Source organism: Elephas maximus, chromosome 11 (genome assembly GCF_024166365.1).
Source record: "Elephas maximus indicus isolate mEleMax1 chromosome 11, mEleMax1 primary haplotype, whole genome shotgun sequence".
In the NCBI taxonomy this organism is placed as follows: Eukaryota; Metazoa; Chordata; class Mammalia; order Proboscidea; family Elephantidae; genus Elephas; species Elephas maximus.
Window position 1 is genome coordinate 116,201,878 of NC_064829.1, and position 52,588 is coordinate 116,254,465.

A 52,588-nucleotide genomic window follows, 5' to 3' on the forward strand; every position below is an offset into this window, starting at 1 on the left:
GTAACTTTGGTGAAGGGTAAGACAGTACACAATACTGGGGAAGCCAGCACAACTTGTACAAGGCATAATCATGGAAGCTCCATAGACAGATCCTAACTCCCTGAGGGACCGAATTGCTGGACTGAGGCTGTGGGGACCATGGTTTCAGGGAACATCTAGCCCAACTGGCATAACATAGTTTATAAAGAAAATGTTCTACATTCTACTATGGTGAGTAGCATCTGGGGTCTTAAAAGCCTGTGAGCAGCCATCTAAAATACAACCCTGGTCTCACATCTTCAGGAGCAAGGGAGAATGAAGAAAACTAAAGATATAAGGGAAAGATTAGTCCAAAGGACTAATAGACCACATCTACCACAGCCTCCACCAGACTGAGTCCAGTACAACTAGATGGTGCCCGGCTACCACCACCGACTGCTCTTACAGGGTTTACAATAGAGGGTCCCAGACAGAGCTGGAGGGAAATGTAAAACAAAATTCTAACTCCCCCCAAAAGACCAGACTTACTGGTCTGACAGACTGGAGAAACCCCAAGAGTATGGCCCCCAGACTCTTTTAGCTCAGTAATGATGTCACTCCTGAGGTTCACCCTTCAGCCAAAGATTAGACAGGCCCGTAAAACGAAACAAGACTAAATGGGCACGCTAGCCCGGGGGCAAGGACTAGAAGACAGGTGAGGACAGGAAAGCTGGTAAAAGGGAACCCCGAGGTCGAGAAGGGAGAGTGTTGACATGTTGTGGTGTTGTTAACCAATGTCATAAAACAGTATGTTTACTGTTTAATGAGAAACTAATTTGTTCTGTAAAACTTCATCTAAAGTACAATTAAAAAAAAAAAAAAAGACACGAAATGGCTGCTACCAGTCCATTTCAGCTTGTTAATGCCTAGTATATCAATGTCTATATGTTCCATTTCATTTTTGATGATTTCCAATTCTCCTAGATTCGTACTTCGTATATTCCACATTCTGATTATTCATGTATGTTTGCAGCTGTTTCTTCTCATTTTGAGTCATGCCACATAAGCAAATGAAGGTCTCGAAAGCTTGACTCCATCCATGTCATTAAGGTCGACTGTACTTTGAGGAGGCAGCTCTTTCCCTGTTGTCTTTTGAGTGCCTACCAACCTGAGGGGCTCGTCTTTCGCCACTGTTATCAGACAGTGTTCCACTGCCATTCATAAGGTTTTCACTGGCTAATTTTTTTTAATTGTGCTTTAGGTAAAAGATTCCAGCTCAATTTCTCATACAAAAATTTATACACATATTGTTATGTGACATTAGTTGCAATCCCTACAATGTGACAGCGCACTCCACCTTTCCACCCTGAGTTTCTTGTGCCCATTCATTCAGTTCCTGTCCCTTCCTGGCTTCTCATCCCACCTCCAGACAGGAGCTGCCCATTTGGTCTCATGTATTTGCTTGAACTAAGAAGCACACTCTTCATGAGTATTATTTTATGTTTAATAGTCCAGTCTAATTTTTGAAGAGTGGGCTTTGGGAATGATTTTAGTTCTGGGTTAACACAGCGTACGGGGGCCAAGGCTTTGGGGGTTCCTCCAGTCTCAGACCATTAGGTCTGGTATTTTTGTGTGAATTTCAGTTCTGCCCTGCACTTTTGTCCCACTCCTTCAGAGACTCTGATGTGGTCTTTTTGTCTCTTGGGCTAATATTTTCCTTGTGTCTTTGGTTCTCTTCATTCTCCTTTGCTTCAAGTGGGTTGGGACCAACTGATGCATCTTAGATGACTACTTGCAAGCTTTTAAGACCGCAGATACCACTGACCAAAATGGGATGCAGAACATTTTCTCAATGAGCTTTTTTATGCCAATTGACCTAATTATACCCCGAATGGATGGTCCCCAGACCCCAGCCCCAGCTACTCTGTCCCTCAAAGTGTTTGGCTGTGTTTAGGGAAATTCTTACCTTTTGCTATAGTCCATTTATACTGACATCCCCTGTATTGTGTGTTGTCCTTCCCTTCACCTAAGATGATTCTTGTACCCTTGTAACCATGAAATAATGTCTTTTTCTGTGTTTAAACCTTTTCTTGAGTTCTTATAACAGTGGTCTCATACAACATTTGTCCTTTTGCGGCTGACTACTTTCACTCAGCATAATGCCATCCAGGTTCATCCATGTTGTGAGATATTTTGTGGATTCATCATGTTCTTTATTGTTACGTGGTATTCTGTTGTGTGTATGTACCATGATTTGTTTATCCATTTGTCTGTTGATGGGCACCTAGGTTGTTTCCATCTTTTTGCTATTGTGAACAGTGCTGCAGTGAACATAGGTGCACATATATTTATTCGTTTGATGGCTCTTATTTCTATAGGATATATTCCAAGGAGTGGGATTGATTGATCATATGGAACTTCTAGCTTTTTAAGGAAATACCAAATCGATTTCCAAAGTGTTCGTACCATCTTACATTCCCACCGGCAATGCACAAGCGTTGCAGTCTCTCCACAACCTCTCCAGCATTTATTATTTTGTGTTTTTTGGATTACCCTTGTTGGGGTGAGATGTCGGGTATCTCATTGTAGTTTCAATTTGCATTTTTCTAATGGCTAATGATTGTGAGCATTTCCTCATGTATCTATTAGCCACCTGAATATCTTCTTTGGTGAAGTGTCTGTTCATATCCTTTGCCCATTTTTTAATTGGATTATTTGTCTTTTTGTTGTTGAGGTGTTGCAGTATCTTGTAGATTTTATAGATTATTGGATATGTAATAGCCAAAGTTTTTTCCCCAGTCTGTAGGTTGTCTTTTTACTCTTCGTGAAGTCTTTTGATGGGCATAAGCGTTTGGTTTTTAGGAGCTCCCAGTTATCTAGTTTCTCTTCTGGTGTTTGTGCTTTGATAACTATGGTTTGTATTCTGTTTATGCCATGTATTAGGGCTCCTAACATTGTCTGTATTTTTTCGTCCATGATTTTTATCATTTTACATTTAGGTCTTTGATCCATTTTGAGTTAGTTTTTGTACATGGTGTGGGATATGGGTCTTGTTCCATTTTTTTGCAGATCAATATCCAGTTATGCCAGCACCATTTGTTAAAAAGACCATCTTTTTCCCGTTTAAAGGACTTTGGGCCAGTGTCAAATATTAGCTGCTGATAAAAAAAAAAAAAAAAAAAAAGATGAATTTACTTCTAGATTCTCAGTTCTGTTCCATTGGCCTATGTATCTGTTATTGTACCAGTACCAGGCTGTTTTGACTACTTTGGTGGTATAATAGGTTCTAAAATCAGATAGTTTGAGGCCTCCCACTTTGTTTTTCTTCTTCAGTAATGCTTTCCTTATCTGGGGCCTCTACCCTTTCCATAGGAAGTTGATTTGTTTCTCCATCTCATTAAAAAATGTTGTTGGAATTTGGATCGGAATTGCATTGTATCTGTAGGTTGCTTTGGGTAGAATTGACATTTTCACCGTGTTGAGTCTTCCTATCCATGAGCAAGGTGTTTTTCTACTTATGTGGGTCTTTCTTGGTTTCTTGCAGTAGTGTCTTGTAAGTTTTTTTTTTTTTTGTATAAGCCTATTACGTCTCTAGTTAGGTTTATTCCTAACTACTTTATCTTCTTGGGGGCTATTGTAAATGGTATTAATTTGGTGAATTCTTTTTGAAGTTGTCTTTGTTCATGTAAAGAGATTCAATGGTTTTTGTATGTTTATCTTCTATCTCGAAATTTTGCTGAACTCTTCTATTAGTTCCAGTAGTTTTCTTGTGGATTCTTTGGGGTTTTCTGTGTATAAGATCATATCACCTGCAAACAGGGATACTTTTACTTCTTCCTTAGCAATTTTGATGTCCTTTATTTCATTTTCTTGCCTTATTGCTCTGGCTAGGACCTCCAGCACAATGTTGAGTAAGAGTGGTGATAAAGGGCATCCTTGTCTGGTTCACCTTTTCAAGGGGAATGCCTTCAGTCTCCCTCTGTTTAGAATGATGTTGGGTGTTGGCTTTGTATAAATGCCCTTTATTATGTTGAGGAATTTCCTTTCTATTCCTATTTTGCTGATAGTTTTCATCATGAATAGGTGTTGGACTTTGTTAAGTGCCTTTTCTGCATCGATTGATAAGATCATGTGGTTCTCATCTTTTGTTTTATTTATGTGATGGATTCCATTGATTGTTTTTCTAATGTTTAACTATCTGTGCATCCAAAAAAAACCAAGCCCACTGCCATCGAGTCGATTCCGAGTCATAGAGACCTTATAGGACAGAGTAGAACTGCCCCATAGAGTTTCCAAGGAGCACCTGGCAGATTCGAACTGCTGACTTTTTGGTTAGCAGCCGTAGCACTTAACCACTACGCCACCTGGGTTTCCTATCCGTACATACCTGGTATGAATCCCACTTGTTCATGATGAATTGTTTTTTTGAAATGTTGTTGAATTCTATTGACTAGAATTTTGTTGAGGATTTTTGCATCTATGTTCATGAGGGATATTGGTCTGTAATTTTCTTTTTTTTTGTGGTGTCTTTTTTTTTTTACCTGACTTTGGTATCAGGGTTATGCTGGCATTATAGAATGAATTCGGGAGTATGCCATCTTCTTCTACGCTCTGAAATACCTTTAGTAGTACTGATGTTAACTCTTCTCTGAAAGTTTGGTAGAATGCTCCAGTGAAGCCGTCAGGGGCAGGGATTTTTTTCCTTGGGAGTTTTTTGTTTTTGTTTTTTTACCTCTTCAATCTCTTCTTTTGTTATAGATTCATTTAGTTTTTCTACGTCAGTTTGTGTTAGTTTAGATAGGTAGTGTGTTTCTAGAAATTTGTCCATTTCCTCTAGGTTTTCAAATTTGTTGGAGTACAATTTTTCATAGTATAATGTTATGATCTTTTTAATTTCAGTTGAGTCTGTTGCATTATCACCCATCTCATTTCTTATTCAGGTTATTTGCTTCCTCTCCTATTTTTCTTTTGTCATTTTGGCCAATGGTTTATCGATTTTTTGATCTTTTCAAAGAACCAGCATTTGGTCTTGTTGACTCTTTCAATTGTATTTTTTTTTCTGTTTCACTTATTTTTGCACTAGTCTTTATTATTTCCTTTCCTCTGGTGCCTGAGGGCACCTTTGTTGCTCTCTTCCTATTTGTTCAAGTTGTACGGTTAAGGTTTTGACTTTGGCCTTTTCTTCTTTTTTGATGTGGGCATTTATTGCTATAAACTGATCTCTGAGCACTGTTTTTGCTGTGTGTCAAAGGTTCTGGTAAGGTGTGCTTTCATTCTCATTTGATTTTATGAATATCTTTACTCTGTCCTTGATTTCTTCTATAACCTGGTAGTTTTTGAGCAAGGTGCTGTTCAGTTTCCATGTATTCGATTTTTTTTTTTCCCTTGCTTTTTCTGTTACTCATTTCTACTTTTATGGCTTTATGGTCAGAGAAGATGGTTTGTGATATTTTCAGTGTTTTGAATTCTCTTAAGGCTTGCTTTGCGGCCTAATATGCGATCTATTTTGGAGAATGTTCCATGTGCATTGGAAAAGAAAGTATAATTGGCTGCTGTTGGGTGGAGTGTTCTGTAGATGTCTATGAGGTCAAGTTGGTTGCTTGTGGCATTTAGATCTTCTGTCTTTGATCTTCTTCAGGAATGTTCTGTCCTTCACTGAAAGTGGTGTGTTGAAGTCTCCTGTTATTACTGTGGAGCTATATGTTTCTTTTTTCAATGCTATTAGAGTTTATGTATTTTGGAGCCCTGTTGTTGGGTGTGTAAATATTTATTATGGTTATGTCTTCCTGGTATATTGACCTTTTAATCATTATATAGTGTCCTTCCTTATCCTTTGTGGTGGATTTTGCTTTAAAGTCTATTTTGTCAGAGATTAATATTGCCACTCCTGCTCTTTTTTGGTTGTTGATGCTTAATATCTTTTTTTTTCCATCCTTTGAGTTTTAGTTTGTCTTTTAGTCTAAGGTGTGTCTCTTGTGGGCAGCATATAGACAGATTGTGTTTTTATTCATTCTGGCACTCTCTGTCTCTTTATTGGTACAGTTAGTCCATTTAACATTCAGTGTAATTGTTAATAGGTATGAATTTAATGCTCTCATTTTCATGTATTCTTTTATTTTTTTGCATGTGTGGTATTGACAGTTTCTTTTTTCCACTTAAAATTCCGTGCTGAGTTGTTTTTCTTTAATGCATTTTCTTTTCATCTTTTTCATTATTGTTGATTTTGTGTTTGCTGAGTCTTTATGTTTTTTTTCTTATTTTGATGGGTAGATTTGTTAGTTTCCTTTGTGGTTACCTTAAAATTTACCCGTTTTTCTAAGTTTAAACCAGTCTTTTATTTCTTGGTATTGCCTAAACTTCCTTTCCATATGAAAGTTCTGTGACGACACTATTTAGTCCCTCTTTTTTGTTTTAATGTCATCATTTACATATTGACATCCCTGTTGCCCTATTTTCTGTGTTTTAGCTTTGACTTATTTTTGTGACTTCCCTATCTGGGTTGATATCTGGTTGTTCTGTCCTGTGTTCTAGTCTTAGGTCATTATCTGATATTGTTGGTTCTCTAGCTGGAGGACTCCCTTTAATATTTCTTGTAATTTTGGTTTGGTTTTTACAAATTTTCTTAACTTCTGTTTATCTGGAAATGCCCAAATTTTGCCTTCATATTTGAGAGGCAGTTTTCCTGGATATTTTATTCTTGGCTAGTGATGTTTTTCTTTCAAGGCTTTATGTGCGTCATTCCATTGTTTTCTTGCCTGCGTGGTTTCTGCTGAGTAGTCAGAGCTTAGTCTTATTGACTCTCCTTTGTAGGTGACTTTTCATTTATCCTTAGTGGCTCTTAAAGCTCTCTATCTTTGGTTTTGGCAAGTTTGATTGTAATATGCCTTGGTGACTTTCTTTTGGGATCTAACCTGTGTGGGGTTCAAATAACTTCTTGGATAGATATCTTCTTGTCTTCCACGATGTCAGGGAAGTTTTCTGCCAGCAAATCTTCAACAATTTTCTCTGTATTTTCTGTTACCCCGCACCCCTGTTCTGGTACTCCAAACACTTGTAGGTTATTTCTCTTGATAGTGTCCCACGTAGTTCTTAGGGTTTCTTCATTTTTTAAAATTCCTTTATCTGATTTTTCCTCAAATAAGTTGGTGTCAAGTGCTTTATCTTCAATCTCACTAATTCTGACTTCCATTGCCTCAGTTCTGCTCCTTTGACTTTGTTGAATTGTCTAATTCTGAAATTTTATTGTTACTGTTTTGGATTTCTATTTGCTGTCTCCCTGTGGATTCTAGCAGCCTGTTCGCTTTCCTAAATTCTTCTATTGCTTTGTGTGTTCTTTGGCTTGGTCTGAGTTTTGCTTGATCTCCTTCCTTACCTCTTGAAGTGCTCTGTATATTAATCTTTTGAATTCTACCTCTGGTAATTCCAAGCCTTTCTCTTCCTATGGAAGGTTTCACGATACTTTGTTTTGGTCTCTTCTTGGAGCCATCGTGATCAGCCTCTTTATGTGATTTGATATTGACTGTTGTCTCTGAGCCATCAATAAGTTATTATATTTATTTATTGTATGTTTGCTGATTCTGTCCTAGCTTTTTGTTTTAATATGCCCAAATAGGCCAGGTGTGTGAGCTGCTTTGATTATTGGTGTCTTTGAAGCTGTCACCAGGTATTTAGAGCTGGACTGTAAGCCCAGGAGTCTGTTTACTTTTCTTGTGTGGATTAAGCTCAGGTGTCCAGATAGTTGGTCACCAAGTGTGTGGTGCAGGCTCTGACCCACAGTCCTAGGTGTGCATGGCTACATAGGGGTGATTCAAACAGGCACAGGCATCTGGCTGCAGTAGGGGGCTATGTGCTTAGCAAGGTAGGGGCCTGATGGCTGCCCTTGAGTGCCTAGATAGAAGGCATGTCCCTGTCACCTCGAGCATGTAGGTGGGTAGGTTTTGCAGCCAGACTTTGGGCACAAATGCTGTTGGTCGTAAGGACTGGGAAAAAAAAAAAAAAACTTATTCTTGGATCCCTATCGTAGGTGGCTAGGTGGAATGGGTGAATCTGCCAGTACTCAGGCCCCTAATGTGGGTGGGTGAGGACTACGTTTAATGGGCAGGATGCTGTCAAATGTCACGAATCTGCTACTCCCACTTGGTTGTTGCAGTTAAAAATAGGCTTCATGTATACTCCTTGTTGTACTATGCTAATGAGGGCCTACACTGTTGAATCGGCCCACACAGGTCTAGGCAGGGGTGACGGGCATTCCAAGTTCATGGACCCCTTATGCCTGTGCCTAGGCAAAAGAGCAGTGCCCGCCCTTAGTTCCCAGCTTAGGGGATGTGGCAATTTTTTTAAAGCCACGAGACCAGTTTGGGTGTGGTTAGTCCCGAGCACCTAACTTAGGGGAGTTGGTGGGTTTTTTTTTGTTGTTTGTTTTTTCCCTAAATCCCCGAGACTGGTTTTGGCATGATACGTCTTATTTCTGGATTAGGGAGCTTTGCAATTGTTGAATACTGCCAGACTGGTATCAGAGCAGAGCAGGGAAGGGTGTGGGTGAGGGAAAAAGAGGCACTTCTGTGCTACGAAAGCCCCAGAGGGGGGAGGGGTTGTTTTGTTCCTGTGAGGCAGGTTAGACGCCTGCACTTAACTTTCACAGATCCAGCACTGCTTCCCCCTGGCTCCAGAGGCCTTCCAGTTGCTCAAGACAAAAAACCATTGAGACAGTCACTTTGGACTGTCTCTCTTACATCTGACATCTAACTCATAAGCAAATCTTGCTTGCTCCATAACATTTAACATGTCTTAGAATCTGAACACCTCTCACCATACTCATTGCTACCATCCTGATTCTGAGCCACCATCATCTTTCATGAATTACTACTTAGCCTCCTGCTGTTATCCCCTTATGGTTTTTGTTTCTACAACAGCCACAAAGCATAAGTCAGATCAAGTTCTCTGCTCAAAACTCTGCAATGACTATCTATTCCCCTCACAATAAAATCCAAAGTACTTGCAATGGCCTACAACGGCTTACAAGATATGGCCCCCTGTTAGCTCTCTGACCTCCTCTCCTTGCACAGAGCTCCAACTACGAGGGCAAGTCAATGTGTTGTCACAAAATCATAGAAACCTTTATTAAACAAAAATATCAAAATGTGAAGCTATTGTTTCTTGACATATCCTCCATCTAGGTCTATACGCTTCTGAAGGTCATGTTTCCATTTCTCTAGCCCTTCCCTGAAGAATTCTGCACTCCTTGATTTACAACACATCACAATGGCAGATTTGGCATCCTCGAGGGACTCAAATTGTGTTCCTTTTAAATGTTCTTTCAGTTTTGGGAACAAAAAGTTTGAAGTGGCAAGATGAAGGCTGTAGGGTGGTTGGGGTAAGGTCTCCCATTGAAATTCTCATAGGACACCCCTTGCTACCCTAGAAGAATGAGCAGATTCATGGTCGTGATGGAAAAAAATTTCTTGGTGCAACTTTCCTGGACATTTTCTCAGCAATGCAGTTTTCAATTTTCTTGAAACTTCTTCATAAGCCTCACCATCATCCTGTGTCCTTCAAGAAAATCTATTAAGATTACCCCTTTGGGACCCCCAAAAACAGTCACCATAACCTTCTGAGTGGTCTTCCCTCACTTGGCTCATCTTTGAAGTCTTCCCTACCTTCTTTAAAATGTTTGATGCATCTAAAAACTGTTGTTTTATGTGGGGCAGCATTCAGATAAACTTGTTGCAAAGCTTCAGTGATTTGGGAAGATGTCCAATTGAGTTTTGTTAAAAATTTGGTATTAGCCCTGACCGCAAAATCATTTTTTTTCCATGTCACAAAAAGTATCCCTTTTTTTTGAAGGCACCGTAATGAAACTAAGACAAGTGTATTACTGAGAGCGCTTGTCTGCAGCCATCCACTGATCACAGAGACATCTTAAACACAGTTTGTTTGGAATAAACCCGTGCATATATGAATTGGAACCCTAGTAGTGGTATTTTTTGACTCACCCTCATAGCTTCACTAATGTTCCTCAGATATACCAGCATATTCCCATCTCAGAGCCTTTGATCATTTTCCCGACTGGAATGCTCTTCCCTTAGAAAATCACTAACTCTCTCACCCCTTCAAATCTATGATTAAGTTTTTCCTTCTCAGTGATGTCTGTTAGCAAGATAAACTGTCATGTCCCTCTCAATTCATCTTGAATGACTTTTTCCCTTAAAACTCTGTGTTCTAACATACTCTACAATTTATTTACTATTATTCTATCTCCTCCTACTAGAATCGTTCATGGACATATTCAAACACCTAGGATAGTACCTGGAAGATATTAAGTACTCAATAGATTTGGCTAATTTGGGACCAATAGGCTTGAGTGGGGAAAGTATATTTAATAACCTCATCTTTGCTAGCAGTCACTGCCTTTGTGCAGATGAGCAATGGTCTCATTTCTTATTCAGGCTGCCACTTTAAATCACTATAAATAGCTTCAGTTAATGGAAAGAAAATCAGTTTGGCCGAACCCCACATGGTTCAAAATTATGAAATTCACAGTCAACCTGGATTGCACACCTACAGGCAGAGATAGCATCTGTTAACAAAGTGATAGCTTTCAATCTCTGCTAGTTGCCAGACTAGCTCTACACTGAATTTATCTATTTCATAGGACATTTCTGAAAGCAGCAAGACACTTCCAATACACATCAACATTCTGAACCACCCTGTATCATTTCCCCTAACATTACACCCTCAGCTTGACACAAGGACTGACTTGTAAGACAGAATGGGAGGCAGCCTGACCAACTGTCCTGCCTCTAAAAACAAGTATCTTTAGTTTCCTAGCCTTATTCCCCATGATCTTAAGCCAAAGCCACATTTGAAATTTTCACCCACAGCACCCCACTTCAGTTACAAAAACTTTTTAACCAGCTACAAAATTTTACATCCTTAAAAATTTTGTTTTAGTGTCAATAAATGAGAACTATAACAGCATCAACAAATACGTTTATTTTTAAAATTTTATATAAAGACATACAAGAGACAGGCAGATCAGAGTTGGAGTGTCTGTTCCACCAAATCAGCAGGGTTGCCAACTCCTGTATTTCTGCTCCACCATCCTTAACACCCAACATTCATTCTCAAAGTCCTCATAAGACTGCTAGATCTCCAGCTTAGATATCCACATTACAGAGATTTCCTAAATATCCTACTGACACAAGTACTTGTTCTATTTTGTTGACCTGCCAGGGAGGCTGGGATAATTTCTCAGCTCAGAATTCTGTTACTAAAGAAGGAAAAATAGATATGGGGTAGGGAAATAGTAGTCTAACACAGGCTTTCATTATTTTTCATTTCAAAACCATCTGCCATTTTAGTTTTTATTTTCATATTAATTCAAAAGATATACAGTCAAGTTTTTTAAATTTCCTAGTGGAAAGATTTATTTTGGCTTTCAGTTTTTTTTTTTTTTTCATTTCTAAATAATATTCTTGAACTGTGGCTAGAGATGATGGAAAATATGAGTTTTTGGACTTTGTTATAAATCATTCCACACCTTTCCCAAATTCTCTCACAGCTGTGTTAACAATTCGCTGATTAAATCCACAGGGTTCCTTCGCAGTATGAATTTCCTCTTGTAAAATATTGGATGAGATCTGAATAAAAGCTTTCTCACACTTGTTACAGCATACAGTCCCCTCCCCTCCACAAATAATCTGGTACAAGTGTTAGTGAAAGATTTCTTAATATTCATTACACTCATAGTGTCCCCCTCTCATGCAAATTCTATAAAACAACATTAACGATTATGATACCTAACATTTGTGATATACTATGTTTAAGGCACTGTTCTAAGAGCTTTGCATGTAATAACTCATTTAATACTTCTAATAAACATAAGTAAGGTCTTAGGACTGCCTTACAAATGATTAAACCAAATCAGAGGTTAATTATCATGATGTCACAGAGGAAATCAACTAGTAGAACCAGGATGATGTTGAAAAAGACATACAGTATGGCTCAAAGCTTTCCTACATTTACTACGTTATCAGAATTATTCACTATTAGAATCTTCTAAAGTTTAGTAGGTCTTCTGTAATGATAGAAGGTTTTTCTACATGGATTACATTATCTTTCCTCCATATAAAATCTCCGACGCTGAGCTGTGTAAAGCAAATGCACTCCCGTACTCACATTTGTAAGAATTCTTTAATAATAATAGGTGAGTGACCAGAAAAGGTTCTCTACATTAACCACAAACATACAATTCATATATAAACTTGAGAGGCATGATTAAAGTTCATCTCACATTCCTTATACTCAAAAGATTTCTCACTGATATGAATTTTCTGATGTTGGGTTAGTTGTGAGCCACGAGTAAAGGCTTTCCCACATTCTTTGCATTGATATAGTTTCTCACCAGTATGAATTCTCTGATGTCGAGAAAGATGTGAGCTCTGAGTAAAGGCCTTTCTACATTCATTGCACTCGTAGGGCTTTTCACCAGTATGAATTCTCTGATGTAGAGTAAGTTGAGAGCCATGACTAAAGGCCTTTCCACACTCTTTGCATTCATAGGGTTTTTCTCCAGTGTGAATTCGCTGATGTTGAGTAAGTTGTGAGCCACGAATAAAGGCCTTCCCACATTCCTTACATTGATATGGTTTCTCACCAGTATGGATTCTCTGATGTTGTATAAGCAGTAAGCCACGAGCAAAGGCCTTCCCACATTCATTACATACATAAGGTTTCTCGCCAGTATGAAGTCTCTGATGTTGAGAGAGATGTGAACTCTGAGTAAAGGCCATTCTACATTCTTTACACTCATAGGGCTTCTCACCAGTATGAATTCTCTGATGTTGAGTAAGCTGTGAGCCACGAATAAAAGACTTCCCACATTCCTTGCATTCATACGGTTTCTCACCAGTATGGATTCTCTCATGTTGAGTAAGTTCTGAACCACGACTAAAGGTCTTTCCACATTCTTTACATTCATAGGGTTTTTCACCAGTATGAATCCTCTGATGTCGAGTAAGAAGTGAGCCACGATTAAAGGCCTTTCCACATTCCTTACATTGATAAGGTTTCTCACCCGTATGAATTCTTTGATGCTGAGTAAGCTGTGAGCCATGACTAAAGGTTTTTCCACATTCCTTACATTCATAGGGCTTCTCATTGGTATGAATTCTCAGGTGTTGAGTAAGTTGTGAACCACGGATAAAGGCCTTCCCACATTCTTCACATTTATAGGGTTTTTCACCAGTATGAATCCTCTGATGTTGCATAAGTAATGAACCCCGAATAAAGGCCTTTCCACATTCATTACATTCATATGGTTTTTCCCCATTATGAATTTTCTGATGTTGGGAAAGCTGTGAGCCACAAATAAAAGCTTTCCCACATTCCTTGCATTGATAGGGTTTCTCACCGGTATGAATTCTCTTATGTAGAATAAGTTGTGAAAGCTGAGTAAAGACCTTTCTACATTCTTTACATTCATAGAGTTTTTCACCAGTATGAAGTCTCTGGTGCAGAGTAAGTTGTGAGTTCTGAGTAAAGGCCTTCCCACATTCTTTACATTCATAAGGTTTCTCACCAGTATGGACTTTTTGATGTCGAGTGAGTTGTGAGCTACGAATAAAGGCTTTCCCACATTCTTCACATTTATATGGTTTCTCACCAGTATGAATTCTATGATGTAAAATAAGTTGTGAACTCTGAGTAAAGGCCCTCCCACATTCCTTGCATGCATAGGGTTTCTCACCAGTATGAAGTCTCTGATGAAGACTGAGCTGTGAATCACGACTAAAGGCCTTCCCACATTGCTTACATTCATAGGGTTTTTCACCAGTATGAATACTCTGATGTTGAGTAAGGTGTGAAGCTCGTCTAAAGGCCTTCCCACATTCCTTACATTTATAGGGTTTCTCAGTAGGATGACATCTTGGGTGTTGAGATAAATAAGGATGCTGGTTGAAAATGGACATTTTTTCATATGTGATCATCCCTTCCTTGAAATATTCCTCTTGGTTTTCTTGCTGTCCCTTCAATGTGCCTTTAACTTCCAAATAATCTCTGGAACTGGACACCTCAAGATCACAGCTTTCAAGCCTGGCAGTCATTTCCCATTGAGATAATTCTGTTTCATAGATATCTTTTTTTGGAGGTAAGTCCTTTCTTGCACACCTTGAAGGGAATTCTGAAAGATAAGAGAAAATCGAACACTTTTGTTGTCATTTCAGTTGAAACAGAACTTGTCGAATAGAAAATAGAGATAACAGGAAAATAATACCCATAATACGTAAATGCTTTACATCAGTGTTTTCAAATATTGTTTAATACGGCCCATATTTTTGCATTACAGCCCATGACATATAGTTTCATAAAATATCAACCCTGTTTTCAATTCTATACTTATTCTAGTCTATTTCTCTCTTTTACACACAAAGATGGTCAAACCCACACAACTGCTTTCTAGTAATGCGTTGCTACCTAGAGTTTGAAAAATACTAGCTTAGAATGATCTCATATATTAACATGTAAAAAGGGCACATGAGACATCAGAGAATTGTGAAAGTGCATCTGAGACGTTAAGGGAAGCTTGTTAAAATTAAGGATGCCCATATACCACCCAGATTAACTGTATGTGAATCTAGTGATGAATTAGGAAAAGATCATGGAGATCTCTAGTCTTAATATATTCTACCAACTGATTCTGATTCAGATATAGAGCAAGATTTGCTATCTTTACTTAAAACTTTTAAAATAGTTTCCAAATTACACTTAGAATAAAAACCAAACTCTTTTCCATGACTTCGACAAAGTCCTCCATCATCTCTCTGCTCCCTGCTTATGTATCTGATTTCCCCCATGAGGCATTCTTGGCTTTGCTCACTATTTACAAAACATACAGCTTCCCTTCATCTCTGGAAAAGTCATAAGGCCTTTTCCAAATTAAGCCTAGACAGACACTGTTTCATATCTTTGAACTGCACTGTACGAGACTATGCAAACTGGCTCTTTCTTATCCTTCAGGTCTCAATTTAAAAGTCAGTTCCTGGAATATGAAACATCCACTCCTGGTAACAGAAGACTATGTAATTAATACCAACTTTCCTGATAAGAACAATTACAAAAAATGGATAAAATCTAAAAAGCACATGACTAAAGGCACTGGAAGTTAATATTGCAAAAAAGAGTTGGTTGGTCACAAGTTGAAAAATACAAAAACTCAGGGAGATAAGCCCAGCATTTGGGGCCACGTTTACCCTTAGGAAAGTCTTTCAATTTTAGAAAAGACAATTGAGAGGTGGAGAAACTAAGCAGCATTTATGGACTGTTTCATGGGGCTTGAGTAACAATAATTGGAGAACAAGGCCCAACATAAACTCTCCATACTTTGAGTTGAGAATCCTAAGTGAAACAGTGAGGAGTAAGGGAGAAAAAGTAGAGCAGCTTGGGCCGGGCATGAAACTCATCTTTGAATCATCTCAAACCCATTAATTTCTATTAAGGTTATTCCAGACTGCTTGCCATAAGCAAATTTACATCTTCATTGGAGATGTGTAACATCATCCTAGGCTTGAGACTGTTTTTGTAAATTTTCTTTACAATGTCTAGCATTCAATAAAAAATAACCAGGTAAATGAAGGTACAAGACAACGTAAGTGAAAAACAGGAAAAAAAAAAGACCTCTAAGGGCTCAAGCCATGTATCCACCACCACAGGAATGATGCAGAACAGTTCTGTCACTCCTAAAATACTCTTGTACTGCCCTTTGTATTCAATCTCTCCTTTCACGGTAGGGGTAGACCCTTGGAATCTGTCGTTTATCATCTGCTTACAGATGGAAACAAAAGGACATCCACACTAAATCTAAGATAAAAATGGGAAAAGTGATCATATATACGTCTTGTTATGGATGAAGCTGTGTTCCCCTCCCCCACCCCAAAAAAAATGATACACTGAAGTCCTAACTCCTGTACCTATAAATGTGACCCTGTTTGGAAATAGGGCATTTGAAGATATGATCATTTAGGTTAAATGAGGCCATATTAGAGTAGGGTGGGTCCTAATCTATATGACTGCTGTCCTTATAAGAAAAGAGAAGATACACAGAGACAGGGAGGCAGAGGAAGGATGCCACATTACGCTGCAGCTGCCAGAGAGGGACTGTTGGAAGTCACCAGAAGCTAGGAGAGGCATGGAACAGTTTCTGTCTCAGAGCTCTCAGAAGGAATCAACACCGCCAATACTCTGATTTGGATTTCTATTCTCCAGAAATGTGACACAATAAATGTCTGCTCTTTAAAGCCATCCACTTTGTGGTATTTTGTCACGGCAGCCCTAGGAAACTAATAAAAATAATCCAATTGCCTTGCCTCTTGCATAATGCTTCCTATGTACCAGCCATGGTCATCTTCTTTAGCTCTTCCTACCCTTTTTAACCAAGATATTAAGTTGTTTCTGTTTACTTATCTTACTTAATAGTCTGTTTTGTTCCTTCACATTCTGCCTCACATCCCTTCCTTGACCTTCTATTCAGGGCCAAATCTGTTTGTTCATTCCAGAAGGATATCTTTATCATCTCCCAGGCACTGCAACAGGTGTAAAACATGATGGAACATTTCTGTAATCCTACAGAATGTTGGGGACATTGGAGAAAAAAAGGTGATTATCTAATATAGGGGAAGGAGTCTGGAGTGACAAAGTGCCATGGATTCTACAAAAAACAAACAAAAAAAACACACCCCCTAAGATACATCTATTGGTCTCATCACATTCAGAGCAAAGGAGAATGAAGATAACCAAAGACACAAGGAAAATATTAGTCCAAAGGACTAATGAACCACAACCTCCACCAACCTTTGGTCAGAAGAACTAGACAGTGCCCGGCTACCACCACTGGCTGCTCTGACAGAGATCGCAATAGAGGGTCCCAGAAAGAGGAGGAGCAAAATGTAGAACAAAATTCAAATTCACAAAAAAGGACCAGACTCACTGATCTGGCAGAGGCTAGAGGAAGCCCTGAGACTACAGCCCTGGACATCCTGCTAATTCAGAACTGAAGCCACTCCTGAAGTCTACCTTTCAGCCAAAGATTAGACAGGCCTATAAAACAAACAATAACACGCATGAGGGACTTGTTTCTTAGTTCAAGCAAGTATATGAGACCAAATGGCCAACACTTGCCAAAAAAGCAAAGATGGGAAGGCAGGAAGGGACAGGAAAACTGGACAAATGGACATGGAGAGCCCAGGGTGCAAAGGCGGAGAGTGCTGACACATTGCACGGATTGCAACTAATATCACAAAACAATTTGTGTATAAAATTTTTGAATGAAAAACTAATTTGCACTGTAAACTCACCTAAAACACAACAAAATTTTTAAAAATTAAAAAAATATGCTAGGTATAGGCTTGTTTGATATAAAGAATAAACTGATGTCAATGCAAGTCAAGAGACAGAACGTGAAAAGTCTCATACACTGCTGGGGGGAATGCAAAGTGACATAACCACTGTGAAAACAGTCTGGTAGTTAATTAAACTTGCACTTAGCACATGATCCAGCAACCATACTCCTAGGTATTTACACTTGCATTCAGACAAAAATCTGCACAATAAAATTTACAGCAGCTTTATTCATAATTGCCCCAAACTGAAACTGAGATGCCCTTCAATGAGTGAATCAATCAACAAGGCTCAGTACATCCATACAGTGGATTACTATTCAGAGTAAACAGGAACAGACTATTGATTTCTGCAACAAGATGGGTAAATATTAAATGTATTTTGCTAAATGAAAAAATCCAGACCCAAAAGATTACGTATCTTGATTCAATTCATTTGACATTCTGGAAAAGGCAAAATTATAGAAACGGACAATAGGTCGGTATTTTCTATAGAGAGAGAATGGGGGAGGGCCTGATAACAAAGGGACAGCATGAGGGAATGTGAAGGGCAAAAGAATTGTGTTGTATTATAACTTAGGTAGTGGATACACGTGTTACGTACATGGTGCATCAGATTTGCTGAAAAATACCAAGAAAAGCTGGACAACATATGACAAACATCCTTTTAGAAGTATGGCCAAGCTTAAAAGAAAGGAAAGCATATCCAGAGGGACCACAATGAAGCGGGAACCAGAAACTAGGTAAGTAAACACTCTCTGAAGTCATAGCTATCCTTGGGACATTTACTGACTTCAATTGCCTAAACGGTCCAACAAAATTCAGGAGACAAGGCCTTGGGGCCACAAAGGTTAGGGATTGGAAATGGACCTCTTCTCAAAATTGGAACCATCATACGCTTACAGTTCAGAGAGAGGAAATAAAAATCCATCAAACCTCAATGGAAAATGACAAGCAATGCCTTGATCTTGGCATTTTAAGAAATCTGACTTATTCTGAAAAGAGAAGTCCTTGTATGGTTGTAATAAGCAACACGACGAGATCTGACTTTGTTTTAAAATGAATCATTCTGATTGTTTTATTAAAAAACAATAGCTAATAGGAGGGAAAGTACAGAATGGGGGTAACTACAGAAGTTAGGAAGTTATAGCGATAATCCACCTGGTTCGGACCAGATGACTGTGAAGACCGGTGGAAGAGGTGAGATGTCATTGCATTCTGGATACATTCTGAAGGTATGCTGAAAAGGATTTGCTGATGGACTGTACATACAGTATGAGAGAAAGAGAGAAAAAGGTATGAATCTATGTGTTTTGCCTCAGCACCTGGAAGAACAGAAGTGCCACTTACTGAGAAGAATACTGTGGTAGGAGCAGGTTTGGAAGAAAATAGAAAGAGTTTGGTTTTGAACTTTTGGATGTCCTAGTGAAGATGATGAGTAGGCAGGTATATGTACAAATGTGGGGTTCGGGGGGACATCTGGATTAGAGAGAGAAATTTGAGAGTCATCACCAAATAGATGATATTTAAAGCTATAGGATTTGATGAGATTACCCCAGGAAATGTCTTGGATAGTGAAGAGAAGTAAAGGGAAAAGGGAAGTTTGAAGATTCAGCCCTGAGGCCCTTCTACATTTTAGAGGTAGGGTACACGAGAAGGAACCAGCAAAGGAAACTAAGAAAGAGCAACCTGTGAGAATGGAGAAAAAATAGCAAAGTGTAGAATCCCAGAAGCCAAGTGAAGAAAATATTTTGAGGAATGACCAACTGTGTCAAGTGCTAATACATGACGTGAAATAAACTTAACAAAGGTTTTAATGATGCGAGGTCACTGGTGATCTTCCTAAGAATAGTTTTGGTGGAGTAATAGGGCCGTTCTGACTGAAGCAGATAGAAGAGAACACGGGAGAAGAACTGGCTGGAGAGAGAGAACATGGAAAATTATTTTAATTTTATTGTAAAAAGTACCAGAGAAGTGGAGCCGTATCTGCAGGAGAATATGAGTATCAAGTGATTTTGTTTTTGTTTTTTCTTTTAAGATGGGGGAAATTACAGCATGTTTATATGCTCATGAGAATGATTATAACAGAAATGGACAAGTTGATGTTTCCGGAGACAAAGACACCAACTGACCCAACAGTGCCCTTAAACAGATGAGAAGAGATGGCACTTAGAACACAAGTATAGGTACTAGCCTTACACTCAAGCACAGAAAGTTCACCCACCATAACAGGAAAAGATGAAGTCTATGTGGATAGGTGCAGATAGGCGGATTGAGGAGGAAGCCGGGACTTGTAGAAGTTCTCAGTGAAATCAGCTTCAATTTTTCAGTGAAATCAGCTCAGAGCAATCAGCTGAGTTAGCTGAGAAGGATTATAATAGTCACACCAATATGCAACAGCTTTTATGCAAATAAACAAAAGCTGATAGATATACAAAGAGATACTTATAAATCCATAGTCACAGAAGACAGTAACATAGACAAGAAATAAAGACAAAGAAAACTAGAATATAATTATTAAGGTAGGCAGACAGATAAAACTGGTATCATAACTTACTATCAATTGGCATGAAATTAGAAATTACAAACAAAAACATAGAAAAATACATATAATTCTATAGTAAAGTACTGCTACATAATATTTGTTACAACAAGAAATAATAATGAAACTTAAGAACCATTTAGAACAACTTTGTGTGAAATCACACAAGATTCAGCTAAAGTTATAGCCAAAGAAAACTTATAGCTTGAAATGCATTTGTTAGAAAACAAGAAATATTTAAAGACAAAGTAAGATTTCAACTCAAGAAGAAGAAAAATAGAAGAGCAAAACAAACTAGATAAATATCAGAAAAAGTAATAAACTAGAATTCAGAAAAGAAAGAAATGGTTAGTAAAACTAAAAGCCATTTTTCCAAAAATACCAATAAATGATATAAAAGATTGGGAACAAATCCAAAACACTGAAAAGGAAAAGGAAGAAAAGAATATAAATACTAAAGAACTTAGAAGTATTTATGAGAAAAAAGGTATATACAACTCATAACAATCAATTGGACAAACTAGAGGAAATGGATAAAAATAACCAGAAATGACAAATGAAGATATAGAAGATCTGGATATACAAAAATAATCATATAAATATTCAAATTTTAGTTCAAAATCTATGTTCCCAAAAGGCACTATATCCTAATGACTGATGGTATTACTGCTAAGATATTCCAAACCATTAAAGAATACATAAAAATATAGAAAATTAAATAACAAAATTGGACAAAAAAACTCAGGAAAAGTAAACCAATCTGATGAACAAGCATAGGTAAAATTTAAAGAGAAAATAATCTTGATGTTGTCAGGTGCCATCCAGTGGGTTCCGACTCATAGTGACCATATGTAAAAGAGAAGGAAACATTGCCTAGTCCTGCATCACCCTCACAATCGTTGTTATGCTCGAGCCCATTGTTGCAGCCACTTTGTCAGTGCATCTCCTTGATGGTCTTCCTCTTTTTAGCTGACCCTCCACTTTACCAAGTATGACATCCTTCTCCAGGGTCTGATCGCTCTTGATAATATGTCCAAAGTATGTGACATGTAGTCTCTCCATCCTTGCTTCTCAGGAACATTCTGACTGTATTTCCTAGACAGATTTGTTCATTTGTATAGCAGTCCATGGTATATTCAATATTCTTCACCAACATCGAAATTCAAAGGCCCCAGCTCTTCAGTCTTCCTTATTCATTGTCCAGCTTCCACGTACATATGAGACGACTAAAAATACCATGGCTTAGGTCAGGCACAACTTAGTCTTCAAGGTGACATCTTTGCTTTTTAACACTTTCAAGTTGTCTTTTACAGCAGATTTGCCCATTGCAATACGTGTTCTTCCCTTTGCACGTGTCATTATACCTTACTTTGACTTCTGGAACTGCCCTTTGAAATCTTCTGCACAGCCCCTGTATGTCATTTCTTCTGTTTGCTTTAGCTACTCTAAGTTCAAGTGCAACTTTCAGAGTCTTCTGACATCCATTTTGGTCTATTCTTTCTTTCCTGTCTTTTTAATGACCTCTTGCTTTCTTCATGTATGATGTCCTTGATGTCATTCAACAACTCATCTGGTCTTTGGTCATTAATGGTCAACACATCAAATCTATTCTTGAGATGGTCTCTAAATTCAGGTGGGATATACTCAAGATCGTATTTTGGCTCTCATGGACTTGTTCTAATTTTCTTCAGCTTCGCCTTGAACTTGCATATGAGGAATTGATGGTCTGTTCCACAGTTAGTCCCTAGTTTTGTTCTAATGATGATAGTGGGCTTTCCCACATCTCTTTCCACAGATGTAGTCAATCTGATTCCTGTGTATTCTGTCTGTCCAGGTCCACGTGTATAGTCGCTGTTTATGTTGTTGAAAAACGGTATTTGCAATTAAGAAGTCATCGGTCTTCCAAAATTCTATCATGTGAGCTCCAGTGTTGTTTCTATCACCAAGGCCATATCTTCCAACTACCGATCCTTCTTTGTTTCCAACTTTCACATTCTGATCAGCAGTAATTATCAATGCATCCTGATTGCATGTTCGATCAATTTCAGACTGCAGAAGTTGGTAAAGTCTTCAATTACTGCAACTTTGGCCTTAGTGGTTCGTGTGTAAATTTGAATAACAGTCATATTAACTGGTCTTCCCTGTAGGTGGATGGACTTGTTGTACTTCAGGGACAGTGTTATACTTCAGGACGGTACTGTACTTCAGGATAGATCATGAAAAAGTTTTCTTTGGCAATGTCATGGATTGAATTATGTCCCCCCAAAATGTGTGTATCAACTTGGTTAGGCCATGATTCCCAGTATTGTGTGGTTGTCCCCCATTTTGTGATTGTAATTTTATGTTGAGAGGATCAGGGTAGGAATGTAACATCACCCTTACTCAGGTCACCTCTGTGATCCAATGTAAAGGGAGCTTCCCTGGGGTGTGGCCTGCACCACCTTTTATCTCTCAAGAGAGAAAGCGGAAGCAAGCAGAGAGCGGAGGACCTCATGCCACCACGAAAGCAGTGCCGGCAACAGAGCGCATCTTTTGGACCTGAGGTTCCTGCACTGAGCTGCTCCCAGACCAAGGGAAGACTGATGCATCACAGGGACCTTCCTCCAGAACCGACACAGAGAGAAAGCTTTCCCCTGGTGCTGATGCCCTGAATTTGGACTTTTAGCCTACTTTACTGTGAGAAAATAAATTTCTCTTTGTTAAAGCCATCCATCCATTTGTGGTATTTCTGTTACAGCAGCAGTAGATGACTAAAACAGATGATGAATGCAACGCCATTCCTCTTCAAATTGTCATTCCCAGCATAGTAGACCATAAGACTGTCCAATTCAAAATGGCCAATACCAGTCTATTTCAGCTCACTAACGCCTAGGATATCGATGTTTATGCGTTCCTGTTTATTTATTTGTTAATTTCTATTGTGCTTTAAGTGAAAGTTTACAAATCAAGTCAGTCTCTCATACAAAACCTTATATACACTTTGCTATATACTCCTAGTTGCTCTCCTCCTGAGACAGCACACTCCTTCTCTCCACCCTGTATTTCCATGTCCATTCAGCCAGCTTCTGTCCCCCTTGGCCTTTACATCTCCCCTCCAGACAGGAGCTGCACACACAGTCTCATGTGTCTACTTGATCCAAGAAGCTCACTCCTCACCAGTATCATTTTCTATCTTATACTCCAGTCCAATCCCTGTCTTAAGGGTTGGCTTTGGGAATGGTTCCTGTCTTGGGCTAACAAAAGGTCTGGGGATCATGACCTGTGGGGTCCTTCTAGCCTCTGTCAGACAATTAAGTCTGGTCTTTTTACGAGAATTTGAGGTGTGCATCCCACTGCCCTCCTGCTCCTTCAGGGATTCTCGGTTGTGTTCCATGTCATGGCAGTCATCGGTTGTAGCCAGGCACCATCTAGTTCTTCTGGTCTCAGGCCTATGTAGTCTATGATTTATGCCGCCCATTCTTACTCTTGGGCTCATACTTATCTTGTGTCTTTGGTGTTCTTCATTCTCCTTTGCTCCACGTGGTTTGAGAACAATTGATGCATCTTAGATGGCACTTGCGTTTAAGACCCCAGACACCACTCTCCAAAATGGGATGCAGGATGTTTTCTTAATAGATTTTATTATGCCAATTGACCTAGATGTCCCCTGAAACCATGGTCCCCAAGCCCCCACCCCTGCCATGCTGGCCTTTGAAGCATTCAGTTTATTCAGGAAACTTCTTTGTTTCTAGGTTAGTCCAGTTGTGCTGACCTCTCCTGTATTGTGTTGTCCTTCCCTTCACCTAAATTAGTTCTTGTCTACTATCTAATTAGTGAATCCCTCTCCCTCCCCCTCCCCATTTTGGTTTTGATGATTTCCAATTTTCCTAGATTCATACTTCGTACATTCCATGTTCCGATTATTAATGGATGTCTGTAGCTGTTTCTTTTTGTTTTGAGTTGTGCCACATCAGCAAATAAAGGTCCTGAAAGCTTGACTCCATCCACATCATTAAGGCTGACTCTACTTTGAGGCGGCAGCTCTTCCTCAGTCATCTCTTGGGTGCCTTCCAACCTGAGGGGTTCATCTTCTGTCACTATATCAGTGTTCTGCTGCTATTCATAAGGTTTTCATTGGCTAATTCTTTTCAAAAGTAGACCACCAGGTCCTTCCTAGTCTAAGTATTTAAGGACTGACATGTCATGATCAAATAAAATTTATCCCACAAATGGTGGATTAGTTCAATATCAGAAAATATATTTACCACATAAAGAACTTAAATTATAAAAAATATAGGTTTTTTTTTAAGAAATGCAAGAAAAATTTAATATATTTCAAAGTCCATTATCATAAACTAAGACCAGAATGTTTCTTCCTTTAGCCTAATTAAGGCTACCGACCAGAAACCTATAGAAACAATAGATTTAACAGTTAAACTTTAGAAGCACTCCCAGTGAAGTTCGAAGAAAAAAAAAAAAAAAAGGATACCACCTGTGAAATGGTGGTAGTAGTAGCAGTAGCATCAAAACCTGTCTAAGTTCAGGAAGGGTAATGTCCAGAATCAGTCCAAAGCGGATTTCCATGAGGTGTAGGTCAGACATATCTCCACTCTCCAACCTTTTTACCAATTTTGACATCAGCCATCTCCTTCCACAGTACTCTCTACTTCTCTGCTGGGTTCAATAATCCATTGCAACAGCCACACAGAACTCACAGGCCATACTTAACATTTAAGTGCTTTATTAAGGAAATACCAGGGTACACCTAGGGATCAGGATGAACAGGCTACATCTCAGGATCAGAATCAGGAAGCACGGAGGCAAAGTCTCCCTTCTTCAGTGCAGAACAGCTCTCTTAGATCTTGGTCGTGCAGGCTTCCTCTCAGCCCAAGGATAGGCTCCTCTTGGCCCTACTCTCTGTCACTACTGGCTCTGCCACTGGGCCCCTTTGTCACTGTCTTACTGTTACAGCCCTTGAGGGGTATTACAGCTCTTTTAGGAGGTTTCTTGCCTCCTTTCTCTCTTCTCTCTTGACTTTTCTCCTTTGTGCTTCTTCCTGCTTCTTTCTGTCTCTAAAACCTCTGTGGGGCTGGCTGCATATATACACTACTCCTTGTGAATTTCAAGGCAGCCCTCCCAGCAGGGCCACAAACTGACCAATCCCTTCTCAGTAGGCCACGGACACTTCACTTGCATAGTAGGCTATAGTCGCCTCATTTTTATAGTCCATAGTCACTTTATTTGCATAGTATATTGACCAATCACTGCAAAGTGCATACCAATCCCAGGTCAGGCTGCAGCCCAGGACCAAAGGATGTCAAACCAAGTTGTTTACAGTTTACCCAGGAAATGTCAATCAACCTAGACAAAACTAACAAACCACCTGGGATAGAAAACTAGGGCAAAGATAACTCCTCAGGGTTTAGGCGAAAAATCTCTCAAGCTGTTTTTCCAAAGAATCAAGACAAAAGGCCACATGAAGGAACTTTCACAACACCAACTATTTGCTCTCAAATTGTGCTAGAGGTCCCACCAGTTATATAGTTTTAAAAAATGGTATAAATAGAAAAGGAAAAAACATTTTATGTAGAGAGCAAAATTGTCTACCTAGGAATCCAATATTATCCACTGAAAAGCTGCTAAGTATTTCTGTAAGGTTACCATCAATTTACAGAAGTCAATAATTTGTCATATATATATATGGGGGAAAAAGGAAAGGAGAAAAAACCCTGTGGGAAATTCATTGCATAAGAGACCCTATGTATGCAAGAAACAGCAGAGCTAGACCTGTTCCTCAGAAATGAAAATTGTTGAATGATGCATATAATATAAATGCTTGAAATATATGAAAATATAAAATCAAAAGTATGAGAAAGTATTAACCATTCAGAAAATGCCATAGAACAAAAGATTTTCATTCATAATGCCCAGAAAATTTATAAAGTGCTGAGGAAATTACTTAACAAGAAATGTGTAAGAACTTCAAAGAAAAACCAATGAAACTTTACATAAGGACATAAATCCAGATATAGCATGTTTAAGACAGAAGGATTCAATATTGTAAATATGTAAATGGTACATCAGATTTCCTGAAAAACACCAAGAAATGCTGGATAAAATAAGACAAACATCCTTTTAAAAGCATGGCCAAGCTTAAAAGAAATTCGGAATATTCACGGGGGACACAATGAAGTGGCAGCCAGAAACTAGAGAGGTAAACATGCTCTCAAGCCACAGCTACCCTTGAGAGTTTGCTGACTTCAGCTTCCTAAAAGTTTGTATCTTAATGGTCTGACAAAATCCAGAAGACAAGGCCATGAGCCCTCAAAAAGTCAGGGATTAGAACTGACTCTCTTCACAAAATTGGAACTATCTAAGGCAAAAAAAAAAAAAAAAAAAAAATTTTTTTTTTTTTTTTAAGGCCTACAATTTAGGGAAAGGGAAAAAGTCCACCTGACTGCAAAAGAAAGTGACAAGGAATTTTTCAGACTTGGCCTAGACTCTCAATGAAAAGGAGAAAAAAATCCTATGGATAACTCATAATTACATATTGCATGCAAGTAACAGCCAGAAGTAGACTTGTTCCTCAGAAACAGATATTGTCAACGCATATAACATAAATGCTTGAACTATACGAAAATATAAAATAAAAAGCATGAGAAAGGGACCATGTAGAAGCAAAAAGAAAAGGAAACAGATCTGAGAGAGGGAGTAAATACCAATTTCTGTACAAGAAATAATATAATCAATTGTACTAAAATCCTAAAGAAAAAGTCTTAAAAGCAACCAAAGAGAAAATACAGATTACTTACAAAAAGAACAACAATGAGACAGATGGCAGACTTCTCAAGAGCAACAATAGAAGCCAGAAGACAGTGGAATAATATCTTCAAAGAGCTGAGAAAAAAATAGTTGTTAATATACAATTTTATACCCAGTTACATCATCAGACAAGAATGACAGTGAAATAAGATTATTTTACAACAGCAACAAAAATAAAAACTGAGGGCATTTACTAGCAATAGGCCTTCACTAATGTATTTCAGGATAAATAAAATGATTCTAAAAGACATGATGACAGAGGAATAAAAGACAAAACAAAATCCGTTGCCATCAAGTCAATTCAGATTCATGGCAACCCCATGTGTTACAGGGTAGAACTGTTTTCCGTAGGGTTTAGTTGGCTGTGATGTTAACAGAAGCAGATTTCCAAGTCTTTCTTCCTTTGGGCTGCTGGGTGGGTTCAAACTGCCAACCTCTTAGGTTAGTAGTTGAGCTCAAACTGTTTAAGGAATGGTGTGCAAATTAAAGGATAATCATGTGAACAAACTGAAGCAAATTTTATCATTATAAAATAAAAATACTCCTCATTTTGGGGGTTAAAAAAGGAAAGAGAACTAAAATACCAAACAACGATAATATGTTAGATGGGAGAGACTGACCAAAGTTAAAGCATTCTAAGATCCTTATATTGTCCTGGGGAAAGGCAGACAGTAACTTTAGACTTTATTAAATTAAGAATGTATTTGGATAGTGACACCAACAGGATAATGATAATGATTACATGGCCAAAACAGGCAGAAATACCCCCAAAATATTTAAACTCACCAATAATCACAGGGATATGTCCATTTTTAATCTATGAATTGACAAAAATAGTTTTAAGTGATAATATTCAATGTTGGTAAAAGTGTGGAGAAAGAAACAGTCATACACTGCTTTTACCCTCTTGACAAGAATTTTGTGACAATGAACTACATATTTGACATAGAAATGTCAGTCTCTCCTCTCTCTATGGAACCTTGACTCACTGCCACAACAGTCACCCGTTTATTTCACATTGGACACTCTAGTTTATATATGTTATTTTTCAACTTGTTGACCATAAAACCCTTGGTGGTGATGGTGGTGCCGGGCAGAGTTTATTGCAAGATTTCTGCAAAGCGGTATGCAAATCAAATATTGTAGTGCACTGAATAAACGGCTTTGCATTCAATATGTACATGCGCCCAAACACTATTACAATGAATGAAATCTACAAAATTTCATTTGCATTAAAATGAATTATATGGACATCATAAAATTTTAAGGGTAACCATTAAAGTATACAAATAGTGTATATCTCCCAAATTAAACAAGGGGGGAAATGGAATTTTTACAAAATCGTTTTCAACTCATATAAGGAAAGAGATTTTAAAAAGGAAGCGTAGGGGAGGATAAAAAGAGTAAATGAAAAGCATAAAATAGGAGGGAAATAAACCCAAAGGTACTGGGAATAACGATTAAATGAGGTGAACACACAAATTTAAAAAACAGATTCTCAGATGATACCAAATCTCAGTGGTTACCAAACATGTCCGAATACTTGAACAACCTACAGAGATTGTGATTTAATTGGTCTTGGGTGTGGCCTGGGCTCTGAACTATTTTTTTTAAAGACCTCCAGCTATTTCTGAAGTGCACACAAGTACGTATAAGCTTGGAAATCACTCCCACATTCTTTGCCAAAGTGGTTATACCAATTGATACTTTCACCAGTAAGCTATAGAGCAGTTAAAAAAAACAACTAGCTTCACTGTGATATTATTCTCATACCTACACTTCATCCATTAAAATGTTCAATGGTTTTTACTACATTCACAGTTATGCAACAATCCCCACAACGTAATTTTATAACAGTTTTATCACCCCAAAAAGAAATCCTGTGCCTACTAGCTATCAGTCCCCATTCCCGCACTCTCCACCCACTCTTTTGCCTCCCCCAGACCTGCACAACCACTAATGTACTAGCTGTCTCTATAGATTTGCCTATTTGAGACATTTCACGTGAATGAGATCATACAACCTGCAGTCCTTTGTGACTGGCTTCTTTCACTTAGCTTAAGTAAAGGTACATCCATGTGGTAGCACGAATCAGAGCGTCGCTCCTTCTTATTGCTGAGTAATACTGAACTGTAACAGTATACCACATTTTATTTATCTATTCATCAGTTAGACATTTGGGTTGTTTTCATTTTTTGCCTACTGTGAATAATGAATATAGACCGCTTCTACCTCCAAAGGTTGCCAACATTTGGTACTGTCAGACTTCTTAATTGTTGCCAATCTAGACAAAGAGCTGACATTGAGTTGACTCTGACTCATGGTGACTTCATATACAACAGAATGAAACCTTGCCGGGTCCGGTGTCATCCTCGCAATCACTGGCATGTTTGAGTCCATCGTTTCAGCTGTAGTGCCAGTCCTTCTCGCCGAGGGTCTCCCTCGCCCTCCCTGGACCTCTACTTAACCAAACATGACGTTCTCTTCCAGTAACTAGTCCCTACTGATGATGCTCCCAAAGCACACGAGTTAGGCAACGTTCTGTTGTGATCCGTAAGGTTTTCATGGGCTAATTTTCAGAAGCAGATTGCCAGGACTTTCTTCCTAATCTGCCTAAGTCTGAAAATGCTGCTGAAAGCGATACACCATGGGTGATCCTGCTGATATGTGACATACCAGTAGCACAGCTCCCAGCATCACAGCAACATGCAAGCCACCCAAGTATGACAAACTGACAGATGGGTGGGTGGTGGTTTGCCAATCTAGGGGGTGTGACGTAATTATCTCACTGTGGTTTTAATTTGCATTTCCTGACTGCTAATGAGGCTGAGTACCTTTTCATATGTGTAGTGGCTATTCGTGTTTCCTTCTCTTTGAACTATGTCTTTCAACCATTTTCTTCAAATGGGTTATTTATCTTTTTTTTTAATCAATCTGTAGAAGCTTTTAATAGTCAGGACATAATTTCATTGTTGGCTATATGTACTGCAAATATCTTCACCCAATTCATGGCTTGTCTTTTTTACTTTCTTTTAATGATATCTTTTGAGAAAAAGAATAATTTTCATATAGTCAAATTTACCAATATTTGATCCTTAAAACTTTTTTTAATGTAAGGTTTATTCTGAGCAGTTATTCTATATGCATTGTAGGGAGACTATTTTGATTCCAGAAACAGCAAATGGCTTGAAGAAACTAGATACAAAGAGGAAGGAGAAATATAGAAGATCAACAACTGGCTAATTTTAATATGACTCATTGAACCCTGTCCTCCCTCCTTTACTGAGATCAAACTGATATCAGGTCACATGATGGCCTCTAGCCCTCTACCCAGCCATGTCTTCTGAAATTCAAATTTAGTAAACCTAGCTTCAAACAGGGAAGAAAAGACTAGCAGCAACATTGGGTGAAAGAAAAGCCCCTGGCAGGATCAGTCCTGGTCAGGGTCATCCACTGTTTTACGAAAATGTCTAACTGCTTGCCGTCTTTTTAAATTTAATTAGTTTATTTCTTTTAAGACTTCTCAGGCAAATAGTTTATATCTACATCTAATACTTCCAATGTCTGAAGTTTTTAGCCATGTAAATCTTTTTCTTTAGATTCTCACTCACTCCCCTGTGACCTGTTTCCTTGTGGGTTTGCTCACCTTCTACTGACCCTAATGTGTGAGAACTCTAAAGGCCTCCTGCTTTCCTCCAGAGAGGACTCGCATTTGCTTCGGCCAGGAGTCAGAGGGCATCACCTTAGAGAATAACATTTCAACTTGCTTTTTTTATTGCCTAACTCTGTCTTTACTTCTGGCTAGTTTATCGCACATTCTTCTTTCGACTGTGTTTTTACACCTGTTCCTCCTACCAGTTCATGCCGCCCCGAGGCCTTGATACCTACGACCCCATCTGCCTGGATGCTGACAGCAGAGGGTGGAAGACGTAACCCTAACTTACACATTCTACATCAGCACATCACGTTCAACTGTGAACAACCCACAGTATTGGTATGTGTCAGTTACGGGCTCCTGGGAAGACTCCCGATGACTCTGTTCCCAGCTCTAAAAAGCTCAGGAAATGTGAGCTCTGGCCACGTCCTAATCCTCAGCCCAGTCAAGACCAACTCCCGTCTTCTGACCAGGAAATGGAGATTAAAGAGGGGCTCAAAGTTTTCTTATGTGTGGTTTCATTTACCATCCTTTTCTATCTTATCAAATCAGAGAACTTGCTTTTGTTCCATTATGGGCTCCCTTCGTACAAAATAGGCCCTCAATAGATGTATTTTGAATGAATGAACACATTTTTAAGAATGGAGACAATTATATAAGTTTAAGTAAATAAAACTCTGGAAAGGAATTTACATAACAGTGTTGTCACTAGGGAAGAGCAAGAGCCCTTCCTTTCGCTATTATAATAAAAGGCTGGGAGGGAGAGGAAGTTATGATCTGGAGGGATCTCTTAGGGGATCATGCTAAAAAGCTCTTGCTTTTCTCTGGAAGTCTTCTTCCCACACAACTTGGATCCTTCAGGAAGTGTGCCAACCAATAAATTTAAGAAAGCCTTCAGAGGAAAGAAGGTTGAAGGGTCAAAAGACATTATATTCCAGTGACTTGAGAAGAACAGGGAATAAAGTGATCATCTAGGGGGGAAAATTAGTTACTGAGCTTTTAATTGACATAGGCTCTGTCCCGTATTATTTTGCTACAGGAAAAATGAGAGACTTCATTAGACAATCACAGGTTCTTCCTGAGCCATTTTTCGATAAAAGGTGATTCCGGCATATTCATCCAAGGTAAAGGGCAAACTTCCTAAAATGTAACATCCAACCACAAAGCACACGTAAGAGAACGTGTCTGTGGTTTGTAAAAGACTGTGCTCGATGAGTCGGGAGTGAAATGTAGCCATCCCCTCTATCACTATGTACATGCGATAAGCTCTTCCGATAGTCAGAAAAATCATAGATTTCTATACTTTTATTTTGTTGCTTTGGATTGGGCCTGTGGATTATTTATGGTACCTCTAAGCAAATTTAAAGGAGCCCCTAGTGGCGCAGTTGTTAAAGCGCTCAGCTGCCAACCAAAAGGCTGGCAGTTCAAACCCGCCAGCCACTCTGCAGGAGAAAGATGTGGCAGTCAGCTTCCGGAAAGATTTACAGCCTTGGGAACCCTATGGGGCAGATTTACCCTGTCCTATGTCACACTGGGTTTTTTGTTTGTTTGTTTGTTTACAGGGTCGCAATGAGTTGGAATCGACTGAATGGCAGTGGTGGATTAAGCAGATTTAAGCCACGGCATTCTCAATTGCCTCCTACGCATGAGAAAGCTAGACAATAAGTAAGGAAGACAGAAGAACTGATGCATTTGAATTATGGTGTTGGTGAAGAATATGGAATACACCACGGACTGCCAGAAGAATGAACAAATCTGTCTTGGAAAAAGTACAGCCAGAATGCTCCCTAGAAAGGAGGATGGTGAGACTTTCTCTTACATACTTCGGACATGTTATCAGGAGGGACCAGTCCCTGGAGAAGAATATCATGCTTGGTAAAGCAAAGGGTCTGCAAAAAAGAGGAAGACCCTCAATGAGATGGACAGACACAGTGGCTGCAACAATGGGCTCAAACACAGCAGTGACTGTGAGGATGGCACAGGACTGGACAGTGTTTCGTTCTGTTGTACACAGGGTTGCCATGAGTCAGAGCCACCTAGACGGCACCTAACAACAAGAAGATTTATACTGTAACAATGCATAGACTTGTTTTTCTGACAATATTGCAAGTGTCTAAGAATTCAAATCTAGCTCCTTGATCATCAAGGAAGACAGGTAATTATAAGGCAAAGCTAAGGCTTTTTGAAGGACAGAGAAGATAAAGGTGTTCTATGAAGCCATGATGTCAGATGGATCCTGGCTGAAAGCAGAGAATACCAGAAAGATGTTTACCTTTGTTTTATTGACTACGCAAAGGCATTCGACTTTGTGGATCATAACAAATTATGGATAACATTGCAAAGAATGGGAATTCCAGAACACTTAATTGTTCTCATGAGGAACCTTTACATAGACCAAGAGGAAGTTGTTCGGACAGAACAAGTGGATACTGATTGGTTTAAAGTCAGGAAAGGTGTGAGGCAGGGTTGTGTCTTTCACCATACCTATTCAATCTGTATGATGAGCAAATAATCCAAGAGGCTGGGCTATATGAAGAACAAGTGGGCATCAGGATTGGAGGAAGACTCATTCACAACCTGCGTTATGCAGATGACACAGCCTTGCTTGCTGAAAGTGAAGAGGACTTGAAGCACTTACTAATGAAGATCAAAGACCACAGCCTTCAGTGTGGATTGCACCTCAACATAAAGAAAACAAAAATCCTCACAACTGGACCAATAAGCAACATCACGATAAATGGAGAAAAGACTGAAGTTGTCAAGGATTTCATTTGACTTGGATCCACAATCAACAGCCGTGGAAGCAGCAGTCAAGAAATCAAAAGACGCACTGCATTGGGCAAATCTGCTGCAAAGGACCTCTTCAAAGTGTTGAAGAGCAAAGACATCACCCTGAAGACTAAGGTGCACCTGACCCAAGCCATGGTATTTTCAATTGCATCACATGCATGTGAAAGCTGGACAATGAATAAGGAAGATCAAAGAAGGACTGCCGCCTTTGAATTGCAGTGTTGGGGAAGAATATTGAATATACCATGGACTGCCAAAAGAATGAATAAATCTGTCTTGGAAGAAATGCAACCAGAATGTTCCTTAGAAGCAAGGATGGCGAGACTGCGTCTTATATACTTTGGACATGTTGTCAGGAGGGATCAGGCCCTGGAGAAGGACATCATGCTTGGCAAAGTACAGGGTCGGTGGAAAAGAGGAAGACTCTCAAGGAGGTGGATTGACACAGCGGCTGCAACAATGAGCTCAAGCATAACACTGATTGTAAGGATGGCACAGAACCACACAGTTTTTTGTTCTGTTGTGCACAGAGTCACTATAAATCGGAACCGAGTCGACAGCACCTAACAACAACAACATGAAGCTATTTGTTTCTACCTGCAGTTATTTCAAACCATTCCCTTGAGAACAAGAAATTCAGTTCATTACTTAAAATGCCACCTTGAAATGGAGTAAGAGAAAGCAACCATTCTAAGGGTAGATGCTGAAATGCTAGATAAGATATCCTTACCTAGTGACACCAAGTTGCTGTAGTTCTCCAGCATGACATCTCTATACAAGTCCCTTTGAGCAGAGTCCAGGCATTCCCACTCTTCCTGAGAGAAGTCAATGGCAACATCCTTGAACATCACTGATCTCTGGAACAACAAAGATAAAATTAGTTGTTGAAATCGAGAAAATGATTTTTCAATGGAAGGGGAAATGATAGAGAGCACTTCACAAAGAAACAACAAAGCAAAGAGGCTGGAAACCCTCTGAATGGGCAAGAGACAGTGAAGTGGTTAGTGCTTCTCAAGTGCCAACACGTTCCTGATTATTCCTGTTGCTGTAGATATTTCCTGCGTACAGAAGATCTCATTATGCACATAAGTCTTGGAATTAATAAAGTAAATGCGGTGTCTCAATTTAAAAAAACAGCATACATAACCAGCCTGTATCTTGTATATCACACATTCTCAATAAATCTAAGTTTCTCTCTTCTTCTCTATTTAAGGAATAAGAAAAAAATAACTAGGGAAATCTTTCTATGAAATCTTATAAAATATGATTTTATATTATGAAGCCTCAGGTTCACCATTATATCAGAATATTACATCATAAGCATTTTCCTTGTCACGAATAATTTAGTAAATATTTTTGTTCCTGGCTATAGATTGGCTCCATACAATGCATGTATCTGAATTTATAATTGCTCATATTTGAACATCTCAGGTTACATAAAAATATTTACGTATTTCTTAGTTCTGGGAGTTTTTAATTCTTAACAAGTTATGCATGTGAGTGACAATCTTTCTTGTTACTATTCATCACTCCTGAATGTACCTTTTCCTTGTTCTAAGCAATAGAAGGTAGAAAACAGAATCCGAAATTACATACTGTAGGTCAGCACATAATGTTCAACCATACAATTATCCATATTATTAGTAGTCATCAAATATGGGTCCCCTGAGGACAGAGAAGATTCCAGATCTCTCTGTCCTCAGCCCCTTATCACGTTATTACGTTCCCAATCTTAAAAAGCTCACACAGCGTGTGCTCTTCCCTTGTTTTGAGCCTGGTCAGGACCAACTCCTTTCTTGTCTAAACAGGAAACTTAGATCTAAAGAGAAGTTCGACGTTTTCTTATGTGTGGTTCCATTTAACATCTTTCTCTATCTTATCAAATCAGGGACTTTGCTTTTTTTCTATTAGTCCTAGTCAAAATGCTGAGTGGACTGTTTAAAAAAAGGTTAGCTAAGACAGATGCATGTAGGGAAGCCACTATCACTTACAAGATGATAGTGAGGTGGGGTCAGAATGGGACAAATTGGGAGCACATTCCTGCATAGGGGTCAGTTAGGAAGAAAGTTTGAGGAATAATGAATGCAAACATGCAGACTCTGAAAAACAAACTATTTAAAGAAGGCATGAGGAAACACCAATTCACCTGAGCCATGATTTTTAGAGCCAAAGGAACTCATCAGTCCTCTTCTGGGTTCCCATCTCAGAGAAACACAAAGCTGTGAAAAGGCAGAGCTGGGCAGGAGAAAACAAGAACTATGAGAGCAGGCTTTTTGCGAGACACCAAATGATCAAGAAACAATTATCTTTGTTGCTGCCCTCTTCCTGACTCTTGTTCTCACATCTAACCCTAAAATATACGCTAAGCAGAGAGATTAGAGAGTATAAAAAATACATAGGTGGTAGTCCTTACCCCAAACTCAATGCTCTCCATACACCAAAATAAATAAATAAATATAACAACTTCTCTATCATTTCTGAAGTGAAACTTACAGACCACATATCTATACATACTATGTCAAAAGTAAATTAAGATAATGAGCAACTGTTGTATTTCAATATACTCATCATATACACAACTACTTTAAAAAAAATAGAAAGCATAAATAAATGCTTACAACTTCTTATAATTAATAAATTTACACTTACAAAATAACAATATTCAACTAAATATTGCTTATACCTTTTCTATGTGTATAGATTCAATGGAAATACATTATCTCCAAATGGAGATTTGATATTGGCAAATCAGATATTACAAGCAGTGTTGGAGGATTCTAGAAACATGGAGGTATAAATAGACCATGGTTCTGACCCTCCCCCACAAATACAAAAAGAAATATAACGAGGAAATGGTGCTTGGTCTTGACGTACTCTTGAGTTGGGGAGCAGAGGACAGCAGTGGGGAATTGCAGACAGGCAAGAAGCAATGAATCGCATATGGCGGGAAGATCGCTTTACCCACCATCCCTGTCCCTCCCCCCAACCATGAGGCCTGCTGGCTACTGTGAACTGGGGAAGCAACCCTAGCAAAAGAGCCTACTTCCCTAACCACCGCAGCCCTTGTCTGTACAAAGAGACAGGACCCCTAAGCTTCTGCTCTAAAATCAACACCTCAGATCTCTCTGGGGATCTGTTCAGAAGGTGCTAGCACCTACCCCACCAGGACACTGTCGGCTGCAAGCCTGCTGCAAACTGCTAAGAAGGCCCCTGTAATGGAGTCTGTTCCCATACTCAATGCTCTACCTGCCTCCCTGCACACCCCATAACTGAGACCCCTTAACCAACAGGACAGGCTTTCTTGGGGGTCAGTTCAAGTCTATCTGTCCCTGCTTCTGGTTGGCATTGAAGACTACTGACTGAGGCTGCTATGTGCTAGGAAGCAGGTGTCTTGGGTGGAAGCAGCACTCACAGCCAACGATCTACTGGGGAGATACTGATAACAAGGCAGACCTTCCTAGGGGTCCAGTAAGAGCATAACCACCCCTCCTCAGCTGGGTCACGGGAGGCTGCCAGGCTGCTGCAAGTTGCTACAGAAGGTGCACTACACAGTGGAGTCTGCTCCCATAGTCAGAACTGTAGAGCACCTTCTGCAGCAATTTGCAGCAGAAAAAAAGATGCAAATAATGAAAATATGAAATGAAAGATGGGACATTACAACTGACCTGACAGGAATAAAGAGAACTATGACAGAATATTATGAACAATTGTACAGCAACAAACTGGATAACCTAGATGAAATGGACAAATTCTTAGACGCACACAACCTAACCAAACTGACTCTAGAGGAAATAGAAAATCTCAACAGACCCATAACATGTGAAGAGATTGAATCGGTGGTCAAAAACCTTCCCTCCAAAAAAATTCTGGGCCAGATGGCTTCACTGGGAAATGCTACCAAACGTTTAGAGAAGAATTGATACCAATCCTGTTTAAACTCTTCCAAAAGATCAAGAAAGAAGGAACACACCCTAATTCATTCTATGGAGTAAGTATAACGCTGATACCAAAACCAGATAAAGACATCACAAGAAAAACTACAGGCCAGGATCCCTTATGAACGAAAATCCTCAGTGAAATACTAATGAACAGAATCCAACAGCATAATAAAAGGGCCACACAGCAGGACCAAGTAGGATTTATCCTAGGAACGCAGAGGTGGTTCAACATTAGAAAATCAATCAATATAATATACCACTAGGATGGCTAAGATTAAGAAAAAACCAAAAACAGAAAATAACAAATGTTGGCAAGAATGTGGAGAAACTGGAACCCACATCCACTGCTGGTGGGAATGCAAAATGGTACAGCTGTTGTGGAAAACAGTCTGACGGTTCCTCAAAAACCTAAAAATAGAACTACCATATAACCCGGCAATTCCACTTCTAGGTATAAACTCAAAAGACTTGAAGCAGAGACTCAAACAGAGTCTTGTACACCAATGTTCACTGCAGTACTATTCACAATAGTTAAAAGGTGCAAACAACCTAAATCCCCATCAACAGATAAGGGGATACTATTCATCAAGTAGGAGAAGTGAAGTCTTGATATATGCTACAATATGGATGGAGCTGGAAGACATTACGGTGAGTGAAATAAGTCAATCACAAAAGGAGAAATATTGTATAACCTCGTTTATATAAAAAGACAAGAAAAGGCAAATGTGTAGAGAACAAAGTTTATTAGTGGTTACCAGGGACAGGATGGAGGGGGAAAAGAAGAATTATTGCTTACAGAATACTGACTTTCAGTTTATGGTGACAGAAAAACCGTGTTAAGGATAGGATCGCATAGCTAAATTAATGTAATTGCTGCCAATGAGACGTATACCTGTAAAAAGTTGTATTGTCAAAAGTTGTGTGACAGATACATTTACAACAACAACAAAAGAGTAGCTGATGAGGCTGTTTATGTACAACCAAACATCTCATGGGACTTGGTTCCTTGGTTTGGAGCTTTAGGGTCATGGTTTCCTGGGGCATCCCAGTCAAGTGGCTTAATATTGTGTTTAATGCATCTGTTCTACCTCCTAGTTCATTGTGTAGTGCCTGGGGTCTTCCAAGATTGCAAGTAGGCATTCAAGGTACAACAATTGGTATCTATTTGCCTGGAGCAACAGAGGAAAAAGGAGCCTCAGGAATAAGAGGAGGGTATGGAATGTGTGGCTAACTGCCTTCATGAACAAGTGCCTCCTTTACCATGAGATCAGAAAAAAAAAAGAACTGGATAATGCCCAGCTACCATTACTGAGCCTTTGGATCAAAGATTCTATAGAAGAATCCTGATCAAAAGGATAAAACTATAGAACAGAATTGCAAATTCTCATGGAATTCAGACTTTCTGGAGTCATGAAGGCTGGATGAACCCCTGAAACTACTGTCCTGACATAATCTTTAAACCTTAAACCAAAACTATTCCCTGAAGTCTTCTTAAAACCAAACAGTGTCTAAACTAGTAAGAATGTCTGCCTTGAACACTGTGCTCTTTTAAGCTCTTTCTATATGGGATCGAGTTGACAAAAACAACTCTATAAATAGGAACCTTAGGGGGCAATGAGTTTATGTTAATGGGGGAGGACCAATTTGGAAGGGAGGCAGTGAGAATGTTTGTACAACTTGAAGAATGTAATCAATTATAAACGTAGAAATTGTTGAATTCGTGTATGCTCTGCTGTGCATTTTCTCAACAATGATAACAAAAATAAAATATACACATACATATATACATATACACATATGTATGTATACATACATATGTATACATACATATGCATATACATATGCTATGGCTGCTAACCAAAGGGTCCGCAGTTCGAATCCGCCAGGCGCTCCATGGAAACTCTGTGGGGCAGTTCTACTCTGTCCTATAGGGTTGCCGCTATGAGTCGGAATCAACTCGGCAGCACTGGGTTTGGTTTTTTTATATATACATAAAGCAGTGTTGCCATCAGTCCTGTGACTTTTTTTAAAATGGTTAAAAAGTCTTAGTAAATTTCTGAATAAAACATGTTGTTGTCGTTGTTAGGTGCCGTCGAGTTGGTTCCGACTCATAGCGACCCTGTGCACAACAGAACGAAACACTGCCTGGTCCTGAGCCATCCTTACAATCTTTGCTGTGCTTGAGCTCACTGTTGCAGCCACTGTGCCAATCCACCTCGTTGAGGGTCTTCCTCTTTTCCACTGACCCTGTACTCTGCCAAGCATGATGTCCTTCTCCACGGACTGATCCCTCCTGACAACATGTCCAAAGTATGTAAGATGCAGTCTCGCCATTTTTGTCTCTAAGAAACATTCTGGCTGTACTTCTTCCAAGACAGATTTGTTCTTTCTTTTGGCAGTCCATGGTATATTCAATATTCTTCACCAACACCACAATTCAAAGGCATCAACTCTTCTTTGGTCTTCCTTATTCATTGTCCAGCTTTCACATGCATATGATGTGACTGAAAATACCATGGCTTGGGTCAGGCACACCTTAGCCTTCAAGGTGACATTTTTGCTCTTTAACACTTTGAAGAGGTCCTTTGCACCAGATTTACCCAGTGCAGTGCGTCTTTTGGTTTCTTGGCTGCTGCTTCCACGGCTGTTGATTGTGGATCCAAGTCAAATGAAATCCTCGACAACTTCAATCTTTTCTCCGTTTATCATGATGTTGCTCACTGGTCCAGTTGTGAGGATTTTTGTTTTCTTTATGTCGAGGTGCAATCCAAACTGAAGGCTGTGGTCTTTGATCTTCATTAGTGAGTGCTTCAAGTCCTCTTCACTTTCCGCAAGCAAGGTTGTGTCATCTGCATAACGCAGGTTGTGAATGAGTCTTCCTCCAATTCTGATGCCCCGTTCTTCCTCATATAGTCCAGCTTCTCAAATTATTTGTTCAGCATACAGATTAAATAGGTATGGTGAAAGAATACAACCCTACCTCACACCTTTCCTGACTTTAAGCCAATCAGTATCCCCTTATTCTGTCCAAACAACTGCCTCTTGATCTATGTAAAGGTTCCCCATGAGCACAATTAAGTGTTCTGGAATTGCCATTCTTCACAATGTTATCCATAGTTTGTTATGATCCACAGAGTCGAATGCCTTTGCATAGTCAGTAAAACACAGATAAACATCCTTCTGGTATTCTCTGCTTTCAGCCAGGATCCATCTGACATCAGCAGTGATATCCCTGGTTCCACGTCCTGTTCTGAAACCAGCCTGAATTTCTGGCAGTTCCCTGTCGATATACTGCTGCAGCTGTTTTTGAGTGACCCGGCAATCTACTTCTGAAAAGCATTAGCCAGTGAAAACCTTATGAATAGCAGGGGAACACTGAATAAAACAGAGTACAGTCTTTTCTCAATCAAACCACAGGTACGTTCGTGGAAGACACAGCTAACAGTAAAACCATGCAATGAATAGTACAATAGATAAATTTAGTAATTTGAAAAAAATCGTGCAAAAATGCTTTTTTATGAGAGCTTCTACAGTCAGAGGTTCTACACTGTTTTTCAGCTATGTTCCTCATTTTGTAGACCATAGAACAAGTCATTTTTGTGCACTGACGGACACCTAGATCAGCAGTTGGCAAACTAGCGCCCACCAAATATTTCTGTAAATAAAGTTTTACTGGAATGCATCTACGCTCATTCATTTACGTGCTGCCTGTGGCTGCTTTCATGCTATAATGGCAGAGCTGAACAGCTGTGACAGAGACGATATGGTTCACAAAGCATAAACTATTTACTGTCGATGCCTTTCTAGAAAAAGTTAGCTGACATCTGATGTAGATCCACGGCCTCAATCTTTCAAAATCCAGGAGCCCCCTTTCTTAACCCAGTCATTTGGGCATTCAAAAGTACTCAGATATATGTCCAAAACCTCTCCTAGGGAGAGTCACTGCTCTCATGAGAATCATTGATATAGGTGCTTGATATATATATTTAATTATAAATTCCATTTCTTCCAGATGTGGAAAGCTACAACATCCTTACAAGCAAAAATAATTCATCACTATGAGTTGGAACCAACTCGATGGCACGTAACAACAGCAACAGTTATAAAACAAAATTAATTCAAAATGAAAAGAAATACCTAAGAACCAAAAGAAAAAGGAAACACACATATCTGCGTATGAGGCTGGCAGCTTAAATACAGAAATGAAGCAATTATTTCAAGAGACTTTCAAATAGAGTAATTTGGCATGGAGAGGCACTGATGGTTCAGCAGTGGCTATAATTTCTGGCCAGTACACCTCACATGCAGCCACCACCCATCTCTCAGCGGTAGATTGTGTGCTGCTATGATGCTGAACAAGTTTCAGAAGAGATTCCAGACTAAGAGGGGAGGGGGAAGAAAGAACTGGTGATCTTATTCCAAAAATCACCCAATGAAAACTCCGTGGATCACAATGTCCTGATCCGTAGCCAATCATGGGGATGGTGAAGTGCTTTATTCTGTTGTGCGTGGGGCTGCCATGGGTCAGGGGCCAACCCAATGATGGCAACTAAGAACAATTTGACAAGAGATACCTAGTGTGATATAATCTGAAACTATTACAAATATTATATACATACTAATGAGAATAAAGCAAGTAGATAATTATTTTAATATAAGGAATAAAGATTTTCACAGAAAAAAGAGAATACAAATATAAAATCAAAGACATTAAGAAAAAGTCTATAATCTTTCGATTCAGTTGTAAATATCAGTATAAATTCAGGATTTATTTTTCTCCTTCAAAAAAAAATAGTACTTAACCTGCTCTGTAAAGGCATATAAGCAATGAAAACCAGGAGTAACAAGAAGTCCTACAACTGTGACTACGGCTTCTCAAATGCACTTCCCACTAAAGGGAACCAGCTCCATGGAGAAGTGGCTGATTTCATATTTAAGAAAGAAAATGTGTAAGATGAGCCTAGAACATCTTGTTACACCAGAGTCAGGAATCCACCAATACTACTGGGATCACAACAGGACTCAAAAGCTAAAGTGGAAGAAGTGAAGAGGTTCCCCACGGCCACAGATGAGACAATCCAAGTATTAATAAAACCAGTAGCTGCTATGGAATGAAACATATCAAATATGTTTAAATCCATGAGTTCATAGTGATAATTTCAAAAGAAAAAAAAAAACAGGGTATGTGTTGGAAGATGCTCGAAAATGAAAGAAAAATCAAGCTTTTATCCTGCTTTTTTTGCATAAGCTATACTTCAGGGTCACTATGAGTCAGAATCAACTCGATGGCAACAGGTTTTTCTGGTTATACTTCAGGGTAATCAAGACATTGATGAGAGGTTGACTCCTTTTGTAGAAGCATACCTGTTAATAAACGCAGAAGAGATGAGAGAATTAGAATAGTATTTGGTAGCCCCCAATAAAATAATAAAATAGGTGCTCCTAGGATGTTTTTAATAAAATAAAGGGTTCAGGTAAAAATGATCAACAGGTGTTACCAAACCAAACCAAATCCACTGCCGCCAAGTCAATTTCGAGTCAGTGACTCTACAGGACAGAGTAGAACTGCCCCATAGGTTTCTGAGGCTTTAAATCTTTAGGGAAGCAGACTGCCACATCTTTTGCCCATCAATGGGTGCTAGTACCACATAAAAAGAAGCAACCAAACATTATGTCCTTTATAGAAATACAAACCACCATGTAGGAAGGATTAGTGCAAAACAAACAAGCAAGTAAAAAAAGAAAATCTGGAACCTGAACCAGCCTCCAGAATTAAATGGTTGAGCATTCGGCTGCTAACAGAAAGGCTGGCAGTTTGAGTTTACCCAGAAGCACCTTTGAAGAAAGGCATGGTGAACTACTGCTGAAAAATCAGCCATTGAAAACCCTATGGTGCAAAGTCCTTCTCTGACACACATGGGGTCACCAGAGTAGGAGTCAACTCCGAGCAACTGTTTTTTTGTTTGTTTGTTTTACAAGAAACACAGGAAGAGAGGAGCCTGTTAAATGATACCACAGGTATGCAATCAACAAAATTCAGAATGTGAATAACTCTACAAAAAATTCTGTTTCTATAACAAATAAACTAAAAGAAAAGAAAAAGGGTGAGTGGAAAACCTGTAGATTAAAGACAGATTTAAGAAACATTGCCCGAATGTCAAGTCAATTCCAGTCCCACTCATAGTGACCCTATGGACAGAGTAGAGCTGCCCCATAGGGTTTCCAAGGAGTGGCTGGTGGATTCCAGCTACCTATCATCACTCTCTTAAAATAAACGGGTAGTCTTTGGATGTTGATTATAACAAATCCTAAAAAAATATTTATGGACAATGGAGGCAATTTGAACACTGACTGGCTATTTCATGTTACTAAGAGAGTACTGAGTTTTTTGTCTGTTTGTTTTTTCCTTAGTAGTGATGACATTGGGGTTATATTTTCTTTTTTTTTTTTTAACAGAAAGTTCTTATGTTTTAGGGATACACATTAGAATACTTATGGGTGAAGTTGTTTATCTGGGATTTACTTCAAAATAATACAGAGTGCTACCTTTTAATTAAGAATGGATAGACCAAAAAAGGCATACATAAACACACACATACAAATACATAAACGTATGTATCATTTAAAAGGAAAATACAAGAATAAACCAGGAAGAAATACGTAGTTTTCTATAGAAGGAAGGAAGAAATGGGGCAGAGGAGATAGGAATGTATGCTCAACTTCTCTGAATGCACCTTGTTGTGTAGTTTTGATTTTGGAACCATGTAAATGTTTTATGTAATTTTAGAACAAAATTAAATCAAAGCGGGGGAAAAAGCAATCCCTAAAAGTGGAAAGCACAGTGAAACAAATGGGCCTGAGTCTGAAGTTGGTGGCTTAACTGCATGAGAGGTGTTATTTTGGACGACTATGTTGTTGTTGTTAGCTGCCATCGAGTCTACTCGGACTCCTGCGGTCCTGGGTCATCCTCACAACTGCCAGCATGTTGAGTCCATCGTTGCGGATATCATGCCAACCCATCTCACTAAGGGTCTCCCAAACCCTCATTGGCCCTCTCTTTCACCAAACATGATGTCATCCTCCAGTGATTGATCCCTCCTGATAATGAGCCCAAAGCATATGAGTTGGACAATGTTCTGTTGTGATCTATAAGGTTTTCATTGGCTAATTTTCAGATGTAGATCCCCAGGCCTTTCTTCTAAGTCTCTGTTAGTCTGGAAGCTCCACTGATACCTGTCCACTATGGGTGACCTTGCTGTATTTGAAATGCTGATGGCATAGCTTCCTGCATCACAGCAACATGCAAGCCACTACAGTACAACTATCTGACGGATGAGTGGTAGTGATTTAAAACATAGTAATTTGATTATAGATCCCGAGTGAATTATATCTTGTTGATCAAAAGAACGTCAAGAAATAATGACTATTTTCTTTTTCCATATGGTTAATAAAAAGATTGGTATTGTTGTCTCAAAACTCCTTTTCTTTCTCTCAGTTAATCAAAAAGAAGGCAGAAAAGGAAAGACGAACAAAGGACGGATGTGGCATATATAAAACAAATAGCAAAATGATGGATTTGAAACAAATCACATCAACAATCACACTAAATATAAATAGTCTAAATACTCAATTAAAATACAGGGACTGTCAAATTGGATAAAAACACAACATTCAACTATATGCTGCCTACAAGAAATACACTTTAAATATCAGAACACAAATAGGTTAAAAATAAAGGGATAGAAAAAGATATACCATGCTAACATTAATAAAAGAAAGCTGAAGTGGTTACATAAAATATTAGGCATAGTAGATGTGCAAAGGAAACACTATAACCAGGAATATAAAAGATCATTTCATAATAATAAAAGGATCACTTTACCATGAGGGCACATAATCTAAAACATTTATGCACCTAATAATGGAGCTTCAAAATAAATGAAGCAGAAGGTGATAGAAACTGCAAGAAGAAATAGATAAATCCACAATTATAGTTGGAGATTTCAATACCCTCTCTTAATAATCAATAAGACAAGTAGATAGAAAATTAGTAAGGATACAGAAATTTTAAACAACACTATCAAGGTTGCATCCTTTCACCATACTTATTCAATGTGTATGCTGAGCAAATAATCTGAGAAACTGGACTATATAAAGAAGAATGTGGTATCAGGATTAATGGAAGATTCTTTAACAGCCTTTGATATGCAGATGACACAACCCTGCTTTGCTGAAAGGGAAGAGGACTTGAAGCACTTACTGATACAGATCAAAGACCACAGTCTTCAGTATGGATTACATCTCAACACAAAGAAAACAAAAATCCTCATGACTGGACCAATAAGCAACATCATGATAAACAAGAGAAAAGACTGACATTGTCAAGGATTTCATCTTAGTTGGATCCACAATTAATGCCCATGGAAGTAAAAAACCAACCAAACCTGCTGCCGTTGAGTCGGTTCCGACTCATAGTGATCCTAGACCCATGGAAGTAGCAGTCAGAAAAGCAAATGATGTATATTGCATTGAGCAAATCTGCTGCAAAAGACCTCTGTAAAGTGTTAAAAAGCAAAGATGTCACTTTGAGGACTAAAGTGTACCTGATCCAAGCTAGGGCGTTTTCAATCACCTCCTATGCATGTGAAAGCTAGACAATGAATAAGAAGACCAAAGAAGAATTGATGTCTTTGAGTTATGGTGTTGGCAAAGAATATGACTACACCATGGGCTGCTAGAAGAATGAACAGGTCTGTTTTGGAAGAAATACAGCCAGAATGCTCCTTGGAAGTGAGGATGATGACACTTTGGACATGCTATGAGGAGGGACCAGTCCCTGGAGAGGGACATCATGCTTGGTAGAGTGTCAGCACAAAAGAGGAAGACCCTCAACAAGATGGACTGACAAAGTGGCTGCAACAATGGCCTCAAACATAGCAACAATTATGAGGATGGCACAGGACCAGGCAGTGTTTCTGTCTTATGTGGGGTTGCTATAATTCGGAACCATCTTGATGGCACTTAACTACAACAACCTCTTGACCTAGTTGATATCTATAGAACAGTCCACCCAACAACAGCAAAATGCATATTCATTTCAAATATACACATAATTTACTAAGAGCACATTCTGAGCCATAAAACAAATCCGAATAAATTTAAAAGGATTCGATTCATACAGGTATATTCTCTGAATACAATAAAATTAAATTAAAAATTAATAACAAAGAGATCTCTGGAAGATCCCCAAAATAACACACATTAACACCAGTCAAAAAAAGAAATCAAAAGGCAAATTAGGAAAGATTTTGAACTGAAGTCAGAATAAGTGAAACAAGACTAAAAGCCGAGCCGCTGCCTTCGAGTTGATTCCGACTCATGGCAACCCTATAGGACAGAGTAGAACTGCCCTATAGAGTTTCCAAGGAGCGCCTGGTGGATTTGAACTGCTGACCTTTTGATTAGCAGCCGTGGCACTTAACCACTATGCCACCAGGATTTCCTGAAACAAGACTAGCGAATGATAATTTTTGAAGCTGGGCATATGAAGATTTACATTTGAAATTCCAATAAAAAGCTAAAAAACAGAATGCTGTCAAGTCAGAAACAGCAGAATAGAACTCTCTTTTTTAAAGCCACGAATCTCAAATCCATTCTCCCTCAACTCAACTGCTATGTGAAAGGATACGTCACAATTAACTGTGTGTTTTTCTTGCTCCCAGTCTACAAAAATAAAATTTCCTTGCCTCTGTCTCATTTGGGAAAGCTTAGGTGGGAAATTTCAAAAGCAAAGCAAAGATTCCAGTGTCCTGAAAAGCAAAGGCATTTTAGAGAACAAAGAGGAAACACGTATTCACCTTGGACTTTGCTTTTGAATGTGCAACAGCCGTTCTTTCTTCCTCTGGGCTCTACTATCAAAGAAAGAAAATGAAATCATAAGATACTAGGCCTTTCTTGGCACATACTCTAAATTAGAACCCATCTTCTTTCTCCACGCCCACAACCTATGCCTCATTTAACAAAGAGGAAAATCAGAAGGCACACTCCTGTACCTTCTGTATCAGAAAGAAAAGGCCAAGGTCACAGCTGTCTTAGGCTACTCTATTTCTGAATGCAAGCTGTCCACTGGAGACAGAGCCCTGAAGCGGAGTGGTTCTGAAGTGTGTGGCTGGCCCTACAGCACTCCCTCCAGAAGTATTCCCACTCCTGGGACTACATTTTTGGGGACTACATTACATTTCCAATGGCCTGTCTTCAAGATGCTATCAATCCTAAAATTCTCATCTGAAGACAAGGTCTGTGTCTTGGAAATAACTCCTATTCTTCATTCAGGGGCTCAAATTGCTGACTTTTTTCCTTCTAGCCATTTTCTGCATCCAAGCCCCTAAAGGCTATAAGGTGAGAGAGCAGGAGGAAACATTAGAGAAACTACGGCTACAGACACAGGGTGAATTCAGGATGAATACAAAAATGAAGCAACACAAGCCATTGGTAAACGGGTAGGGGGGATGGTGGGGGAGGGAATGGGGAGGGTTAGCCACCGTGGTCAAAACAGGAAGAATTCAAGTCCTCAGAGGAGCACATAGCCATATGGGATCCAGAGACAGGGCAACCCCAGAATGAGCTCTAAAAATACCAAATGGAAACTCTACCTCTGTACCCTAAGGTCACAGAATATAACAGGTTATATAAATGACCACAAAAAGTCACACACAATCGCATTTCCACAGTCACAGAGTCAGAGTCACAATCGCGAGTTAATGCTATATTGTCAGACCATCCCGTCATACTCAGGATATACACAGTCACACCAGTACTTCCAAGCCCCTGTCGGGGACACGTACGGCCACGAACGCCCTTTCACGGCGGCACTTCTACTCACTTCACAGAGTCACAAGGAAACTCCAGTCATGAAAACGACACACACACGATCCCACAGTCACACAAAAACCCCAGCCATCTCATGGCACGCACAGAAAAACCAGCTAGGTACCGGCTGAAGGAAACAGTTACCAACACCCTGTCACAGCAGCACACACCTCAAAGTCACAGCAAAGCCCCAATCACACACACGACACCAGTCACACATATAACCTCGAGTGACACCAGCACTGCTTCACACCTCACAAACAAACCCCAGCCAAACAAACACGCGGTTCACAGGTCACAAACACCCTGTAACAGTCTCGCCCTCTCAGAGTCACGAGCACAGCACGCCGACACAAACGCTCGCACAGAAACCCACCGTCGCACGCGCCCCGTCGCCCCGCAGTCAGGGGGACCCGGCAGGCTAGCCCGCACCCGCAACCCCAGGCGTCCTTCCTCCGCGCATCCCCGCCCCGGCGCTCCAGGCACCCTCACCTCAACAGACGCTGCCGTTCAGGCTCCAGCAGCCGGCGCCCGGCATCCCCGCCCGACTCCGGGTCCGCGGGTCCGCGGGGGGCCGAGCCAAGCCGCTGCACACACGCGGCCCTCTCCACACGCGAGGTCCCCAAATCTCGCGAACAAACGGAAATGCAGCCGCGCTCCTGGTGCGGCGGCGCCGGGAAAAGGAACCCAACGCCTGGAAGGCCGTGGCGGACGCCGGGATGCTGGGACGCCGGCTCACTCACGCCGGCTCGGCCCGGCCCCTCCGCCGGCGGCTAGAGCCCTCGGGCCCGGGGCACCGCGCCCCGCGGACTTCTGGGAGGCCGGCCGCCGCTCAGTGCGCAGGCGTCGGGCGCCGGCGGTTCGGGCGGCGGGAGCGAGGCGGCTGCTGGTGAGTCGTCTCCGGCTCTCGCCGGGATCAGCGGGACGAGAGGCCCACCGGCTGGGAAGGCGTGGGAGGGGGGCGGGGTGAGGGACCACGCAGGATGGTGTCGGGGGGCTGGGAGTCTCAGCGCCCGGGCGTGTGCCCGTCTTTCTGTCTGTGTGTGTTCCTTCATGCTGTCGGGTGTAAGGTCACTTGTGTGGCGGAGTAAGGGGCCCCGCTGTTGTGGTTGGTTTGTGAAGGATCCTTGGCCCTATGTATATCTGGTTTTGCGTCCATAATTGAGTGTGCCTGCGTGACCCTGTGGTGATCTGTGCTTTTCCTGTGGCTGTATTTCTGGGTGTCGTGGGCGTTCCGACCAGTAAATGAGCCCGTGTTGCAGGACCGTGTGTGACTGTGGAAAAAGACGGTTAAGTTCTTTCTTCCTTGAACATTAATTTGATGATCTGGAGGGGGAGGGAAAGGTAGTGAAAAGAATTTAGACATGATTTTTGTGTTGGATCAAATGTATGTGTTATGGATAAGAATGCAAAAAAAAAAAATTTTTTTTAAGTAAGACAATTTCAAAGCCAGTTCTAATTGCTTTTTCCTCTACTACAGTCCCTCAGAAGTAGGCATCCATTCTCTTCTCCTGTTACGGGGATGTTCGGGTAGGGTTGAGAGGCTGTGGATTACATAGATTTATAGGTGGAGAAAGGAGCCCTAGTGGCACAATGGCTAAGCGCCAGGCTGCTAACCAAAAGGTGGATTAGAAGCCACCAGTGCTCTGCTCAGCCGGGGAAAAGACCTGTCGATCCGTTCCCATAAAGATCACGGCCTAGGAAACCCTATGAGGCAGTTCTACTCTGTCATATAGGGCTGCCGTGAATCAGAATCCGCTGACGGCACACAACATGGGTGGAGAAGAAACGGTGCGTTATAGCAGAGTCCAGCGTTCCCTAAATTCTAGGTCTGACACTTGACCTCATTTTTTGTTGAGCAAACCTCAGCTCACAGAGAAAGGAACTTAAGGCTGGATTGCTCGGGATTGTCTTCACTTCCTTCAAGGCCGTGTGGCGTTTTATTTATTTATTTTAATATTCAGAAACTTGTGAACTTGCAGCACACAGGAGCTAGAGTTGTAATTTCATGAATCTTCCAAGAGAAAAAAGAAATAGTAAAACTTACTCTGACTTTCAGGACTATATACCAAGTAATTTTATCTCATCCCAGTAACGTGACTGAAGTAGCAACTTTGGTGACCAGGATCTTGAGTGAATGAAGCTGTGTACATGATTGGGTATTAAAAAAAAAAACAAAAACTCTTTGCCATCCAGTCCGTTTGGACTCTTAGTGACCGCATAGGACAGAGTAGAAATGCCCCATAGGGTTTCCACGGAGCAGCTGGTGGATTCAGATTCAAACTGCCGACCTTTGGGTTAGCAGCAGAGCTCTTAAGGACTGTATCACCAGGGTTCCATGACTGGGTGTGACTGTATGAAACAAAGATTGTCAAGTTTCACTGACTTAGGATGAGCCAAGTGGAGCAAGAATTTTGCTGTTGTTTCTTTTTATCTTATTGTTGTAAAATATATATAACAAAATGCCATTTTAACCATTTTTAAGTGTACAAATCAGTGACTAATTACATTCACCATGTAGTGCAACCATCACCACTGTTTCCAAAAGTTTTGCATCACCCCAAACAGAAAGTCAATATTCCTTTGTCATGGATTGAATTGTGTCCCCCCCAAAATATGCGTCAGCTTGGTTAGGCCACGATTCTCAGTATTGTGCGGTTGTCCTCCATTTTGTGATTGATGTAATTTTCCTTTGTGTTGTAAATCCTAATCTCAGCCTGTGGTTAATGATGCAAGATTAGATTATGTTAAAGAGGATTAGGGTGGGATGTAACACCCTTACTCAGGTCATATTCTTGATCGAATGTAAAGGGAGATTGCCTGGGGTGTAGCCTGCATCACCTTTTATTTTACAAGAGATAGAAGGAAAGGGAAGCCAGCAGACAGTGAGGGACCTCATACCACCAAGAAACAAGAGCCAGGAGAATAATATGCCCTTTGGATTTGTGCTCCCTGTGCTGAGAAGCTCCTTGACCAGGGAAAGATTGATGACAAGGACCTTCATCCAGACCCAACAGAGAGAGAAAGCCTTCCCTGGAGCTGATGCCCTGAATTGGACTTGTAGCCTCCTAGACTGTGAGAAAATAAAGTTCTCTTTGTTAAAGCCATCCACTTGTGGTATTTCTGTTATAGCAGCACTAGACGACTAAGACACCCTTTAAGCAGTAACTCCCCACCTTATCCTTCTTCTAGCCCCTAGTAACCATGCATAAACTTGTGTCTATTCCTTTGCCTATTCTAGATATTTAGTATAAGTGGGATCATACACTATTTGACCTTTGGTATCTGACTTATTTTACATAACATAACATTTTCAAGGGTCATCCATGTCCTGGCGTGTATCAGAATTCCATTGCTGCTAGCAAGTGGCCATCTAAGATGTATCAATTGGTCTCAACCCACCTGGAACAAGGAAGAATGAAGAACACCAAAGACACAAAATAATTATGAGCCTAAGAGACAAAAAGGACCACATAAACCAGAGACTACATCAGCCTGAGACCAGATGAGCTAGATGATACCTGGCCACAACCGATGACTGCCCTGACAGGGAACTCAACAGAGAAACCCTGAGGGAGCAGGAGAGCAGTGGGATGCAGACCCCAAATTCTCATAAAAAGACCAGACTTAATGGTCTGACTGGGACTGGAGGGACCCTGGAGGCCATGTACCCCAGACCTTCTGTTACCCCAGGGCAGGAGCCATTCCCAAAGCCAACTCTTCAGACAGGGATTAGACTGGAATAGGGGATGGAAAATGAGACTGGTGAAGAGCAAGCTTCTCGGATCAAGTCGACACGTGAGACTATGTTGGTATCTCCTGTCTGGAGGGGAGATGAGAGGGCAGAGGTGGCCAGAAGCTATCCGAATGGACATAAGGAGAGAGAGTGGAGGGAAGTACTGTGCTATCTCATCAGAAGGAGGGCAATTAGGAGTGTATAGCAAGGCATATATAAATTTTTGTATGAGAGACTGACCTGATTTGTAAACTTTCACTTAAAGCAAGATAAAAATTAATTTAAAAAGAAAACTCCATTGCTCTTTAGCATGTATCAGAACTCCAGTGCTCTTTATGGCTGAATAATATACCATTGTATATATATATCACATTTTGTTTATCTATTCATCTGTTGATGGACGTTTGGATTGTTTCTATGTTTTGTCTATTGTGAATAACCCTGCAATGAACACTGATATACAAGTATCAGTTTGAGTCCCTGCTTTCAATTATTTTGGTATATACCTACGAGTGGAATTGTTGGGTCATATAGTTATTCTATCTGCTGCAAAGGACCTCTTTAAAGTGTTGAAGAGCAAAGATGTCACCTTGAAGACTAAAGTGCGCCTGACCTAAGGCATCGTATTTTCAATCGCATCATATGCATGTGAAAGCTGGACAATGAATAAGGAAGACCAAAGAAGAATTGACGCCTTTGAATTGTGGTGTTGGTGAAGAATATTGAATATACCATGGACTGTCAAAAGAATGAACAAATCTGTCTTAGAAGTACAGTCAGAATGCTCCTTAGAGGCAAGGATGGCTGGACTGCGTCTTACATACTTTGGACATGTTGTCAGGAGGGATCAGTCCCTGGAGAAGGACATCATGCTTGGCAGAGTACAGGGTCAGCAGAAAAGAGGAA

General features: G+C 39.9%; 1 protein-coding gene across 5 annotated transcripts; it reads right to left on the reverse strand.

The window, feature by feature from the left end:
* Window positions 1-10,935: 10,935 nt before the first annotated feature.
* LOC126086090 (zinc finger protein 420) lies at window positions 10,936-48,838 on the reverse strand. Of its 5 annotated transcripts, none has more exons than XM_049902169.1 (5): window positions 48,439-48,837; window positions 46,935-46,985; window positions 35,286-35,374; window positions 33,870-33,996; window positions 10,936-14,140 (listed from the first exon to the last, which is right to left on the reverse strand). In XM_049902169.1, the coding sequence occupies exons 3-5, from the start codon at window positions 35,292-35,294 to the stop codon at window positions 12,210-12,212; spliced, it is 2,067 nt and encodes a 688-aa protein (XP_049758126.1). In that variant the 5' UTR covers window positions 35,295-35,374; window positions 46,935-46,985; window positions 48,439-48,837; the 3' UTR covers window positions 10,936-12,209. The 5 variants fall into 5 exon arrangements, with proteins under 5 accessions (XP_049758126.1, XP_049758125.1, XP_049758128.1 ...); XM_049902168.1 differs by having other exon boundaries at window positions 46,935-46,988; XM_049902171.1 differs by lacking the exon at window positions 35,286-35,374 and having other exon boundaries at window positions 46,935-46,988; window positions 48,439-48,838.
* Between the last annotated feature and the right edge of the window lie 3,750 nt (window positions 48,839-52,588).

Bases quoted from the DNA above. Each gene is read 5' to 3' on its own strand.
- LOC126086090 (XM_049902170.1), bottom strand. The intron at 14,141-33,869 runs GTAAGGATATCT...CTTATCTTTCAG, and splicing joins CAGCAACTTGGTGTCACTAG to AATTCCCTTCAAGGTGTGCA.